Source organism: Pteronotus mesoamericanus, unplaced genomic scaffold (assembly GCF_021234165.1).
Source record: "Pteronotus mesoamericanus isolate MK-2021 breed Mesoamerican mustached bat unplaced genomic scaffold, CSHL_Meso_final contig_230, whole genome shotgun sequence".
Classification (NCBI taxonomy): domain Eukaryota; kingdom Metazoa; phylum Chordata; class Mammalia; order Chiroptera; family Mormoopidae; genus Pteronotus; species Pteronotus mesoamericanus.
In genome coordinates this window covers 526,279-593,016 of record NW_026555096.1, presented here as the reverse complement: position 1 = coordinate 593,016, position 66,738 = coordinate 526,279, and the positions used below count along the sequence as shown (strand labels likewise).

Below are 66,738 nucleotides of genomic sequence, written 5' to 3'. Positions count from 1 at the left end.
AATAAATTAGGTTTCATCAAAATTAAAAACATTTGTCCTTCAAGGATTCCATCAACAAAGGGAAAAGAGTCCTGGCTGGTGTGGCTCATTTAGTTGGAGCATGATCCCATAACTGAAAAGTTTCAGGTTTCATTTCCTGAATGGTATCAGGGCACATACCTAGGTTGTGGGTTCAATCCCCCAGTCCAGACACATATGGGAGGCAACAAATCAATGCTTCTTTCTCACACTGATGCTTCTCCCTCTCCCTTCCTCCCTCCTTTCCTCTTTCTCTAAATGCAATGGAAAAAAAATGTCCTCAAGTGATGATAAAAAAAAGTGAAAAGACAACCTATGGAATGATAAAACCATATATCTATTAAAAAATTTGTACCTGAACTACATAAAGAATCTTTACCTCAATAATAAAAAGACAAATAATCCAAATTTAAAATGGGCAAAGGATCCAAATAGACATTTCTCCAAAGAATATATACATATGGCCAAAGCACATGAAAAGATGATCAGCATCATCAGTTATCAGGGAATTACAATCAAAACCACAGTGAGATATCATTCACATCCACTAGAATGGCTATTATCAGAAAGTGAACAAGTTTTAGTGAGGATATAGAGAAACTAGAACCCTTGTTCACTGTTGTTGGAGTGGTAAAGTGGTGCTGCTACTTTGGAAAATGGTCTGACAGTCCCTGAGAAAGGAAAACATAAATTTACCCCAAAGTTCCACTCCTAGTTACATACTCCAGAGACATGAAAATATACGTTGACACAAACAGTTGTCATGATGTTCATAGCACTTATTTATAAAAGCCAAATGTTCATAGCACTTATTTATAAAAGCCAAAAGTTGGCTATTATAAATAAGTGCTATGAACATCATGACAACTGTTTGTGGTCCCCTAAATCAAGGGACATAAAGGAAAGAATAAACAAGTGGGACCTCATCAAAATAAGAAGCTTTTGCACGGCAAAAGAAAACATCAGCAAAATGAAAAGGGAGCCAACCTTATGGGAAAATATATTTGCTAATGATACATCAGATAGAGATTTGATCTCCAAGATATATAAAGAACTCACTCGACTCTACTCCAAGAAGACAAACGATCCAATCAAAAAATGGGCAAAGGACCTGGGCAGATGCTTTTCTAAGGAGGAGATACAGAGGGCCCAGAGGCATTTGAAAGGATGCTCAGCATCACTAGCCATCAGAGAAATGCAAATCAAAACCACCATGAGGTACCACCTCACACCGGTCAGAATGGCCATCATAAACAGATCCACAAACAACAGGTGCTGGCGAGGCTGTGGAGAAAAGGGAACCCTAGTACCCTGTTGGTGGGAATGGAGACTGCTGCAGCCACTATGGAAAGCAGTGTGGAATTTCCTCAGAAAGCTGAAAATGGAACTGCCTTTTGATCCAGGGATTCCCCTGCTGGGACAATACCTGAGAACACCAAAACGCCAATACAAAAGAACCTATGCACCCCAATGTTCATAGCAGCACAATTTACAATAGCCAAGTGTTGGAAGCAACCTAAATGCCCATTAGTAGATGATTGGATCAAAAAATAATGGTACATATACACAATGGAGTACTACGCAGCAGAAAGAAAAAAGAAGTACTAAACTTTGCAACAGCATGGATGGAACTGGAGAGCATCATGCTAAGCGAAATAAGCCAGGGGGCGAGAGACAAATACCATATGATCTCACCTATAAGCGGAACCTAACCAACAATGCAAAGATGCAAGGAAAATATGACCAGCAACACTGAAAGGAAAAGAAATCAACAGAGACAAGAGAGAAGGGGGGGGCAGGGAAAGGGAAGGGAAGGGGAAAGTCAAGGAACTAATAGCAAGGACTCATGGACAAAACCAAAGGGGAAGAGCTGAGGGAGGGAAGGTGGGAGGGAGCGAGGGAAAGAGGTGGGGGGGAGGCAGAGACAAATGTATTTAAAAAGTAAATAAATAAAAAAATATATATACAAAAAATATATATATAATAGCCAAAAGTTGGAAACAATCCAAATATTAATCAGCTGTTAAGTGGATAAACAAAATATGGTCTATCTGTACAATAAAATATTGTTCAGCCATACAAAGAAATTAAGTACCGATATATGCTACAACATGATGGACCTTGAAAACTTTGTGCTAAGTGAAGTAAACCAACTATAAATAACATAAATGATTCCAGTCATATAAAATGTCCAAACAGGCAGATAGAGAGAAACAGATTGATTAGTGGTGACATAGGGCTGGGGTGGGGTGGGGTGGGGTCGGGTCGGGAATGGAGGATTGAGGGGGTGATAGAGTACGGGGTTTCTTTTTGACATGAGTAAAATGTCTTGCGATTGGATTGATGGCTGTACAAGTCCATGAATGTGCTTAAAAACTGAATTGTACTTTAAATGGGTGAATCGTATGACATATGAATGCATGACTCTGTAAAACTGTTACCAAAAAGTCAGTTGCCTCCTCCCTTCAAACTATTTGAAAAACTTTTTTAAAAACCTATCTATAAGTGCTGCTTTTGTGAAGATGTCCATATTGCACAAGTGTGATTAATGTGTGGTGTGTGCATACATACATTTGCACAAGTAAAAATATGTAAGGAACCTGGCCATTGGTTACCCAAGAACAGGGCAAATAGGAAGAAGGGGAACTTTGCTTTTCACTTTATATATGTATACATATGCTGTTCAAATTTTTATAATGAGCACTTGCTATTTTGTTAGTATACAATAAAAAAATAAGGCAAAAATTGAGCTTTTGTTTTTGAGGTCTACCATTATTGAGCCCTTGCTACGTGCTCACTGTTCTGATGTCCTGATGTATCTGATCTTATCTAATCCTCAAAGACCCTTACACAGCCCTGCACAGTAAGATTTTTTTTTTATTTATTTAATTGGTTGGAAGACTGAGTCTCAGGTGAGGTGAGGGACTCAACCAGGCTCTCACCCCAGTGACAAGTGTCTCAGTCTGGGAGCAGAGCCCTCATCCATGGGACCATGACTCCAGATCCACCCGCTCCACCAACCCCTGCTTGGATGGGACTCAAGCTATTTTTGCAATTTTACCCAAAATTGACCTCCTGGGTGTCTGCTTCAACAGCAGGGGATGACAATAATAATCCAGTTAATGTGAGCATATGAAATAAACCAGTCTTCTGCAACACATTTCAAAGTTTACCAAAATTAAGTAACAGTCTTTTGAACTGCAAAGAAGGCTCAGAGTTCCTAGGCTAGACTGATTCATGTCCTTAAAATGTTCTGGTCATTTATTTGTATCTCCCTTAATTTCTTTCTTCAGTATTTTGTAGTTTTTATACTACAGAATGTTTACTTCCCTGGTTAAGTTTATTCCTAGGTACTTTATTTTTCTTGTGGCTACAGTAAATGGGATTTACCTAGATTCTGTTTCTGATATTTCATTTTTGGTGTACACAAATATCCTGAATTTCTGAATATTGACTTTATATACTGGTATTTTCCAAATTCACTTATTAGATCAAGTGGTGTTTTGGTGGAGACTATAGTGTTTTCTATGAATACTATCATGTTGTCTGTAAATAATGACAGTTTTTCTTCCTGCTTTCCAATCTGGATGCCTTTTATTTCTTTTTCTTGTCTGACCATTGTGGCTAGAACTTCCAGTACTATGTTGAACGAGAGCAGTGAAAGCAGACATCCTGTCTTGTTCCTGATCTTAGGGGAAAGTTTCTGTTTTTTTCTCATTGCGTATGATGTTGGCTATAGGTTCCTTGATATGGCCTTTATTATGTTGAGGTATGCTCCCTCTATTCCTACTTTGCTGCAACTGTGTTCATGGATTGGAATAATTAACATCATTAAAAATCCATACTACCCAAAGCAATCTGTAGATTGAACACAATTCTTATTAAAATATCAACGGTATATTTCACAGATTTAGAGTGAATATTTCAAAAATGTATATGGAACCAAGAGGACCCTAAATAGCCTCAGCAATCTTGACAAAGAAGAACAAAGTTAAGAAGGATCACAATACCTGGCATCAAACTATACTACAAGGCCACTGTAATCAAAACAGCCTGGTACTGGCATAAGGACAGACACAGAGATCAATGGAACAGAATAGAGAGCCCAGAAATAAATCCATGTCTCTCTGGTCAATTAATATTTGACAAAGGGAGCAGGAGCATACAACGGAGTAAAAATAGCCTCTTCAATAACTGGTGCTGGGAAAACTAGACTGGTACTTGCAAAAAAATGAAACTAGGCCATCAACTTACACCATATACCAGAATAAACTCAAAATGGATAAAAGACTTAAAGTTGTGATACCATAACAGTCCTAGAGGAAAAATAAGCAGTAAAATTTCAGATATCCCATGCATCAGTATTTTTGCTGATATATCTCCTGGGGCAAGGGAAATAAAGAAAAAAATAAACAAATGGGACTGTCAAATTAAAAAGCTTCTGCATAGCTAAAGAAAACAGCAGCAAAATGAAATGGGAACCAACCATATGGGAGAACATATTTGCCAATATTACTTCAGTCAATGGTTTGATCTCCAAAACATATAAAGAACTCATATGACTCAACACTAGGAAATCAAACATCCAATTAAAAAATGGGAAAAGGACCTGAATAGACACTTCTCCAAGGAGAACATACAGAGGGCCCATAGACATCATTAGCCATCAAAGAGATGCAAATTAAAACCATGATGAGATATCACCTCACACTGGTCAGAATGACCATCATTCATAAATCAACAAAGAACAAGCACTGGCAAGTATGAGGAGAAAAGGGAAACCTAGTGCACTGTTGCTGGAAATGCAGACTGGTGCAGCCACTGTGGAAAACTCTATGGAATTTCCTCAAGTAAGTAAAAATGGAACTGCCTTTCTCTAAGAATCCCAAAACACCAATTCAAAAGAACTTATGCACCCCTACATTCATAGCAACACTATTTGCAATTGCCAAATGCTGGAAACAGCCTAAGTGCCCATCAGTAAATGAGTGGAACAAAAAACTGTGGTACATTTACACAACGGAATACTCTGCAGCAGAAAGAAAGAACTACTTTTTGTGACAGCATGGGTGGAACTGGAGAGCATTATGCTAAGTGAAATAAGCCAGTCAGTGAAAGACAAATACCATATAATGTCACCTATAAGAGGAACTTAATGAACAGCATAAACTAACAAGTGAAATAGAACCAGAGGGATGGAAACAAAGAACTGACTGGCAGCAACTAGAGAGGAGGTTGGAGGGGAATAAGGGTGGAAAGAAAGGGGACTAGTCAAAGAACATGTATGAATGACCCATGGGCATGGAAAACAGGGTGAGGAATGACTGGGAGTAGGGGGTAGGCTGGGCAGAGTAGGGCAAAGGGGGAAAAATTGGAATGACTGTAATAGAATAACAATGAAATATTAAAAAAATAAAATGTTCTGGTTATTTAAATATTTATTAAGGATTCAGTCACTGAGGGAATGGGTTAGATGAGTTAAATTGCTAAATACCACAATTCACAATGGGAAATACCTGAAATCACATGTTGGTTACTGTACTTTCTGAAGTAAGCAGTGGAACAGCACTAAAGCCAGGCAGCCCAATGGCATCTGAATAATGTGTGCCTTGGGAATTGTTCTGAAAGAGACATCTATTTTCCCTTGTTTTGAAAAATGTTTTTAAAACATCTAGTAGCATCTCAGTGGTTTTCTGTAGAAATGAAGGAGTAAATCAGCCACTGAGAGCAGCTGGGTGGGTGGGCAGGGTTGAGGGGAGGGGCAGTGGGCACTGACTGGTCCACCTCTCAGACAGGAGCTGAGGCAGCTCCCTGCAGCTCCCAGTATACCTGCTCCAGGGTGGACCTTGAATCACCCATTCACTTCTGCAGGAGCTGACTCGTTGTTGACCTCATCTTCCCCTTAGGGTACGCACAAATAAATCCCCTCACCCAGAGGCAGCTTTTCGTAAAGTAGAATTTATGGAAGCTTCTCTAGGAAGAAAGGAGAGGGCTTCTATTAATACTCCACAGCTAAGGCTTTGAAAGTCCTCCTCACATGGTCTCTTCTTTGCAAGTCTCTTCTATCTCATTTGGCCTAGCACAGCCTGTCCCCTTCCTCATCTGCTCTCCTTGCATAAGCAAACTCCTATTTTCTCAGGCAGCAAACTCCTCCACTTCATCTCAATTCCAGGCAAAAATGGACCACAGCTTCAAGGCTTCACTGTGTTATCTATTTTGAACAAGGACATATTATACCATCCTATTCATGTATGTAGAGTTCTCAACAACCTATTAGCTAATAAGCTTGATTAGTTAGATTTTTAAATGTGGTTTTCTCTGATTAGGCATTAATTTCCAAAATATATAAAGAACTTATACTACTCAACACCAACGAGACAAACAACCCAATTAAAAATGGGCAAAGGCCAGTGCCGGTGCACCCGAGCAGGGTGGCACGAGTACAACATGGTCCGCAGAAATAGTGGATCTCTGGCAAAAGGGGTCACAGAGCGGCACAGAGACCCTTGAGGAGAGACCGGAGACAGAGGCGTTGGGGAAAGAACTGGAGGAGTAACCGGGGAGTCCCAGAGCTGATTCCTTCCCCTTTCTGTAGTCTCCATTTTGCGCAGATAGATCATGCCCCAAAAAGGCAGCTGCGGGAAAGGAATTAATAGCCCTGCCCTCAGGACAGTCTGGCCTGGACAGGAGTTGCGTGCTGCCCTTGGTGCTGAGTGCAGAGCTGCCTGCAGAGATAGTAGACCCCCAGCTAAAGGGGACACAGAGATGCCTAGAGACTTGAGGAGAGACTGGGGATAGAGGCGTTGGGGAGAGAACTAAGGGAGTAGCTGGTGGGGGGATCCCGGTGCTGACTCCTTCCCCAGTCCATGTTCTCCATCTTGCTCAGGCAGACCACTCCCTTGAGTGACAGCAGCCTATAAGGACAAGACAGTCCTGCCATCAGGAGGCACTGGTCCACCCTGTGGTGCCTACAGTCTGACAGATGAGGGCAGAGTGACCCGATTGACAATTGCAGGAGACAGACACAAACAGTAGATTCCTGGAAGGCTCAGACAAACGGCCCAAGGTCAAACAGGGTCAACAACTGACATCATCAGAGGCAGATCCAGAAAGAAAAGAAAAAAATAATAAATAAAGACCTGCCTACTACCATGAAAGTTTGATCCACAAAGTCAGTAAATCTGGATGGATCAATTGAAGCAGAGGGGAAAAAAAAAAGACTCTCACAAATAATGGGAAAGAAAAGAAGTTCCCCCCAAAGGAGGGGAAAGGAGGAATCCCCACAGAGAGAGCTAAATGAAATAGAGGCAAGGGGACTATCACATATTGAATTCAAAACAATGGCTCTAACAATGCTCAATGAGTTCAGCCAGCTCAAAGAGAACTATGAGAAACTGCAGGGAAACTATCAGGATCTTATGGCAAACTGGAAAAGGACATAAAACCTATGAAGAAGACACAAGAAAAAAGAAGAATATCATTTCTGAATTGAAAAACACAGTAGAAGGAATCAAAATCAGACTATATGAAGCAGAGGATCAAATCAGCAAGCTGGAGGACAAGGTTAAAAAAGCTGCCAGAAAGAATAAGAAATGGAAAAAAGACACAGGAAGAATGAAGAGGCATTTAGGGAAATGCGGGACAACCTGAAACGCAATAATATCTGCATAATAGGGATACCAGGAGGAGAAGAACAGGAGCAAGGGATACAGAATGTGTTTGAAAAAGTAATGATGGAAAATTTCCCCAATTTGAGGAGAGAAGAGGTCTCATGGATCCAGAAAGCACAAAGGGCCCCATTCAGGAGGAACCCAATGAGGCCCACTCCAAGATACATCATCATTAAAGTGACAAATATCAAAGACAAAGAGAGAATCCTAAAGGAAGCAAGGGAGAAACAGGGAGTAACATACAAGGGAGCCCCAATACAGCTAGCAGCAGACTTCTCAACAGAAACACTACAAGCCAGAAGGGAATGGCAACCAATATTCCAAGTAATGAAAAGCAAGGGCCTACAACCAAGGCTGCTCTACCCAATAAGGCTCTCAATTAAAATAGAAGGGGAAATAAGGAGTGTCCCAGACAAAAGAAGACTAAAAGAATACGTCTCCACCAAAACAGCACTACAAGATATGCTAAAGGGACTTGGTTTAAAAGATGAATAAAAAGAGCGAGAATGAGAAAAACATAGGTACAAAGAGAAAAAATGAATACATTTCAATCAATAATAACTTTCAATATAAATGGACTAAATGCCCCAATCAAAAGACACAGGATAGCTGAATGGAAAAGAAAACATGACCCACACATATGCTGCCTACAAGAGACCCAACTCAGAACAAAGACCTCCATAGATTGAAACTAAAGGGATGGGAAAGACATTCCAAGCAAATGGGCAAGAGAAGAAAGCAGGGGTAGCAATACTTATATCAGACAAAATAGATTTGAAAACAGGGACCATAAAAGGAGACCCAGAGGGACTCCTTATAATACTTAAAGGAAGAATCCATCAAGAAGACATAAACATTGTAAACTTATATGCACCCAACATAGGAGCATCCAAATATAAAAAGAAAATCTTGGAGGATTTCAACAAAGATATAGACAGCAACACACTGATAGTAGGGGATTTCAACACCCCACTGTCAAAAATGGACACATCTTCCAAACAAAACATCCACAAGGATATTGTGGAGTTGAATGATGTACTGAATCAAATGGACTGAACTGACATATATAGAACCTTACATCCCAAAGAAGCAAAATATACATTCTTTTCAAATGCACATGGAACTTTTTCAAAGATAGACCACATGACAGGACACAAAGCAAGACTCAGCAAATTTGGGAAAACTGAAATAATACCAAGCATTTTCTTGTACCACAAGGGTTTGAAACTGGAAATCAACCTCAAAGAGAAACTTCAAAAACTTGCAAACTCATGGAGATTTATCTCTTATCATGAGATAACAGAATAAATCAAAAAGTTTCTGGAAACAAGTGAAAATGAATATACAACAGTCCAAAACCTATGGGGCACAGCAAAGGCAGTCCTGAGAGGGAAGTTCATAGCAATACAGGCCTACCTTAAAAAGATAGAAACATTTCAAATAAATGACCTAACGCTACACTTCAAGAACTGGAGAAACAACAACAAATAAATCCCAGAGCAAGTAGAAGGAAGGAAATAATCAAGATCAGAGCAGAACTGAATGGCATAGAGACAAAAAGAACAACTCAAAGGATCAACCAATCCAGGAGCTGGTTCTTTGAAAAGATAAATAAAATCAACAAGCCTTTAAGAAGACTCATCAACAAAAAAAGGGAGAGGACCCAAAAAAATAATATCAGAAATGAAAGAGGAGAAATAACAACTGATACCACAGAAATAAAAAAGATTGTGAGAAATTACTATGAATAATTATATGCCAAGAAATTTGAAAACCTCGATGAAATAGACAAATTTTTAGAAAAGTATAACCTTCCAATACAGAATGAAGAAGAAGCAGAAAGCCTGAACAGGCTGCTAACAGCTGGGGAAATTGAAGCAGTAATCAAGAAATTCCCGGCACACTCCCAGCCCTGTGCCTGATGGTTTCACAGGAGAATTTCACAAAACATTTAAGGAAGAGCTAACCCCTGTCCTTCTCAGACTATCCCAAAAAATCCAAGATGAGGGAAGACTTCCAGACTCTTTTTACAAGGCCAGCATCACCCTAATCCCAAAACCAGATAAAGACGCTACAAAGATAGAAAACTACAGGCCAATATCGCTGATGAACATAGATGTGAAAATACTCAACAAAATATAGGCAAACGATATCCAGTAAAACATTAAAAAGATTATCCACCATGATCAAGTGGGATTCATCCTAGAGATGCAGGGATGGTTCAATATACACAAATCAATAAACATACATTAAAAAAAGGAAAGACAAAACCACATGATCACCTCAATACATGCAGAAAAAGTATTTGATAAGGTACAGCACCCATTTATGATCAAAACACTCAGCAAAATGGGAATAAATGGGGCATTCCTCAATGTAATAAAGGCCATATATGAAAAACCTATAGCCAACATCATACTCAACGGGCAAAAACTGAAAGCTTTCCCACTAAGATTGGGAACACGACAAGGATGTCTACTTTCACCGCTTCTTTTCAACATCGTATTGGAAGTCCTAGCCACAGCAGTCAGACAAGAGAAAGAGATAAAAGGCATCCAAATAGGAAAGGAGGAAGGAAAACTATCATTGCTTGCAGATGACATGATAGTGTACATAGAGAACCCTGTAGACTCTACCAAAACACTCCTCAACCTAATCAGTGAATTCGGCAAAACAGCAGGATACAAAGTCAATATTCAGAAATCAAAGGCGTTTTTGTACACCAGCAATGAACTAGAAGAAGAAGAAATCAGAAAAAAAAATACCATTCGATATAGCAACAAGAAAAATAAAGTATCTAGGAATAAATTTAACCAAAGAGGTAAAGGACCTGTACGCAGAAAACTATACAACATTGAAGAAAGAAATTAAGGAAGACACAAAGAAATGGAAGCATACACCATGCTCATGGATTGGAAGAATTAATATCATCAAAATGTCCATACTACCCAAAGAAATTTATAGATTCAATGCAATCCCTATTAAGATACCAATGACATATTTCACAGACATAGAACAGACATTTCAAAAATTTATATGGAACCATAAACGACCCCGAATAGCCGCAGCAATTCTGAGAAAGAAAAACAAAGTAGGAGGGATCACAATACCGGACATCAAACTCTGCTACAAAGCCACTATACTCAAAATAATCTGGTACTGGCACAAGAACAGACCCATAGACCAGTGGAACAGAATAGAAAGCCCAGAAATAAGCCCAGGTCTCTACAGGCATCTAATATTTGACAAAGGGGGCAGAAGCATAAAATGGAGCAATAATAACCTCTTCAACAAATGGTGTTGGGAGATCTGGACAGCTACATGCAAAAAATTGAAATTGGATCATCAGCTGACACCATACACAAAAAGAAACTCAAAATGGATAAAAGACAAATATAAGTCGCAACACCATCAAAGTCCTAGAGGAGAACATTGGCAGGAAACTCTCAGATGTCCCACGCAGCAGTTTTTTCACCAATATGTCTCCTAAAGCAAGGGACATAAAGGAAAGAATAAACAAGCGGAACCTCATCAAAATAAGAAGCTTCTCCTTGGCTAAAGAAAACATCAGCAAAATGAAAAGGGAACCAACCATATGGGAAAATATATTTGCTAATGATACATCAGATAGAGGTTTGATCTCAAAGATATATAAAGAACTCACTCGACTCCACTCCAAGAAGACAAACGATTCAATCAAAAAATTGGCAAAGGACCTGGGCAGACGCTTTTCCAAGGAAGAGATACAGAGGGCCCAGAGACATTTGAAAGTATGCTCGGCATCACTAGCCATCAGAGAAATGCAGATCAAAACCACAATGAGGTATCATCTCACACTAGTCAGAATGGCCATCATAAACAGATCAACAAAAAATAGGTGCTGGTGAGGCTGTGGAAAAGAGAACACTAATACACTGTTGGTGGGAATGCAGACTGGTGCAGCCATTGTGGAAAGCAGTGTGGAATTTCCTCAAAAAGCTGAAAATGGAACTGCCTTTTGATCCAGTGATTCCCCTGCTGGGACTATACCCTAAGAATCCCAAAACATCAATTCAAAAGAACCTATGCACCCCAATGTTCATAGCAGCACAATTTACAATAGCCAAGTGTTGGAAGCAACCTAAATATCCATCAGTAGATGATTGAATCCAAAAATTATGGTACATTTACACAATGAAATACTTCGCAGCAGAAAAAAAGTACTACTAAACTTCGCGACAGCATGGATGGAACTCAAGAGCATTATGTTAAGCGAAATAAGCCAGGGGGTGAAAGACGAATACCATATGATCTCACCTATACGTGGAACCTAACCAACAAAACAAAGATGTGAGGAAAATAAGACCAGCAACACTGAAAGAAAAAAGAAACCAACAGAGGCAAGAGGGAAGGAGGGAGAGGTGGGCGGGGAAAAGGAAGGGAAAGGTCAAGTCAAGGATCATATAGCAAGGACTCATGGACAAAGCCAAAGTGGGGAAGGATTAAGGGAGGGAGGTGTGAAGGGGCAGGCGAAAGTGGTGGGGGGATAGGTGTAGGCAAATGTATTTGAAAAAATAATTAATTAATTTTACTAAAATGGGCCAAGGACCTAAATAGATACTTCTCCAAAGAAAACATACAGATGGCCAATAAACATATGAAAAAATGCTCAACATCACTAATCATCAGAGAAATGCAAATAAAAACCACAATTAACACCTCACACCTGTCAGAATGGCTAGCATCAATAAATGGACAAGTGCTGTAAGGATGTCGAGAAAACGGAGCCCTTGGGCACGGTTGGTGGGAATGCAGACTGGTGCAGCCACTGTGGAAAACAATAGAGAGTTTCCTCAAAAAACAAAAACAAAAATAAACTGTCTTTTGACCCAGAGAACCCACTTTAGGAATATATCCAAAAATATATGAAATACCAATTCAAAAGAATACATGCACCCCTATGTTCATAGTAGCATTATTTACAATAGCCAAGATTTGGAAGGAGCTCAAGTGCCCATCAGTAGATAAGTGGATTAAAAAGCTGTGGTACATTTTCACAATAGAGTACAAGGCAGGTGTAAAGAAAGGAAGGATAAAAGGTAGTAAGTAAGGAAGAAAAGAAGGAAGGGAGGGAGAAAGAAAGAGGAGAGAAAGAAAGAGGAGAGAAAGAAAGAAAGAAAGAAAGAAAGAAAGAAAGAAAGAAAGAAAGAAAGAAAGAAAGAAAGAAAGAAAGAAAGAAAGAAAGAAAGAAAGAAAGAAAGAAAGAAAGAAAGAAAGAAAGAAAGGAAGGAGGAAGGAAGGAAGGAAGGAAGGAAGGAAGGAAGGAAGGAAGGAAGGAAGGAAGGAAGGAAGGAAGGAGAAAAGAAAAAGGAAGGAAGGAGAAAGAAAGAGGAAGGAAGGGAGGGAGGGAGGCAGAGAGGAAGGGAGGGAGGGAGGGAGGGAAGGAGGGAGGATCCTACCTTTTGGGACAGCATAGATGGGCCTGGAAATTATTATACTAAGTGAAATAAGCCAGTCAGAGAAAGACTGGCAGTTCTGAGAAGGAAATGACCTAAGGAGATTTTCATTTTGACTTCAGCTGAAAGAAGAGTTGGCAGATAGCTCGGGGAGTCAGATAATTTGTAACACAGTTCAACTCTGGCCTCTAATTGAGAATCCCCTCTTCTTATGAAAGTTTCCTTGGATATTCAAAGAAAACAAAGCTCACATCATCTCTTCTCACTCCCTATGTATGGAGAATCCCAATGATCCCCAATCAGATTCATACTGACCAACTTGATCAGACACTAAACAATGACCATGGACTGAGCACTGTGCCAGGTACTCTCCCTGCACTTCATCACTTACTTCTCAACCTGATAGAGAAGCACTTGCATCCAGAGGCAGTGTGGTTCAGTGGCTCAGGAGAAGGACTCCAACCAACAGGATGTGAATCCCAATTATGTAACCTTATAAAAGGTACTCAACCATCCTGAGCCTCAGCATTTAATCAGTAACATAAAAGTAATATATGTCTCATGGGGTGTAAGGTTTCATGGGGTTATTAGGTGGAAGAGAACAAGAATAGTGACTAATACATTGTAAGTACTTGAAAGTACTTGATAAATAGTTATTAGTGTTCCCACACCTACCTGGTGACAGAGTATATAGAATAGGCATATATAGTTTTGTTTTGTTTTGTTTTGCCCAGCACGCATATTCCCATCTTCTGAAAACAATACCCCAATTATATTTTGAAGTTCCTCCTCCATTCATTGCATACAGTCTTGGATAGGTGATCCATTAAATTATTCCAAAATATATGAATGGCCAAAGGAATGCCAAACAGACATTCTTTCCTGGAATTTGAATTTTAAAGATAGTGACAAACCGTGACCAATGTGGCTCAGTTGGTTGGAGTGTTATCCCATACACCAAAATTTGGGGGGTTTGATTCCCAGTCAGGGCACACACTTAGGTCGTGGGTTCAAATCCCAGTCAGGGTGTGTGCAAGAGGCAACTGATCAATGTTTTTCTCAGATTAATCTCTCTCTTTCTCTCTCTCTCCCCACTTTCCTCTCTCTCTAAAATCAATAAACATGTTTTTAAAAACCTTTAATTAAAAAAAAAAAAGATAGTGAGGAAAATGAAGATGGTAGAGGAGTGAATGGAAGTCACCCTGACCTCCTCCCAGGATCAACCTGGAATTACAACTAAATTGTGGAGAAATCACCTAGAACAAACAATTGAACAATAGCTAGACAGGAGCCTCATAACCTTGGACAGACAGAAAAATCAGCTTTAGCACAACCTAACTGATAAGGAGTGTGGTAAATCCTCAAGAAGGTGGGCACAGCACCCATGGGCAGCAGCACCAGAAAGATATTGAACAGCCAGGTGGATCCCCTTCAGAGAGCGGGGTCTAAACCATAAGTGGGGATCTCCAGCATAGAGTACCAGAGCCCAAAAAGTAGACAGATAACAGCCAGCTGTGAAAAGTGGCAGGGTTGCTCTCTGCCATAGATAGGCGGCTGGAGACACAAAGAGCCTTTTAAAGTGCCACAGCATGCATTTTTATTTGCAGCCACTTACCCTGGTCTCCAGAAGAGGCAGAATCAGGATGGGCTGGAGATATCTGGGGAGAGACTGGGGAGGAAGGCTCTGGGGGAGAGAACATAGTCGCTGGTGATATCCTGGCGCTGACTCCTCCCCCATACAGCAGCACCCATCTGGCTCAGGCAGATCATTCCCTTGAGCGGCAGCAGCATGAGAGGACACAATAAGCCCACCCACAGGAGGGACTCTACACAGCTCTGTGGTGTCTAAGCCTGTCTGCTGAGTGCAGAGTGACTAGATTAACAACTAAAGAAGACAGCCACAGACAGTAGAATTCTGGAAGTTTCTAACAGACTGCCTAAGGTCAGATGGGGTCAACATGTGACATCATCAGAGGTAGATCCAGGAAGAAAAAATAGCAGTTTCCTACCATAGAAGTTCACACCACAAAGTCAGGAAATCAAGGCAGATCAATTTCAGAACCAGAAGCAAAAAAGAAAATTCTCACAAATAATGGAAAGAAAAGAAACAACTCCCAGTCAAAGGGAAAGAAAGAGTCCCTACAAGGAGAACTACATGAAATAGAGGCACGTAAACTATCAGATACTCAGTTCCAAGCAATGGTTCTAAGGAAGCTCAACAAGCTCAGTGAGTTCAGACAGAATTACAAAATCTACAGGGAAACTACAAGGAACCTACTGCAAACTATATCAGCATAAAAGTGGGCATAGACACTATCAATAAGAGACATGAGGAAATGAAGAATACAATTTCTGAGTTGATAAACACAGTAGAAAGAATCAAAAGCAGGCTACATGAAGCTGAGGATTGAATCAGTGAGCTGGAAGATATGGTAGAAAAAGCTCCCAGAAAGAGTAAGAAAATGAAAAAAGACAAAAAAGAATGAAGAGGCATTGAAGGAAATGCAACACAATGTGAAACAATAATATCTGCATAATAGGGATACCAGGAGAAGAGGATGAGGAAGGGATAGAGAACCTGTTTGAAAAAGTAATGATGGAAAATTTCCCTAATTGGAGAAGAGAAAAAGCCACACAAGTCCAGGAAGCACAGAGGGCCCCATTCAAGAGGAACCCAGTGAGGCCCACTCCAAGACACATCATCATTATAAAATGGCAAATATCAAAGACAAACAGAATCCTAAAGGCAGCAAGGGAGAAACAGGTAGTAACATATAAGGGAGCCCCGATACAGCTAGCATCTGACTTCTCAATGGAAATAGTGCAAGCCAGAAGGAAATGTCAAGAAACATTCCAAGTCATGAAAAGCAAAGGACTGCAACCAAGACTGCGCTACCCAACAAGGCCCTCAATTAAAATGGAAGGTGAAATAAGGAGTTTCCCAAACAAAAGAAGGCTAAAAGAATACACCTCCACCAAACCAGAACTGCAAAATATGCTAAAAGGACTGCTTTAAGAAAATGAAGAGTCTATGAACACCCAGTTCCTTTCACAGTTGCCAATACTTGATATTACCAATATTTTTAATACTTATTAATCTGATTGTGACAATGATGTGTTATTTTAATTGTTACTTTATTATTTGTTGAACCTAATGTGTTTCTGTATTTTCTTACCTATTTCTATTATTTTCAAAAAGCTTTCAATGAATTTTTGGTATTCTTTATCCGTTTTTTGATTAAATGTTTGTAGAATTTCCCCCTCCCCCCCAAAAAAACCATTAACCCTTTTTTAGATATGTTGCAAATCCTTTCCTATTCTATTATTTGTTAGTATATATATATATATATAACCGTACAGTCTTAAATGTTTACTATAGTCATATTGTCAATATTTTACTTTATAGCTTCTGGGTTTGAATATGTTACTTTAGGATAAGAAAAATATCACTTTGTATTTTCTCCTAAAACTGCTTACATTCTACATACTGATCTTTAACTCACCTGAACATTTCTTGTATAATGTGTGAAATAGAGCTCTATATTTGTTTTATTTCAAGCAATAGTGGTCCATGCACCTTATTCGTTGAATAAGCCTTATTTTCCCAATTGATTTGAAATATCCATTGAATCATATATTACATTGTTAGACACATATATACATTTGTTTCTAGAATGCTCATTTTATTTCATTGATCTATTTGATTATTTCTGTGCTGTTGTCATGTTGTTTTAATTGCTGTGACTTTATAATGAATTTAAATTTTTCAATATTTTATCATGGATTTTGACATTTAAAAAAATAAATAAATAGTCCCCGCAAGGGACTATACCCTAAGAATCCCAAAACATCAATTCAAAAGAACCTATGCACCCCAATGTTCATAGCAGCACAATTTACAATAGCCAAGTGTTGGAAGCAACCTAAATGCCCATCAGTAGATGATTGGATCAAAAAGTTACGGTACATATACACAATGGAATACTACGCAGCATAAAGAAAAAAAGAACTACTAAACTTTGCGACAGCATGGATGGAACTCGAGAGCATTATGCTAAGTGAAATAAGCCAGGGGGCGAGAGACAAATACCATATGATCTCACCTATAAGTGGAACCTAACTAACAATACAAAGATGCAAGGAAAATAAGACCAGCAACACTGAAAGGAAAAGAAACCAACAGAGACAAGAGGGAAGGGGGGGGGGCGGGGACAGGGAAGGGAAGGGGAAAGTCAAGGAACATATAGCAAGGACTCATGGACAAAACCAAAGGAGAAGAGCTGAGGGAGTGAAGGAGGGAGGGGGCAAGGGAAAGTGGTGGGAGGTAGGCAGAGACAAATGTATTTGATAAAATAAATTAAAATAAAATTTTTAAAAAAAGAAATTCAAATATAAAAAAATAAATAAAATAAATAAAATCACAATTTAAATAAGAAAGAAAGGAAGGAACTCCTACCTTTTACACAATATGGACTGAACTGGAGAATATTATGGTAAGTGAAATAAGCCAGTTGGAGAAAAAGGAAAACCATATGATCTCACCTATAAGTGGAATCTATTCTACAAAATAAATGAATGAACAAAATAAACCACGGGCATGGGAACATGGGGTAGACTGAAAGTGACCAGAGGGGATGGAGAAGGAGGGCAATGATGGAAAGAAGGGAAAGGGACTAGAGAAAGAACATGTATGAATGACCCATGAACATGGACAACAATGTGGGAATTTACTGTGGGAGCAGGGGGTAGATGGGTGGGGGAGCAAAGGGGAAAAAAATGAGACAATTGTAATAGAATAAACATGATTATTTAAAAAATAAATTTTAAAAAAGATCGTAGCAAATAATTGAACATGATTTGAAATATAGGAATTAGATCCAGGAACAGCATGAACCAGGATCTCCATTAGTTCCTGCTGCCCAGATCCCCAGGTCTATTCTGGTCACTTCCCTCCACCCCATGAACCCCCTCCCAGCTCCCTATGTGCATATTCCAGAGGTAATTTCTGTGCCTTGCAATGAAAGGACTCTAAGACATCCTTCAAAAAATCTTCTTCCTTCAGAATAGCCCTCTGTCCCTAATACATAACAATGACAGAAAAAAATATAAAAGAGGAACACTCTAAGATATAGTCAGCCCAAAAAAGAAAAAAAAAGATAAATATGTTTGGAGCAAGAAAGAGGATAACAATACAGCATTGTAGATGGCACAGAAGCCACAAGCCTGCTGAGCACTGTAGCCCAAAACAGGCAATATTCCTGGAAGCCTGGCTTTTTAACAAGAGGACTAAAAATTTCCCATGCGAGATAGAAGAAGGGCTTCCGTTTCTTTGCTTTGAGTTGAGTGTTGGGATTTGAATTCCCTGGTAGGGAAATAAGGCTGAAATAAACTCTGACCCACTGCCTGAAGCACCAGTTTACTTGAGGCTCTGGATCCCAAAAGAATTCATCAAGGCTATCTTCTGGCTTCATGTTTAAGCCTAGGACTTCTCTATTACCAAATAATAGGATGTGTAAAACACCACTAAATTGCTTAGTCCTAGGTGGAAGTAGGCTTAGAGAAAGACAACTGTTTAATGAAAATTGGCGGACAAGGCAGAAAAGAAGAATGAGAAAAAAAAAAAGAACAAAACAAAAGCCCTAAAATATCCTACTCAAAATAAACCAGCAAATTAACATTGCAAAAAATAAGATCCCATAAAAGAAAAACTGAAGGAATTTGTCACCACCAAACCAGTATTACAAGAAATGTTAAAGGGACTTCTTTAAGGAGAAGAAAAATATGAATAATAAAATGTAAATAACTATGTACCTATCAAAAATCACTTTAAGACTTCTGCCAAGATGGAAGCATAGGTAGATACAATTTGCCTCCTTGCACAACCAAAAGAATGACAACAAATTTAAAAACAAGAAACAACCAGAACTGCCAGAAAATCGAACTATATGGAAGTCCAACAACCAAGGAGTTAAAGAAACATTCATCCAGACTGGTAAGAGGGGCGGAGACAGGCAGCCAGGGTGGAGAGGACAGTGGCAAGGTGGGGGCTAAAGTACCGGGCAGGTAAGGCAGCAGCTGAGGGACCAGGCAGTCCCACAATTACATGTGGATAAACCAGGAGGAATAACTGGGGAGCAAGACAAACCACGCAACCCACGGATCCTGCACTAGAAAATAAAGCTTCAAAACCTCTGGCTGCAAAATCCTGCAGGCATTGCAGTGGCAGGAGAAACTCCCAGCCTCACAGATTTTCTTGGAGTGACCCAAAGGGTCCCAGAAATATACAAACCCACCTACTTGGGAATCAGCACTAGAAAGGCCAAATTTGCTTGTGGGTAGCAGGGGAAGTAACTAAAAGTAGGGCGAGAGCTGACCAAGTGGCATAGTTCCCTCTCTGACCACTTCCCCACATACAGTGCCACACCACAGCAACATGGGCTCTGTAATGAATAACAGGAGCACCAAGGCAAAGAAACATGGCCCAAATGAGAGAACAGATCAAAGTTCCAGAAAAAATATAACTAAGCAATGAAGAGATAACCAACCTATCAGATACACAGTTCAAAACACTGGTCAATCAGGATGATCACAGAAATGATTGAGTATGAATGGACAATAAAGGTAAAAGTGAAGACTATGCAAATTGAAATAAAGAAAAATACACAGGGAACCAACAGTGAAGGAAAGGAAACCAGGACTCAAATCAACGATTTGGAACAGAAGAAAGAAAGAAACATTCAACTGGAACAGAATGAAGAAACAAGAATTCAAAAAAATGAGGAGAGGCTTAGGACCCTCCAGGACAACTTTGAATGTTCCAACATATGAATCATAAGGGTGCAGGAGGGAAAAGAGGAAGAGGAAGAAATTGAAAACTTATTTGAAAAAATAATGAAAGAGATCTTCCCCAATCTGAAGGAAACAGACTTCCAGGAAGTTCAGGAAGCTGAGTCCCAAAGAAATTGGACCCAAGGAGGAACACGCCAAGACGCATTGTAGTTACATTACCCAGGATGAAAGATAAGGAGGGAATCTTAAAAGCAGCAAGAGAAAAGGAGCCAGTTACCTACAAAGCAGTTCCCATAAGACTATCAGCTGATTTCTCAAAAGAAACCTTGCAGGCAAGAAGGGGCTGGAAAGAAGTATCCAGAGTCTCAACAGGCAAGGACCTACATCCAAGGTTATTCTGTCTAGCAAAGCTATCATTTAGAATGGAAGGGCAGATAACATGCTTTCCCAGATAAGTAAAGTTAAAGGAGTTCATCATCACCAAGCCCTTATTATACGAAATATTAGAGGGACTTGTCTAAGAAAAAGAAGATCAAAATTATGAACAGTAAAATGACAACAAATGTACAACTATCAACAACTGAACCGAAAAAAATGAAAACAAACTAAGCAAACAACTAGAACAGGAACAGAATCACAGAAATGGAGATCACATGGAGGGTTATCAGTGGGTAGGGGGAGGGAGGAGAAGAGGGTAAAAGGTATAAGGAATAAGAAGCATAATTGGTAGGTACAAAATAGACAGGGGGAGGTTAAAAATAGTATAGGAAATGGAGAAAGCAAAGAACTTACATATTTGACCCATGGGCAGGAACTAAGGGAGGGGAATGCTGGCAGGAGGTGTGGTACAGGGCAGAGGGGAATAAAGGGGAGGAAAAAAATGCAACAACTATAACAGCATAATCAAAAAAATATAAGTAAAAGAAAAGAAAAATTTATCCTAAGGCAAGCTAAAAAGAATAAAATGGCTTTCTCCCCTGCCCCTTCAAGAAAGAAAAAAATAATACAATAGAGATTAAATTTTTAAAAAATCACTTTAAATGTCAATGGATTAACTATTGCAATCAAAAGATATAGGGTAGCTAAATAATAAGAAAACAAGACTTATACACATGCTGCCTACAAGAGACCTACTTCAAACTGAAAGACACACACAGACTATAAGTAAAGAGGTGGAAAAATATATTTGATGCAAATAAAAATGAAAAAAGCAGCTGAGGTAGCAATAATTATATCACACAAAATACTTGAAAAGTTATAAGAGGAGACAAAGACATTTCATACAATAGCCAAGATATGGAAGCAACTTGAGTGCCCATCAATTGACAATTAGATTAAAAAAAAAAAAAAAGCTATGTACATGTATATTACAATGGAATATTACCTGGCTATGAAAAAAGAATGAAATCTTACCATTTGCAACAAACAACAAGGATGAACCTACAGGGTATTATGGTAAGTGAAATGTCAGACAGAGAAGTACAAATACCATGTGATTTCATTCATGTGGAATCTAAAAAACAAAATAAGTGAATAATCCAAACAGAAACAAGCTTATAGATAACAGAGAACAAACTGATGATTGCCAAAAGGGAGAGAGGTTGAAAGGATGGGTGGAAAAGGTAAGGGGATTAAGAACTACAACTTGGCAGTTATAAAATAGTCATGGGAATGTAAAGTACAGCATAGGGAATAGAGTCAATATGGCAATAACTATGTAGCAGGATGGTACTAAACTTATATGGGGAATCACTTTATAAGTTATATAAATGTTTAACCATCATGCTAGACACCTAAAACAAATATAATGTTGAATGTCAACTGTAACTGAAAAATTAAATATAAAAAAACTTTTAAAAATTGTTTAGCTCTCTTTCCAGCCCAGCATAATGGCTCCTGCCAAGAAGGGTGGTGAGAGGAAGAAGGGCCATTGTGCCATCAATGAGGTAGTGACTGCAGAACACACCATCAACATTCACAAGCACATCCATGGACTGGGTTTCAAGAAGTGTGCTCCTCAGGCATTCAAAGAGATCCAGAAATTTGCCATTAAGGAGATGGGAACTCCAGATGTGACCGTTGAGTTCAAGCTCAACAAAGCTGTCTTGGCCAAAGGAGTAAATAATGTCCCATACCATATCCGGGTGTGGTTGCTCAAAAAAAATGTAATAAGGATAAAGATTCACCAAACAAGTTCTATACATTGGTCACCTATGTACCAGTCACCACTTTAAAAACTTACAAACAGTTCATGTGGACCAGAACTAGCTGTTGACTGTAAAATAAAGTTATAAAACTACCAAAAAAATAGTTTACAGGCAAATGCAAATACTGAAAAAAAAATAGCCAAGAAAATAAATAATTGAAACATGATTTCATTCTATATAAAATTAAGTTTATAAAGCAGTCTGACAAAAAAATTATGTTACTAATACTATGCAGCAGAAAGAAAGAGCAAGCTACTACCCTTCTCAACAGCATGGATGGAACTGGAGGGCATTATGCTAAGCGAAATAAGCCAGGGAGTGAAAGTCTAATACCATAGATCTCACCTACAAGTGGAACCTAATCGACAAAACAAACAAGCAAGAAAAATATAACCAGCAACATTGAAAGAAAAAAACAAACCGAAAGTAACAAGAGGGAAGGAGGGAGCTGGTAATGGGGAAAAGAAGGGAAAAGGTCAAATCAAGGAACATGTATAAAGGACTCATGGACAAAGCCAAAGTGGGGAAAGATTGAGGGTGGGAGGGTCAGGAGAAAGTGGTGATGGGAAAATTTAGACAAATGTATTTGAACAATAAAAAATATATATATATTTTAGATTATATAGTATATCTATTATATATTATATTATATATCATATATGGTATATGAGTTTTATATAGCATTTGTTAAAAATAAAATTAACTTTCAATAGGTAGAAATGAAGAATATATACTAAAATGAAATATTGGATGGATATAAACAATTTAAAAATCTTGGAAAAGTACGGTCATTGAATTTTTTTTAAAACTCACTAGAGCCACTTTGAAAGATAGTTTGTCGGTTTCTTACAAAATTAAATATAATTTTGCCATATGATTCAGCAGTCATGCTCTTTGGTACTTACCCAAAGGAGCTGAAAATTGACATTCACACAAAAACCTGCACATGAATGTTTCTTGCAACTTTATTCATAATTGCTGAAACTTAGAAGCAATTAAGATGTCCTTCAGGAGGTAAATGGGTAAATAAATTTTGGCATATCAAGACAATGGACTATTATTCAGCACTAAAAAGAAATGTGCTATCAAGCCATGAAAATACATGGAGGAACTGTAAATGCGTATCATTAAATGAAAGAAGCCAAAATGAAAAGACTATATACTGTGTGACTCCAACCACATGAAATCTGGAAAAGGCAAAACTACAGAGACGGCAAGAAGATCAGTGATTGCTCAGAGTTAGGGCAGAGGATGGTGGAGAGGGAAAAACAGAGCACAGAGAATTTTTAGAGCAGTGAAAATATTCTGCATGCTACCATAACAATGGATCATGTCATTAAACATTTGTCCAAACCCAAAGAATGTACTATACCAAAAGTGAACTCTAATGTAAACTATGGACTTTGGGTGATTATGTGGGGTCCCCATAGGTTTATCAAGTGGAACAAATGTACCACTCTCGTGTGGGATGTTGATAATGGAGGCTATGCATGTGTGGGGGAAGGGGGTGTGTGGGGAATCTCTGTACCTTCTCCACAATTTTGCTGTGAACCTACACTGTCCATTAAAAAAGCTTTAGTTTAAAACAAACTTCACTGGACAGAATAAATTCTATACAGAAACTAGTTGAGAACACTGATGCATTGGAAGATAGTACTGAGGAATTCACCCATGACACATGATACAGTTAAAAATAAATTAAAAGATATATTTGAAAAAAGCATCTATAAGACCTGAAGTCTACTTTGAGATGCTCTAACAATTATCTAATAACAGTTACAGAGCAGAAAATGAAGAAAATAGCAGAGAATACATATTTAAAGATACACGTAATACCTGAGACATTTCCAGAATTAAAGAAAGTGTTCTCAGAGGGCACTATTAGTACCAAATACAGACATTTAAAGACATAAGTAAAGACAAATAAACACATAAATAAAGACAAACCTACACCTAAATTGTAACAAAACTGCAGAACACCAAGGGTACAAATCTTCCAGAGAGAAAACAAAAGTTGCTACTAGAACAATTAGACTGATAACAGACTTTCCATCAGCAACAATGAGAGCCAAAGGCAATGGAGTAATATCATCCAAAAGGCTGAAGGTAATGAACTCAATTTAGAATTTTATGCCAGATAAACTATAATTTTTAAATGGTAATAAAAGTGTTACACATACAAACACTAAGGGTTTACCACCTATAGACTTTCACTAAAGTAATTTTTAAAGGTCTGTTTTAAGGACACAAGGATTTGTTTTACTCAGGTGCAGTAAGACACAAAAATATGCAAATAAATGTCATAAAAGAAGTTTTTATACTCACAGATCCCTAGATACAGGGGTCATGGAACACCACATGGGGGCCATATAGGGAAGTACCAGAGTCAGTCAGAAGACAGAGAGGGTAGGGAAAACATGGGCAAGAGGCTTTGGTGTGGTTTCTGCAGGAAAGGGTAGGCAAGAGAGATGAGAAGGCTTGGAACTAGCTAGTTGGAATAATACTGGTGGGCTCTGAGGCAGAGGAGTTGTCCCTAACTTGTTGTCTAGTTGTCTGGTAACTGGCCCTTGGGTGATTAGGACAGGTGGATAGTGGTGTAGAGCAGAAGAGTCCAATGAAGGAAACAGTGTTAAGTATGGGTTCTAAAATGGTTAGTTTGCATATTAAAGTCATGCTCTAGGGGGAGTCACTTAGTACTTCTAGCAACTGGCTAGCTCTGGGAGAGGCAGTCCCTCTAGGGTAAGCAAGAACCCAGATGTCAAACATTAGAAAATACAGAAAATAAAAAATATGATTAATGCAAGGTTGTATTTAGCTCAGAGTAAAGTGAACTCATAGGGAAGTTGTGGGGTACAAAATACAATGCTGAACATAGGAATGAATAAAACATCATTAAATTTAACTAACAAAATGATAATAGTTTGTTAAAATAATGTAATTTCTGTGCTTAACCATATTGTTTTTAGACAAAAAAGAGCAAAATGGAAGTTATTGAATGGGTAGTTAATTTTTTCCAAGTTTCTTTGTTGATGAGGAGGTTACAAATACTAAATAACTCGTTTGTTTTGTTTATATAAAAGCATACCCTAAAGAATGCTTACTAAAATGAGTAAAAATACCTATGGCTTCCAAACAAGAGGAAGATAAATTGAATTTTAAAAGTTTTTAATCTTTGTTCAACAAAAGGCAGGATTTAAAAAGTGGAAAGGTAAGCTACAATTTGGAAAAGGATATTTGTAACTGTCAAGATTGGATTCCATAATTTATAAACTTCTAAAACTCAGCAGCAAAACAACAGAGTTTCAATTGTATTGGTTAGGTTGTATTGTTTTAAAAATATATAAAGCATTATTTTAAGACATTAGGATTTAATCAAGATAAGTGGTTGATGGGCACACTGATGTTTGTACACATATTCTTTATTTTTCTGTATATTTTAAATATTTCATAAGTTTTTAAGAATGAGAAAGAACCATAAACATTATAGCAGGATCAAGTACATACCCATTTGATCCCCCAAGGCTTTGCTTTAACCACCATACAAGAAAGCAAATGCTCACTGCGTCCCCCCCCTCCCCGCCCCCGCCCCCGCCAACCCCAAATAGTTTCAGCTGAGACCACAAAGCCAGGATGGTGGAGGAAGGGAGCTTCAGGACAGGGCTCTACCAAGAAGGAGAGATCTTTGCCTCCCTGCCTGAGGGAGTCCTTTCCTTTCTGCTGAAGAAGCTGGATTCCACATCAGTGGCAAATGTAGTTCTCCAGCTTGCCTTGCTCTGAAGAATCCAGTCTCTTTTACTGTGGTTTTCCCAGTGAGCCTTCCCGCAGGATGTCTAGCAAAAGGGAACCACTGGCTGCTCCATACGGTTCACAGTGGGTGGAAGGACCCTGCTGTCGTTTCTGCTGCAGGCAGCCCATTTCACTGGCTTTTCAGGACTACTCACTCTCCAGCATTTCAGGACCTTTGGGATAGGGATTTCAATACAAGACAATCCAGTTCAGCAGTTAACTGGAGGAAAATAGGTAAATTTAAGTAGCTTCAGGCTGTGGGATGTTTCAGATGCCAGCCACATCCTACACATTTTCCAGAGAAGTTAAGCTTTAAAGATACAAATTGTTTATAAACTGTTCCTTAAATGATAACTTCAGAGTCCCAGGTAAAGCAGAAACTCTTATTTAAAGCCAAAAATGTCAATACAGTTTTCAAACAATAGTTGCCCAGCTTTTCTTGATTACAAGGAACTTACTTACCTCTTGGAGAGATCTCAAGGGCACTCAGCTGAATGAAAAAAAAAAAGCCAATCTCAAAAGGTGCCATACTGTGTGATTCCATTTATATAACTTTCTAAAAATGACAAAATTATAGAAATGGAAAAGAAGTTAATGGTTGCCAAGGATTGCTAGGAGATTAGTGGTGGTGGAGAGGGTAGAAGCTGTAGATTCATAGCATGAAGATCTTTGTGATGGTATATAGCTCTGTATCCTGAAGGCAGTGGAAGTTATAGAATTCTACACCTGTGATAAAATATCATAAAACTATACACACACATTGTACCAATGTCAATTTCCTGGGTTTAATATTGTAATAGTTATTCACAATGTAACCTCTGGGGAAACTGGGTGAAGTGTACATACAATCTCTACTATCTTTGCAAATCTACAACTAATTTTAAAGAGAACTTACTTGTTTATAAATGGTTAAATCTATAGACTAGAAGTCAGCAATCTGTGAACCACAGGCCAAATCAGGCTTACCACTATTTCTGTGTGAAGAATCTATGTGCACAGGTAGGCATATTCCAGGATAGAAACCAAAAAATTTAACTTTTAACTTTTAACAGATACTGCAAATTGTCCTAGGGAAAAGCTTCTGGTAATGTGAAGAACTTACATCAGATTAACCCTCCTGCAGATATTTACAAATACTGGACAAAATGTAAAATAGAACACTGCAGATAAACTAAAAGCAGACAGAAATTGACTGGATACAACTCTTATAAGAAGATAAGTACATAAATGAGAAATACATTCAAACGGCTTTTCCTCTGAGGGCACCCCCTTAAAGAACAATGGAGAATAGAGCCCAAGTAGACAGTATTTTATGGAGTTGAGGAATGAGAAGGGTAAAGAGCACAGATTTTAACAGTTGCCAGGTGTTGGGGAATTGGGAGTTTGGAGTTTAAATTCTGCAACTTAGAGAAGTGTGGTAAACTCATCCTGGCTGTTGTGGCTCAATGGATTGAGTGTTACTCTGTGAATTGGAAGGTCCCAGGTTCGAGCCCAGTCAGGGCACGTGCCTGGGTTGCAGGCCAGGTCCCCAATATGGGTGCTCGAGAGGCAACCATATGTTGATATTTGTCTCCCTCTCTTTTTCCATTTTTCTCCAACATTTATTTTCTTTCTTTTTATTTTTTGATAGTGGTCATACTAATGAGTGTTAGGGAGAATGTCTTGTAATTTTGACTTGTACTTCCAAAACAATTTTATGCTTCAGAATTCAACAACTTGTTGAAACAGACAAATTCTTCAAAAGACTCTGCATTACTTTACCAGGGCTGCCATAACAAAGTATTGAATACTACAAAGCAGGTGGTTAATTAATAGAAATTTTTCTCACAATTCTGGAAGCTAGAATTAGAGATCAAGATGTCAACAGGGCTGGTTTCTTGAGGCCTCTCCTCTTAGCCTGTAGGTGACCACATTCTCCCTGCGTCTTTCTATGATCATTCCTTTGTGCATGCCCATGTCCTACTCTCCTCTTCTTATGTAGACATCAGTCATATAGGACCCATCCTAATGTCCTCATTTTAACTTAATTACCTGTTTAAAGGCACTACCTCTGAACTCAGTCACATTATGTAGGACTAACTGTTAGCCCTGGATGAGTAGCTCAGTTGGTTGGAGCACTGTCCCATACTCCAAAAGGTTGTGGGTTTAATCCCAATTCAGGGCAATTTCATACTTAGGACAGGGTGAGTACAGGAGTCAACTGATCAATGTTTCTCTCTCACATTGATATGTCCCTCTCTCTCTCTTTCTTTCTCTTCTCACCTCTCTAAAATCAATAAACATATCCTCAGGTGAGGATTAAAAATAAAAATTTGTTCTGCCTTTCCGTCTTTCTAAAAAAAAGAAAGAAGTAGAACTGAGAATTAGGACTTGAATAATATAATTTGAGGGGGAAATATTCAGCCCATAACAAACCACCAAAGCTCACTCAAGAGAAAGTAACATGACTAGCCCTAAATTTACTACAGAAATTGAATTCATAGTTTAAAACCTTTCCATCAAGAAAACCAAGCCCAGGTATCTTCACTGGTTAACTCTGTCAAACATTTAAAGAAGAATTAATACCATGTCTACTCAAACTCTTCAGAAAATAGATGAAGAAACACTTTTCAACTGATTATCAAAACCTGACGAAGACAAATGTATTTGAAAAAATAAATTTTTAAAAAATAATTTTTTAAAAAATAAAAAAATAAAAAAAACCTGACAAAGACATTAAAAGAAAAAAACCTACAGAACATCCCTCACACATAAATGCAAAAATCTTAACCAAAATTTTAACAAATCAAGTCCATCAATACATAAATTGATAACACATCATGACCAAGTGGGTTTATCCCAGGAATGCAGAGTTGGCTTAGTATTCAAAAGTCAAGCAATATAATCTACCATGTTAATAGGCTAAGAAAAAAAAACTATAAGATCACATCAATACATGGAGCAAATACTGTGAGAATCCTATTAGAAAAACTCTTTAAAACTCTCAGCAAACAGGAATAGAAAAAAATTTGCTCAACCTGATAAATAGCACCCAGGAAAAAACTTTGGTTAACATCATACTTAATGATGAAAAACTAAATGCTTTCTGCCCAAGAACAGAAACAAGACAACTTCTTACAACTTCTATTCAACATATTAGAGCAGGTTCCAGCCAATATGATAAGGCAAGAAGAATAAATAAAATGCATAAACAGTATAAAACAAGGTATCAAACTATTTGGAGATATGAGGGTTTTGTAGAAAATTCAAGGAGATCTATTCTTTAATAGTCATTAAAACTAGTAAACCTGCTCACATGATGTAAAAATAAATTACATTCTGCCCTAGCCAGATGGCTCAGTTGGTTGAAGCATTAACCCATACAGCAAAAGGTTGTGGATGTGATTCCCAGTCAGGGCACATTCCTAGGTTGTGGTTTTGATCCCTAGTCAAGACACATACAGGAGGCAACTAATTGATGTTTCTCTCTCACATCACTGTTAGACTCTGTCTCTCCCTCCCTCTCTCTCTAAAATGTTAAAATAAAAACATATACTCAGGTGAGGATTAAAATAAATAAATAAGCAAATAATATTCATACATATATAATGAAAAATTTGAAATTAAAATTTAAAAACAGCATTTATAATGGTTAAAAAAGTACAGATCAATTTAGCTGTGTGCGATAATTATACATTAAAAAACTACAAGACATGTAATTTAAATTTCACTCTACAAGAGTGAAATTTAAAGATATAAGCAAATGGAGATATAGAACACATTCATGGATTAGAAAGTATTTCTCTTGAAATTGATATATAGATTCAACACCATCCCAATAAAATCCCAGCAGGCCTTTATTATGAAACCACAATAGTAAGTCTTGAAATTAGGTAGTGTAAGTCTTTTGAATTATTCCCTTTCAAAGTTGTTTTTGCTAAGTATTTACCTATAAATTTTAGAATCAAGTTGTCAATTTCTACATAAAAGTCCAATATAAATTGGACAGGAATTGTGTAGAATATAGATCAATTTGGGGAGAAATGATTCTTAATATTAAGCCTTCTAATCTATGAACATAGTATAACTCTCCATCTCAGTAATAGTTCATATATTCAGTGTATAGGTCCTATGTATCTTTTCATATTTTTAATGCTATATAATTTACTATACATACAAAAGGTGCCAAGTTAATCCAGTGAATATAGGATAGTTTTTTTTTTTAAACAAACGGTATGGAATCAATTTGGTATCATATTGAAAATATTAGGTTTTTACCCTCACCTCATACCACATGCAAAATAACTCAAAATAGATATTACAGATATAACCTCAAGAGTTAGAACTATAAACTAATACAGGAGAAAGTCTTTGTGACATTAGATTAGGCAACAATTTTTTACTTAGGATACAAAGAAAGCAAACTTTTGAGAATAAAAATCTTTTAATCTTAGAGAAAATTAAAATATAAGCCACAAACTGACAATATTTGCAAAACATGTATTTGATAATGGATTTGCATCCAGATTATATATGGAGCTCTTACAACTCAGTAATAGGGAGCAAACAGTTCATTTTTAATTACATTTTTATATTTGATTTAATTGTATATTTACACAGAATCATAAAAAATATATGACCCAGTTTCCCCCAATGAAAACAGCTTGCAAAACTACAGTACAGTGTCACAATCAGAATATTGACATGATACAGTCAAAAGACAAAACATTTCAATCACCACAGGAACCCCTCATCTTTTCTCCTCTTGGGACTTCTGTTAAGATGCACAGCAGGAGCTGTGGGATCTATATGTACTCTGTCTCCTTAAAACATTTTTTTTAAATACATCTTTGTCCTTTGTTCTATCTTCTTAGGAGAACTCGTAGGCCTGTGTTCAAATTTATTATTTTATATTTCAGCTATGTGCATTCTGCTATTCAGTCCATTTTTGAGGTTTTATTTTGGCAATATTTGGTATTTTCTAAATATCTGATTTTTTTTACTTTGTTGTTTCATAGTAACAATATTCTTGTCCTCTTAAAGTTATTAGTTTCAAGTCTTTGTTCCACGAGCTCCATTTGACTTCCAGTGTTAGTTCTTTGGTTTGTAGGTTGCAGCTCTCTTTTTATGCAATTGATTTTCCTCAGTTTAGTGACCTTGGCAGTTAGCCTCCCCTAGCGTGTCTATGGCTGTCCTCCATGAGAGTAAGGAAAAGGAAGTGTGTGTTACAGACAGAATGTGCCCACCATCCAACTGCAGAGCATGAGGGTGCCCATGCAGCCCAGGCGCCTCTGTCCCACCCATTGCTGCAGCCCAGCTGCAAGAAGAGCCCAGACTGCTGGATCTCCACTAGGCCAGGGATACATGATATGGGAAAAGCTCATTTCCCAAGGGAAGCAGTGTGGTCTAGAGACAGAGGCCAAGTCCAGTTGGCAAGTGACCCTTGACAAATAATGTGAACCTCAATTTCCTCATCTAAAAAATGGGCATATTCCCATGATGCAAAGCCACAGGGAAAATTAAATAGTATTTAGTAATACCTGCAAATGCCCAGCAATAGACCCAGGACACAATGGACTATAAAGGCAGCTATAATTATTTTTACTTTAAGTCATTTAGAATGCTCCAGTAGTGTGATTCAAAATGAACGCCAAAAAGCTGTATTCGAGACTGATGGAACTTAACACTTGTTTTCTCCAACTTTAGGCTGATTTTCTTCTTTAGGTTGTCCCAACCCAACCCCATGGCCAGTATTTCTGGTCTGCTCCACAGAAAGCTCATATCTCCTGTATTGTCCTGTAAGACTCTTCTTCCCTCAGACACCACCACCACCTCCAGGGCACATTCCTGTCCTCCCACACAACCCTCTGCACTTACCTCCAACATAACTTGTAACTGAATGAATGAAAGAGTGTGTCTCCCCATATGGACACCTGAATTGGAAGAGCCTGTGCAGAGACCCACACCTCTTTCTCCCCAGGCCCCTGTGTCTAACACAGAGGAAGTGCTCTGAGAAGGGGATAAATGAATAAATGACTTGCAGAAAGCAAAATATCCCTCTTGTGCCATAGTCTCCCCAGCATCTTTGCAGGGAAGCAAAACCAACAAAAGACTGAAGAGTGGAGATACCAACAGATGTGCAAACACTGCCTGGTGCTCAAAGGAAAACATGTCCAATGGAGGCAGATATTTTATCCCCTACATGTAGTTTTTTTCTTCTTCTCGTTTCATACCCTCTCTAAACCATCTGCCTTTCCCCCCAATTTTACAATAGGAAATGAAAACAGAAAATCTCTCTTATGCATTTTTTATTTCTCTGTCATTTGGTTTTCTAGTTTGGTGCACATGAGCTGAGGCTGTATTTCACACTCATTATGACACACCCCATAAAACAGAGCACATATAAATCACCTGGCATGATTTTATTTCACCTGGTTGTTATTGCCGAAATCTCTATTTCTAAGAGCACAAAAAGATAACATTCCTTGAATCTACAGATGATCAAGGACAGGGTGAGTGGCAGCCAGATCTGCCAGGAAGGGAGAGACCAAAGACACAGGCTTCTGGGTGGCTGTCTGCAGAGACATATATGGGAAAAGCCACACAAGAATTCCAGACAGACCAGGACAGAGGGGAAAACACTCCAGAACTACATCCCATCTATCACCTCCTCCATGTTTCTCAATCCTAACAGATTCTGAAATAAACACAAAGCCCAAGGTAGCATAACACCAAAGCCAGTGGTACCTATTCTAGGGTCTCAATCCCTATGTGAATATGTTTTATCCTGGGGCCTTCAACAGACCTCTCTGGTACACAAGCATTGCCCTTCCCCTCACCATCCCTCTATAGTCCCAGCCAACCCCATGGAAAACCCTGCCCAGCTCTAAAATGCCTTGCCCTCAAAGGCCTGCAGATTGAAGGCAGTATCCAGAAACTTCTTCAGAGACACCAGGTGCGTGTTCCTGTTTCCTGTGGCTGGTGCAGCCGCTGGGTCACGGCCAACATACCTAGGGGAGGAGAGACATGATAAGGGGAGGGCTGGGCCTGGCCTAGCCACTACCCTAGGACTGCATCAGGTTTAATCCTTATCATTGCCTTGCTGTAGAGATGAAGAACCTGAGGCGCCATGAGACAAAGTAGTTGGCTTAAGATCAGAGGTAAGAGACCAGAGACATGCAGGATGTTCCCTAGTTATGGCTACACAACAAAAAGCAAAGGTTGTTCTCTGTACGGTGGTACTCATAGGGGTCCCTGATGGGGAAGCTGTTCACAGAACCAGTAGGTACTATGGTTTCCAATGCGGCGCACAAAAGGGCAGTGGCCAGTTCTGGATTACACAACAATTGGGGCAGGCAAAGCCAGGACAGGGCCCTGAGCCCCCAGAGCCCCTCAGGCCCCACAAAGTGGAAGGAGAAGTGGAAGTGGCTGGCATCCCCCAGAACCCAGCCTTGTACCATATGGGCCGTGCCCGGCTCACAATGGTCATGAAGCGTGGACTGATGTAGTCATAGTAGCCCATGTTCTTGTGCTCCTCCTGGCACCACACCAGCTCTGCATCTGGGTACTTCTCCACCTCTTGCTTTATCAGGTCGAAGGGGAACGGAGAGATCTGGGGCAGAAAGGGTGAAAGGGCAGCACAGCCAGGGGGAAGGTAACAACACAGCTCCCTCACTGGCCCCAGATTTGACCCTGCCAGGCACAATGCCCAGGACCAGGGGGCTGGCTGTTTGGCCTTGTCCATCACTCTGAGTAGGTGTACCTGCTCCAGGCGTGTGATGGCGACTTGCTCCTCCAGGCCCTGGCTGCTCCGTTCCTTCACCAGGTCATAGTATACCTTTCCCGTGCAGAAGATGAGCCGCTGTACCTGCTCAGGAGCCTGAGCTGAGGCCCCATCCTCAGGAATCACCCGCTGGAAGCTGGTCCCTGGAGGGACCAGTATGGTAGAGGCATCAGCTCTAGAGGGGCTGGAGTAGCTTGGAAACCAGGCCTGCATCCTTGGCACCTGTGGGCTCTCCCTGGCCACTAAGACTAGTCCCAGGTTTATATCTGAGGCTGCAATGGGTACCTCTTGAGACAAATGATGGAGAAGACAGATGAAACCTTAGATGACATAGGGAAAGAAGTGGAGACAGGGGCTGGAGCCAAGGGCAGAGCACTGGGAGCATCAATGTTCAAGGTGATGGGGGTATGATGGAAAAATCCCCTGGCAGGGACAGATAAGGTGATGTCATGTCCCTATCTGAGAGCTCATTATCTGGACCAGAGCTGCTCCCCATCTAGCCCTGCCCATGTCCTGTGTGCACTCTAGCCACCCAATCACCAAGCTTAAAGGTGAGCAGATGTCTCCAGAGATCACCGCACATTCCTCCCTCCCTCAGTCCCGCAACCAAATCCCCATCTCTTAAGTTCTGTCCATCTTTCCTTCCTGAGCTCACATCACATGCCAAGCACCAGGCCAAGCATGCTGCAAAAACCTCTGAGAAAGCTCCTACAGTGTCTCTGCACACCAGGTGATGACAGTGAACAGAGAGCGTGACAGGCTGCCAGGCCCCACCAGAGAAAAGCCAGCACCACATGTCCAGCACGAGTGCAGGAGCTCTGGAACTGCTGGCTCAGCCACCTGCCCACACCAGAGGGACACCGAAACACACACAGGTAATAAAACACCTGTCTACATTGCTGAGACCTTCCTGGCCAGACCTGCTTCTCCTCCTACTACCTGAGAACATTTTGTAGGACAGCTCTACTCTGCCAAACCTCAGGGCCCCACTCCTGCAACTCCCTGCTCCTCAGCTGGCTCATATCTCAATTCCAATACCTGGCCCTCCAGGGGTTTTATTTGACTGACCCCAGGCTCTCAGGTAAATGAGGCTGAGAGCTGGAGGAGGCACTGTGACCCCAGGGACTATAATGTCTGTTTGGCTAATGAGTAAAAAAAAAAAAATGTGTGAATGAATATACGATATTCAGTTTCCTGCAAATGAGGCAGACCTCCCCCAGACCTCCCACCTCTAAGCTCCCCGGCACAGCCAGGCCATCCCTGCTGGAGCCAGTGCACTCCTCTGACCCTGTGCCCAGCCCAAGCGACCCAACCTGGCCCCATACAGTTGGCTGCCTTGCCAGCCTTCCCACCCAGCCACTGGTGGGGACCAAGTGGGAGCTGCTAGAGAGCCCACAGAGCCACAGGCAGAGGTAAGAATGGAAGAGTCCTGGGAGCAGAGGCCACACCATGGGTCACCAGGCCCCACACCCGCTATCTCCCCAACATGCCCAGGCACATACCAGACACCATTTGATCAAAGCTGGACTTGGCCTCCGGGTGCCTCAGCAGAGATTTGGGTGTGAAGATGATCAGCTGGAAGGGAAACACGTGCCCAGCTGCCAGCTGCCCAATGGACCAGGGGCTCCCCGCATTTGGCCCCTGCACTACTATGGTGACAGTTATGGCTAGCAGCTCACCGGCTTACGGAAGGGCAGCAGGACCTGCCGGCGCAGCACATGGAAGTAGCTGGCTGGCGTGGAGCAGTTGACCACAATCCAGTTGCAGTCATGGAGCTGCCTCACCTCGAAGTCCTTGGAGAACGCCTGTGAGGACAGGGCGTGGCTGGAGGTGGCCCACCTGTGGCACCCACAGGCCCTGGCTTTGCCTGACACAAGTCATGCGGGTCCCTGTCTTAGGGAAGGGCAGGCAGCACTCACAGGGTAGGCATCTGAGTCATCATTGCTCATCTGCAGGAATCTCTCAGGCCTCGCTGAAGAATGCTCCGGTCCCTAAAAGCAAATGCTACATGGTCCAGGTAGGCCCAAGAGAGGGGTGTTGTCACAAAGGACAGACACCTGGCCTTGCAGGGACCCAGGGCTCAGGAAAGAGTGTGATAGCCTCTCAGAGAAGCTGTCTTCACCCTAAAGCCTAAACCACAGGAAAGGACCAGAAATGTGGGAGGAGAGCAGAGAAGGAGTCCTCAAGGGGGTCCAACCAGAGCTAGCAGATGTGGACATGTGGGGTGGGAAGAAAAGGCAAAGAGGCCCAGCAGAGAGGCTCTTTCTCCAGAAGGTTCTGACCTTCAGCAGCTGCTGTTCACTGAGTGCCTGTGTGCTCAGACACAGTTCTAATGTAACCCCATACACATTATCCGCTAGTGTTGAAAGCAGCCCTGTGATATATAGACGCTTGTTTCCTCACTTTACAGATAAGGAAGGTGAGTGGCAAAGAGATTAAGAAATAGCTCCAGGGTCAGTCAGCCTGCCTCTGAAGGAGCAGATTCAAGCCCAGAGCTGCCCCCTCCTCCCACCCCACTGACCTCCAAACCCACTCCCTATGCAACAGGGGTGACCTGTCCCACTCCCACTCAACCCTCCCTTAGTGGAGACTCACCCAGGACTCAGTGCCAAAGGCACCAACCAGGCCAACCTTCCCTCAACCCTCCCCACCCAGTGAGGAGCCTCCACCAGTGAGAGACTTTTATAGCTCGTGACCTTGGGCAGGTCACACCCCTTCTCTCCTCAGGTGTGAAATGGGAACAGGACTAACACCCAGTCCTGTTGTGAGGATTCTACATGGTTTTACAAGGCATGTAAAGAACACAGGACACAAGTCCTGGCTCTAGACAGCTATGACAGTAGTGATAAGTCCCTTCCTGGGTGACTGGCCCAAGCTAAGTGGGCCCTCAGGGACACCCACTGCAGCTTAACCACCTAGGATCAGGAAAGCCCTGCCTCAGATCACATGGCTGAGCCCACCCTGCTCAGAGCTGCCCCTGCAGCTGGCACAGCCCTGCCCATCTGGTCACGTTGCATGGGCATTGGGGTGGCATCTCACAATGATCTGCTCCTCCCCTGTCCTCCCCCGCTGGCTTCCACATCTCCCCTCTTCCCCCAGGAGGGGGCCAGAAGAAGCATTACTGCACAGATCAGGTTCAAATTCAAGCTGTGAGCTGAGTGACCTTGGACAAACTAGTCCAACATCTTTGTGCCTCAGTTTCAACTGGAAAATGGGAAGACTGACTTTATTGAGTTGTTCTAAGGACGGGAGGAGTTAATACACAGAGACGGTTTTAAACAGAGCCTGGCACAAAGCAACCTCTTAGACATCTCTGCAGTGTCATCATTATCTTCATCAGCAGCAACAGGCCTGTGCAGGCCCCACTCTAAGCATCCCCATGTATTCCACAGGCCCAGAAGATGCATATGCTCCAACCTTGCATGCGATCAAGGGTCCACCCACCCTCCTCCACTCCTGCCAGAGCCCCAGGCCCCAGCCACCAGGCAGTCCTCACCATGCCCTCCATGCCGTGTGGCAGCAGCAGCACAATGCCGTTGTGTCGAACCCACTTTGCCTGGCCAGTGCTGATGAACTGGTCGATGATGCACTGGGCCGTGTTGTGAAAGTCACCAAACTGAGCCTCCCAGAGAACAAGGGCATTTGGGCTGGCCATGGCGTAGCCCAGCTCAAAGCCTAAACAGAAGAAACTGAGATACAGACTGCCACATACTGCCACCAAGTGCCAGTAAATCCAGTCAAACCCAGCCCTTCCTCATACACCCTCCTTACCCTACCCATCCCTCCCGGCAGGCCAGTCGGAGCCTGGGGACTCCTCAGTGCCCAAAGGCCAGGATCTCCCTTCCTAGGAATTGACAACATGCCAGGGAAGCCACCCTCAGCCCTAACTGCATGTATAGCCAGCTTCAACCTCATCTAGACCAGGAGTTAAGTCCAAATATACCCCAGGAAAGCAGCATGTGCCTTCTACCGAAAGGATCTCCCAAAATATGCACAGGGCTGCTGAGGAGAAGGGGCAGGAATGGGTCTCTGGGGGAGTCCTGCCTATGGAAGGAGGTAGGGAGGGAGAATGCAGGACAACTAAAGCTCAAGTAGACAGAGAGAGAATGCAGGGGACACAGTCCAGGGAGTCCAGTGCCTAGGGAGAGGACCTAGAGACAGAACTGCTGGGTGCAGTACAGGAGAGTTGAGACAATGGTCAGGAAAGTGGAGCAGGCCAGGCCAGGCTCAGGGCCAGTTGGTGTCTGTGTCCACAGCAGACTCTTTTTGGTTTTCTGAGTCTACTGGGGCTGATGCCCAGGAACAGGGCTCTGGTATCCAAAGAGCCTCCTCCCAGGCAAGCAGGGCCCCCCAACTTGGTTCTCAGAGGGCCCACAGGACAGGACTTCATCTCTCATGTGGTTTCAGGCAGGAACAGCCCAAGCATCATCCCTCTGGGCTGTGCCAGGACCTAGGTCCACATCAGAGGCCTCTAAGCCTCTCAGCCTCTACTAGGCCCTGACCCTGCCTGGCCCCCTCCGAGTCCCAGGCGCACTCCATGGTCAAAATGATGAAGAGAGGACACCTTAGGATGCAAGTCCTTCTTTGGTCTCCAAACATCCCAGGGCCCACTTGACTTGCCTGCAGAGTCTGACCCACCTAGGACTCCATACTCTGAGAGGGAGCTGTTGCACACGGTGTACGGAGCTTGGTCAGGCCAAAGGTGGTTCATGGGGACACATGTCCTCCGGTCAACTTCCTGGTCATGGAGAACATGATGCCGATGACTAGAGAGAAACAAACCAGGAAGGGATGGGGGCAGGTGGACTGGTGCTTGTTCACCCACAGCAAATGGGCCAGGCAGCAGGAGACAGGAAAGCCCTCATCACTGTACCAGAAAATCTGACCAAGTCTCCCAGGATGGGGACGAGAAGGCCCTGGAAAGCCAGGACAATCTGTTCCCTCCTCCAAGCAGCCTCCTTCCCAGCAGTGCCCACACAGCACACAGATATGAGAGTCTGAGCATCTCACCTCACAAAGGTGGAGCCTGAGACCCTGAGAGGCCAGACACCTGGGGCACTGTCTCCCCTGCACATCCTGCTACCACCTTCACCACCTTAACTGCTCTGTCCAGGTTCACAGGAGGCAGGAACTACACAATGAAGGGGACCACCTGGCTAAACCCCACATTCAGTGAGGACTGACATGCAGCTCACGACGCTAGAGAGCAACCCCTGTGCCCCTATCTGGAAAAGGGCCAGCAGTGATAAGCAACTGAGACCCAAGAAAGACAGCTTATTGAATCCTGGATGCTTCAGCACCATGACTCACTAATAGGGCAGTGACTGAATGATGATCCAAAAAACATCTGGAGCCCCAAAGAGGAAATGTGATGGGGACAACTTATAAGTTTAAAGTCCTTTACCTGGACTCAAAAAAAGCAATAAAAACTAGCAAAATGGGGAGGCTGGCTTAAAAGCAGTTCACACACACACACACACACACACACACACACACACACACACACACACAAAGGAGAACCACAAATGATCATGATGTTTGATATCAATCAGCTGCTTGGGTCAAGCAGTCAGCACTGCATGCTTGTCCCATGCGGGTCAGAGAGGTGGTTGTGCATCCCTCTGATGACTCGGCCCAAGGGCATGGGCTAAGAGGTGCTGATGGATTTACCTGTGATCACCTCAGCCAGATAAGGGACCTCCTCGGGATCCTCAGAAAAGGTCTAGGAAGAGGAGGAAGGGCTAGCTCCACTCCAGAGCTCCTGGGATGATTCTGGGAGGCCCCAAACATAGCTGACTCCTCAGCTGCCCCAAGGGCTCGATGGTGACAACATGAACGTGCACAGGGCCTGGGACCCAGAACCCCCGCCCTCACCTGAACGTGCCTCTCTCCACATCCTGCCCACTGAGCCGCACGTGGATGCCCTCCTTCAGCAAGGAGCCAAAGGCCATGTACTCTGCCAGTGCCCAGTCTACTACCCGCTTCTTGGTCATATCCGCACGGCCCCGCAAGATTCGAGAGAGACCTATAGGAGAGAATGGCCAGTGTGAGGGACCCAGATTCTTGGCCACCCTACCCAGGACTGCCGTAGGCCCAGGGACTAGGGTCAGGTGTGTATGAACTCAGTATACATCCCTCCCACTGAGCAGAGCCCTGGCAAGGCACCCTTCCTCTAGCATTGCCACTCCAGCCTATACGATGGGCTGGTCTGAGCCTGCAATCCGCACTGTCCTCACTCCATGCGGGAAGGAGCAAGAACCACTAGGTGAGCACCTGCATTGTACACACACACACATGAACTAAGTTGGTTACATTTCTCACAACCCCATGGGGTGGACTGTCCCAACTGTCTAGATGAGGAGACTGAGCCTCAGTAGAAGGAAGTCATTTACTCACAATCACATAGCTATTAAGATGTTTGAATGTGAACCCAGGTACCTGGGCCATGCTGGGCTCCCATCAGCCCTACACCTACATAGACTCCATTACATGCATAGAGCAGGCGCCTCAGAGTATCTGGGGCCCATGCACACTGTGGAGGAATTGCCTCAGGACACCCATAGGCCAGTCAGAAGAGGTGCAGGTGCCCCACTGCCACTCTGGGGACCCTCCAGGGTGCCCAAGTAGAGGCCACCACCAAGATTTGCAACCGTGACCACCTACTAGCACAGGCTCACCCAGGAGCAGCAGGGTCACCTCTGTCATCCATCCAGGCTGTTGACAAGCCTAACATTCCTGCCCCCATATTCCAGGCCCACCACCCTTCCATGAGAATCCCTTGCTTCCTTGCTCTCCTTTTGCCTGACCAGGGAGGCAACATAAGCCTGGTCTTCAGAGTCCCTCTAGCAGGGAGGCATCCACACCAACCCGCCCTGACAGGAGCTACAATCAAGGGCACCTCACAGGGCACAATAAGGCTCCAAGAGTTCAGCTGACCCACCAATGCCCACTTGGGGGATGCAGACCAGGCCTCCCTGATCCCTGATGCAATCTCTCTTGGGGCATAATGTCAGGTCTGGGACCATGGACCTACATGGCAACCTCACCTGAGTGGATTTGAAAGTCCTCCAGGGGCACAGAGCTCGCCACGTTGCCAATGTGGGTAAGCACATCCTCAGGAATGCCCGTAGTTGGGCATGTCATGCTCTTAGGCTCCCCATCCACATTGAAGAAGCCTGAGAAGGCAGAAACTCTGTGCACTTTTGGGTGGTGGTGGGGCCTCAGATGTCCCATCAGACTGCCTCCTCAGCCCACCTCTCCCTTGACCCTATCTGACACTTGAATAACGAGCACATCCTCGGGACCAGGACAGCCGATAGTTACAGCTCCAGCTCCTATGCCTACTTAGTGCCCTCCGCTGGGCCCTTGGAAGAGCCACTCCCTGAACCAGGGTCACAGCCATCTAGCTCTACCCCTGGGAGGCCCTTTGAGCAACCCCCTTCTCACAGGGAAGCCCTCTGAGCATGCCTCCCCACCCCCACTCTCTCCACTTTGGTGTCCACTGACACTGGCTCAGCCCTCTCTTTCCAGAGATCAACTGGTCACAGGTATTTTGAGGATGATGCCCACCCCAGCCTTCAGGCAGCAGCCCCACACAGCCTCAGGGTTCTCAGGGTCAGAACCATAGCCCCTGGCAGAGCTGCTCCAGTTCTGGACCCAGTGCACTCAGGCCCAGGAAAATCACTTTCAGCCACAAGCCTCTACTCACCAGGCCAGGGGGAGTCCAGCCAGTGCTTTATATGCAGGATCTTTTTATCCTTGGACCTGCCATACGCTTCCTCACAGATCCGGTCATATTTGGCAATTTCTTCCTGAAATCAAAGTGAAGGCATGGAGGGAGACAATGAAACTCTCAGCAGCCATAGGCTGGGTCGACCCGGACTCACAATCTGGTCCCCGTCACCACACTGTAGAGCCTTCTGTCTGCTGGCCTGCAGGGACCTAATGGCCAGAGGCCAAACTCTCAGAGTTCCAAGGGATCCCATTCAGCAAGGGACTTGTAAATCTGGGAAAGACTCACAGTTCTTGCTCTTAGAGCTCTATCAAGGCAGGAGGACCAATGTATCTACATATAACTGAGGGGACAAACCTGTCTCAGGGCCACCTCCTATGGGAAGCCTCCCCAAACTCCTGCCTGGGGCTAGGCTTCCCCATTACAGCATTTGCTGCTGCCCATCAAGCTATATGTGTCTTTGGTCCTTTGTCCTCCTTGATAATTGAAGGCTCTTGATAACTGAAGGACTCTAATAGCTACTTCTTTAAATCACCAGTTCCTAGCACTGGGGTGGCAGCATCAACAACTACCCCAGGATCATGGCTCCACGGAGGCTTATCCCAGGTGTTAGTGAGGCCCACACACCTCAAACTCCTGCAGCGTGACTGTGCCCTCAGAGATGAGCTTATCTGCATACTTCTTCAGCACAGGCACCTGCCTGTGAATCTGCTTATACATGAGTGGTTGTGTGAACATGGGCTCATCCATCTCATTGTGGCCGCGCCGGCGGTAACAGACCTGCAGGGACATCAGGGGAGGGGGCTCGGTCCCTGTCCCCAAGCAATGCAGGCATAGTCACTGCCCAACTGGCTACAATCTGGCAGGGCATACCCTTCAAGGACCCTGAAACCCTTTGCAACCACCTCTCACTGAATATCCCACCTTCAAGCCTTTGCACGTGTTTTTCTTGATAGCACTAAACCTCTGTCTCCCAGGACTCCCAGGCCCAACTGTTACAAGCGCTGCCAACCCACTGCACTCGGCACAGCCAGGAGAGGCTGCACATCCCCTGCCTTGGCCTCAGCCCCCGAGACCCACCAGGTCCACGACAACGTCTTTATTGAAGGTATTCCTCCACTCGGCTGCCACGCTGCACACGTATATCACAGCCTCTGGATCATCGGCATTCACATGGAAGATGGGTGCGTTGACCACACGGGCCACATCAGTGGGGTATGGTGAGGAGCGGGCCATTCGGGGGTCTGTAGTGAAGCCAATCTACAAAAGCAGGAGCAACTGGCAGTGTTCCCACAGTGTCCCATATGCCTGGTTATTTAGAGCTAGACTGTGGGTCATGGAGCTGGGAGGTCTCTGCCTTGAGGTCCATCAGGGTGTGCCCAGGAGGTACATGGGACATGAAGGGATAATGGGTAAGTGGCCCCAAAATAAGACTTATCAGCAGGTCCCATGGGGATGGCAACAATACCCGGGGAATCCTGTCCGCTTTTTTTCTGCAATCACATTTTACAGTGGTAGTGAGGAGTGCAGGCCTGGATAAACACCACTTGGGCACAGCACTTAAATTCCCAAAGCCTCAGTTTCCTCATCTATTGAAAGGTCTCATTAAAGTCCTATCTCACAGGGTTAGTCTGTGAAGATTTGATGACTTAATGCAAATGAGGCATTTAACCCAGAGCATCACAGGCTCAGAGCTACTATTAACCACAGATGCCTGAAATGCAAAGGTCTGTGAGAGTAGTGTTCTAAGACTAATTCACATGAAACTAAAGGCGGCATCTAGCCACATGTCCAGCCACTGTGCTAGTTACACCTGCACTCCTTTGTCCTTACACCTTTCATCATGATGATTGATTGATAAGATAGACAGACAGAGAGACAGACAGACATATTTATCTCCCAACTTCACAGACCAGGAAACTGAGGTGGGGGAGAGCAGGCATCCTGCCTGAGGTCACACACTGGGACATGGCAGAACCAGGGGATTAGAACCAGGATGGTCTCACTCTTACCCTGAAAGTGCTGCCTGGATTTAGGGATGGGCAACACCGATGAGGCCTGGCATGCAGCCAGGCCGCCTCACCTGGTTGTTGACGACAACATGGACGGTGCCATTGGTAGTATAAGAGGGCAGGTCACTCAGGTGGAAGGTCTCATAGACCACACCCTGACCAGCGAAGGCAGCATCCCCATGAACCAGGATGGACATGACCTACAGAGTAGAATGTGAGCCAGAAGGAGTCTCCATGCCCCAGCCTACGTACCCCAGCCCTGCTCCCTGCACTGCAGAGACCCAGGGGCCCCCCACGCCCAGGGCCTGATGAGCCTACCTTCTTGCCCTGGGCATCCCCACGGTAGAACTGCTCTGCCTTAGTTTTCCCCTGCACCACAGGGTCCACAGCTTCCAGGTGGGAGGGGTTGGCGACAAGTGACAGCGTAATGTTTCTATTCGTGACCCGGTTGATCCTTTCATGGTACATGCCCAGGTGATATTTGACATCTCCAGAGCCCTAGGGTTGAGGTGGACGGTGATGAACTTGGCCCTCCCACCTCAGACAGAGAGATAGATGAAAGCACGCAGTGTGACTGCAACAGCCCCTGGATTCTGTTCCTGGGAAAGGCTTGTGCTGTCCCTGACCCACACCCTCTTCCATCCACCTCCCACCCCTGCACAATGCCTCTCCTTGCCCTCCAGGTTGCCCAGAGAAAGGCTGAGGCCAGACCAGCTGCAACCTCATCAGGGCCCCTCTTCATGTCAACTACCACCCTCTTTTCATAAATGACTGAAGAGTGGGAATGGGGTAAGGCATCAGTCGGAAGTAGCCAGCCAGCCAGCAGCAGTGAAAGTGAAGAAATTAAGGATGGCTCCTAAGTGGTACAGAAACCACTGGCCAAGCCGCTGGGCAAACACTAGAGCTGAGCCACTCCTAACTCCTTACAGTATGTGACAAAGCCACAATACCAGAGGGAAACATGACATATTTTATGATCTTGGAGCAGGAAAAGCCTGTCTAACCAATGTGAAAACCTCAGAAGCCATAAAGGATAAGACAGCTAATATCTAATAAATTTGTCATGGAGGAAGCAAATCCATGCACAATGTTAGGGGGAAATATCAAGCTGATGAAATATTTATAAAACAAATGCAGGCAAAGGGCTAACTCCCTCAATATAAAGAGCACTTTTATGAATCAGTAAGATATAGCCCAAAACCCCATAGGAAAATGTGCAAAAACCATGAAGAGGAATTTACAGAAAAAGAAACATGCATGGCTTAAAAACATGAAAATATACTCAAATTTGTAACAAAGAAACATGTTAAAATGCAATCATTTGTGCCCCAATCATATTGGCAAAAATGGAAAGATTCAACAGAGTAAGGAAGGACTGGAGCCCTCCCACAGATGGTGATAGACTCGCTAATGTCTGCAAACCCCCTTAGCTCCAGCCCAGCATCTCTTAGACACCACCTAACAATATATTCACACACATGTGCAAAGACACTCATTCCAGCAACCTAATGTCCACCAATAGGAGATGAGAGAATCAATGGGACACCAGAAGCTCAGGGAGCTCCCTGTGCTGCTGTGAAAGCAACCCCTTGTTAAGTGAAAACAAAAAGGTGTAGGAGCTGCCCCCCTGGTCTTTTACAAATAAGATTGTATGAGACAAATATGTGTGTTTATATCTGCATGGGACATTTATGTAAGTACACACCTAAACACAACAAACACTGGCCACAGTGGAGCCTCTGGGACCAGGAAAAGGGGTTCACCAGGGAAACACACTCTCATTGTATAAGCTGTTTTTTAAAACAAACAAACAAACAAAATGCTCATATTTTTTAGTTAAAAAAAAACTAGTAAATACTTTTTTAAAGTATTATTTGACCAGGATTACCCATATCATCTCTGATTTCTCATGACCACCCTGAGGCAGGCACTGCTATCCCCACTGTACAGAAGACCAAATAGGCTGAGAGAGATGATGGTGCCTGAGCTAAATGGGCAGGATGGTGGGTAGATTCTAGGCTGAAAGGAAGCAGAAATGGCTTCCAGTCCTGGCCTGGCCTAATGTGCTGGGACCTCAGAACAGTCATATAATGTGACTCATTTTAACAAACCAAGCACCTGTGCTGGGCACTGGAGCTTTGGGGATGAGATCCCTGCCCTTATTCTGCTATCAGCCTGGAGGGGGAAAGTGATACACACACACACACACACACACACGCACGCACGCACGCACGCACACTCGTGCACAGGCTGGATGGCATGAGGGCAAAGGGGACCCAGAGGAGGGAATGACAGGATCACTGACTGAAGGACCATCAGAGCAACCCAAAGAGGAGGCAGGCAGCACTGTGCAAGAGGCAGAAAGCAGAGGAGAGAGAAGGGCTATTGGGACTGAGATGCGGCATGACAAAGACAAGGGCTTTGGGGCGTGCATAACCTGTATGCATGTCAGGAAGGGGGATTAAGCAGAAAAATGTTTCCTCTGCTCATCAATGGGTACAGGAAACCATGCTGATCTCCCAAGGCTGTCCTGGGCAAACAAATGACTAAAGCCCTCTGAGCTGGAGGATAGGATTTTGGGCAGAAAGACATAGCCCAAGCCAAAGTGAATGCCTCAGGACTTCCCTGCACCTCTGTGGGTCCATTTCCGTGGCAGGAAACAGGAAGGCTAGCTCAGTTTTTCCAAGGGTTCTTTTAGCTATCAGACACCAGAGCACTTGCTCCAAAGCCTCTCTCCCACTCTTCTGTGTATCTGTCCATCTCAAGTTCTGTTCAAGCCTGAAAACTCCTGGCCTAGTTCCTCCCCAGTCCACCTCCCAAATACCCAGCTCTCCAGGGGGCTCTGAAACCTGGGCTTGGCACCCACCTCATCTGCTGCCTCCAGCTTGGGGTCAAATTGGCAGAAGATCTGCTCCAGGTCCTTGCGGATGACATTAGCCAGCACATTCAGCCTGCCCCTGGAGTCAGAAGGGGCTGGGCTCACATTTGGCACACAGGCCGCCTTCCCTGACAGGGCCCAGCACCACTGTGCTCCCTGCCCACCTGGGACCTATCAGAATCATCATGGAGTCTTCGGAACACCCCCTCAAATAGAGCCCAACCCTCTCAACCTGACTCAACCTACAAGGCATGAGAGTGATCCTGGCCAGCCAGTTCCCCCAGAAGGCGCTCCCTCTTACCTCTGACTCAGGAGCCCTCATGAGCAGGGAGCCACCAGCATCATGGAACAGTGCCCACCCTCCCCACCCAGTACTTTGGCCCCAATCTGCTAATGCATGACTGTGGCTCACATATGACCCCCAGCCTAGCCCAGCACCATCTTGGAGCTAGAGAGGGAAGAAGGAACTAGACTGACCCTAGGATCAGGAATTACCAGGAGAGCAGAGGTCTGCAGGGTTGGGGGACAGGAAAGGAGCCAGGGATCAGGGATTTTCCAGTCCAGCCTGAATTTCCCATCAAGGGCAGGTAATTTGGGGTGGTCACCAGCCAATGGAGGCACAGCACATGACTCAGAAATCATCTCCCAAAGCCCCCCAACAGATGCCAGTACCAGGCACACACATATCTCGGACCAACCTCCAGCCTCACATGGCCCTGTGACAGAAGATAGGCTTCTCTACTGTTCTGTGGGGTCACAGGAGCCATGGGGCCATGGGCAAAGCCCTTCAACCTCAAAGGTCCCTTTGCAACTATGGCGTCCTGGACCAGAACACCCCTCGGCTCCCAGAACCCTCCTCAGGCCAAGAACCTGACCAGCACAACCATACAGTCCCAGAGCTGACCCTGACCACCCAGTGCCATCCTCTTCCACTGGTCCACTGAAGCCACAGGGCTCATGCCACCTCAGACAATGGGACCAACTCTGCCTGACCCTCTGACCAGACACTGAGCATTTCCAAGTTCCGTAGAGCATGAAGCCTGTGATGGGCAAACTCCCAGTTCCTGGCAGGACAGGCTACAGGATGGTGACCCTCTTGCCCTGCATCTGGACACCTGAACACCCCTCATGCTGATGCAGTCTGGGGCTGGCCCAACCATCAGCAAATGAAAACAGTCACAGGAAACACAGGGGCTTTGTTCCCAGACTGTTCAGCATGTCCTCTTACAGCCCATTCAGCATGAATGCTGGCCACCTTTACTTGTCCCCAGGCTGTATTCCTCGCTAGACCACAGGCACCAGCTCAGAAGTAACTGCCCAATTGCCAAACCAGTCTTCCAAGTCTTTGTCAAGGTCACAGGGAAACATGCAGTGAGCTTGCAGCTATGGGAAGAGAACTCCAGAGAAACTTCTCCAGGGAATGCCAACCAAGGGCCAACTGCCCAAGTTCTGCCTGCACTTCCCTAGGACAGGGCCCTCCACATCTCCTTGTCCACAGGAACCTCAAGAAGTACAATACAACCCTTTGGTTGAAATCTTTACTCTCCTGGGGACAGTGGCAACAGCATGAAAGAGAAACAGGGTTTGAGAGATCCTGGTTAGCCCCTGGCTTTGTGCTTTTAGCCAAGTGCTTGGCTCTTTCAGTGATGAGCAGGCCAAAGCCCAGGGACTCTGAGAACTTTATAGGTCACTCTACTCTCATGTCCTACTAAAACTCTTGCTCTGACCTTCATCCCCTCCCATCCACCTCCGTCTACTGGGCCTGGAGGAGAATGAACAAAGCTGTGGAAGGGAGAGAAGGGGCCCACCTGTGTGGCATCCCCAAGATGACATTCTCAATCCCCATCTCACTGGATTTGTCAATGATGGTCTTGAGGGCAGGAATCATGACCTCACAGCCCTCCAGGCCAAACCGCTTCTCTGAGGACCACTTCCGGGCCAGGAAGTCTTCAAACCTGTTTGGAGAGAGGAGGGAAAGAATGGAGAGGCTGAGGCTCATGGGGCTATTCATGATGGCTTGGAGCAGAGGGCTCCGAACTAAGGAAGTTACAAAATCACCTGCCTCCACATACTCCAGGACCTGCCACAGACACCACAATGTCCCCACCAGCAACGAACATGGGTCTGAGGGAAGCTAAGCCCTCAACCAAAAACCTCTTTCCCAGCTTAACCAAAAACCTCTGCCTATACCCACTCCCAGCTACCATCCTCACACCCCCTTCCAGTCAAACTGCTCCACTGATCCATCTCCCCTGCTCGCAGCCCACTGTCCTCCTGCACGTGTATGCACTGCACTTGCCTCTCTCACCACACCCCAAAGACCTCCTCACAGCTCAACTCAAATTCCAGCCCAACCTCACTGCTCAGGGATCTACTCTGTATCCAGTGGCTGAGCCAGGTGCTCCTCCAGGCCCCTGCAGGCCTGGGCAGACTCAGCTTCAGAGAAGTCAGTAGGCAGAGCCAGGTGGTGCCCCACCAGGGAGGGCCTGCTGTACTCACTCCACACAGAGACATCTTCCTGCCCAAACATTCCCAAAGCCACTTTCTGCCACTTTGGTCCTTCTCAGTGTGTCTCTGCTGCCATATTCTCCTCGAGCCCCATCCCTGCACACATGACCAGCTCAGCCTAAGCAACTGGCCCCAGTGCTCCTCCTAAGGGCATCTTCTAAGCCAGGTGGTGAGGCACAACCAGTCCTGCCTTCTATTACCAGGCCTCCTCCTAGTTTCTTAACCAGGGCCTGGGGAAACCTCGTACAGCTGGGAGCAGGCCCTCCAGCCACTCGGGCCATCTGAGGTACTGCTGAGGGCCTGACCTCATGGAGCGCACCAGCCGGGCCAGCAGGGTCCGCTTCTCGTCACTGGAGAACTGCATCACACCGGGAGTCTCAAACTTCTGCCGAATCCACTGGCACTGTTCCACGTCATTGATGAACATGAACTCCAGGCCAATGTGCTGGCAGTACGTGCTCTGGGGGAACAGGGGTGTATTCCACAAGAGCCAGGGAGAGGGACAAATGCTCAGGCAGCTGAAACAAAAAAGGAAGCACCCTCCCTCCCTCCAGCAGGCTCCAGAGAGCTCCTTCAGGTGTGCCCCACACACCTGCATGTACTCACCTCCAGGCGCCTAATAATCTCCCTTAGAGAGAGGGTGTGTTCAGAGCCTCCAATGAAGGTGGTTGTGGGTAACTGGAATTCCTTATCCAGGTCAGCCTCCCTCAGGTCATAGAAAGCTGAGAAGTCACACACAGCAAAACCCAGGAGGCAGAGAGGAGGGAAGACAGACAAAGCCCAGCTGGGGTCCAGCAGTATCCCCAGACTTCCCCCATTTTCCCCAGCACCATCCCACCAGGTCCAGCCTGAGCTCAAGGAATCTCTGTCTGCAGGTAATAGGGAGTGAGAGTCGGAGCCCAGCCTGCTGCCACGAGGGTGAACCTGGACAAGTCTCAAGCTTGCTGAGCATGGTCCACCAGCTAGGGAAGACAGGGAGACATCCCTCACAGGGACAAAGTGCAGTAGATGGACAAGGGTAAGAAAAAAGCTTCCTGGGCTGCTTGCTAGGCCCCAGTACCCAGAGGCACTGTGGTCCTAGAGTCAGTCCCTCACTGGGAGCAGGCACCAGCTGGCTCTGGTGTCACCAGGGCAAGAGGAAAGGGTACCAATTCTCACCCAATTTATCAATGGTTGTGATTAAGTCTGAGGGCACAAAGGAGTCCAGGTCTGCATCCAGAATGCCCAGGGGGTCCAGCTGGGCCACATGGTGGCCCCGGATCTGGAAGAAGGGGAAAGGGTCAGGGTAGGGCTAGGGTCAGGTCACCTGGACAGATCCTCACCAGGAGCAAGGTTCTGGGCCCCAGCCATTTACTTTCCACTTCAGAATTTCAAATTTCCACATGTCACCAGCATTTAACCACTGCACAGGTGCCTATAAGAACCCACCATGGCCACTGAGGTGGCAGGAGCTCAATGCTGTTTAAAAGTACAACATGCAGCTTTCAAAAACAGGAAAGGGTGCATATGCAAAAGTGGTCACCACAGTACTATAAGGAGTTGCAAAATCCTGGAAACTTCCCAAATGTACATCAACTGGAGATTGGCATATGGATATGGGAAAGCCACACAGATGAGTACTAGAGAGCTGCTAAAAGGAATGAAAAATATCCCTATCAGCTGCTATGAAGGGGGTCTCCACAAACAAACTATAGAAAAGTGTATGTGTTTGGAGGACTCAAGATGGCAGAAGAGTGAGTGGAAGTCACACTGATCTCCTCCCAGGACCAATACGGAATTACAACTAAATTGTGGAGAAATCACCTGGAACAAACAACTGAACAATAGCGAGAGAGGAGCCTTATACCTTGGACAGACAGAAGAACTAGCTTTAGCACAACCTAACTGGTAAGGAGTGTGGTAGAAGGTGGATGGGGCACCCATGGGCAGCAGCACGAGAAGGATATTGAAACGGCCAGTTGGATCCTGCTGAGAAGAGTGGGGTCTAAATCGTAAGCGGGGATCTCCAGCCTACAGCATCAGAACCCAAAAAGTACACAGATAACAAATAGCTGCAAAAAGCGGCAGCGTTGCTCTCTGCCAGAGACAGGTAGCTGGAGATGCAAAGAGCCATTTAAAGGGCCAATGCATAAATCTTTAATTACAGCCACTTACCCTGGTCTCCAGCAAAGGCAGGGCAGCAAGGGCTGGAGACATCTAGGGAGAGACTGGGGAGGAAGGCTTTGCAGGAGAACTGGGAGAGTGGCCGGTGGGGTCCCAGTGCTGACTCCTCCCCCATTTGGCAGCAGTCATCTTGCTCAGGCAGACCACTCCCCAGAGCAGCAACAGTGTGAAAGGGCACAATAGTCACACCCTCAGGAGGGAGTCAGCCCTGGCTCAGTAGTGCTAAAGCCTGACTGCTGAGTACAGTGGCAGCCATAGGCAGTATATCCCTGATTAAAGGGGGCACAGAGTGATCTAGAGACACTTAAGGAGAGACTGGAGTTGGAGGCTTTGGGGAGAGAATGGAGAGAGTAGCTGGTGGGATCCCAGTGTTGGCTCCTCCCCATACAGCAGCACCCACCTGGCTCAGGCAGACCACTCCCCTGAGAGGCAGCAGGATGAGAGGACACAATGAACCTGCCCCCAGGAGGGACTCATGTGGTGTCTAAGCCTGACTGCTGAGATCAGAGTGATAGATTAACAACTGAAGAAGAGAGCCATAAACAGTAGATTTCTGGAAGTTTCGAACAGAATGCCTAAGGTCAGACAGGGACAACATCTGACATCATCGGAGGTAGATCCAGAAAGAAAAAACAGTGAACTCCTACCATAGAAGTTCACACCACAAAGTCAGGAAATAAAGGCAGATCAATTTCAGAACCAGAAGCAAAAAAGAAGAGTCTCACAAATAAATGAAAGGAAAGAGGCAACCCCCCGTTGAAGGGAAAGGAGGAATCCCCACAAAGAGAACTACATGAACAAGAGGTAAGTAAACTATCAGATACTGAGTTCAAAACAATGGTTCTAAATTTAAAATGCAGATTGATTTTATTTTTTAAATGTCAAAATCCAATATAAAATATTAAAAATTTATTATTTTTAAAGGAATATCAATGAGCTCAGTGAGCTCAGAGAGAATTACAAAAAACTACAGGGAAACTTACTATGAGGAACTTACTGCAAACTATATCAGCATGAAGAAGGACATAGAAACTCTCAATAAAAGACAAGAGTAAATGAAGGATACAATTTCTGAGTTGAAGAACACAGTAGAAGGAATCAAAAGCAGGCTCGATGAAGTCAAGGATCAAATCAGCGAGCTGGAACATAAAGTAGAAAAAAGTTACCAGAAAGAGCAAGAAAATGAAAAAAGACAGAAAAGAAGAATAGGAATTTAGGGAAATGCAAGACAATATGAAATGTAATAATATCCTTATAATAGGGATACCAGGAGAAGAGGATGAGGAAGGGACAGAGAACCTGTTTGAAAAAGTAATGATGGAGAACTCCCCTAATTGGAGGAAAGAAAAAGCCACACAAGTCCAGGAAGCACAGAGGGTCCCATTCAAGAGGGACCCAGTGAGGCCCACTCCAAGACACATCATCATTAAAATGGCAAATACCAAAGACAAGCAGAGAATCCTAAAGGCAGCAAGGGAGAAACAGGTAGTAACATCTAAGGGAGCCCTGATACAACTAGCAACTGACTTCTCAGCAGAAACACTACAAGCCAGAAGTATTCTGCTACACTACAGGCAAGAAATATTCCAAGCCATGAAAAGCAAAAGCTTGCATCCAAGACTGCTCTACTCAGGAAGGCTCTCAATTAAAAGGGAAGGTGAAATAAGGAGTTTCCAAGACAAAAGAAGGCTAAAAGAATACAACTCCACCAAACCAGCACTGCAAGATATGCTAAAAGGACTGCTTTAAGAGGAAGAAAAAGAGTCTATGAATACCCAGTTCCTTCCTCAGTCACTAATACTTGATATTACCAATATTTGTAGTATTTATTAATCTGATTGTGACAATGATGTGTTGTTTTGTTACTTTATTTGTTGAAACAAAATCTGTTTTTGTATATTCATTGCCTATTTCTATTATTTTTAAAAAGCTTTAAATGACTTGGTATTCTTTATCCATTTTTTGATTAAAGGTTTGTAAAAAATCTTCCCTAAAAAGACAAAAACAAAAACAAAACCTATTAACTCTTTTTAAGATATGTTGCAAATACTTTCCTATTACTTGTCCTTTAACTTTTTTTATATGTTCATTTCTATATAGTCTTAAATGTTTAATATAGTCCTATTGTCAATATTTTACTTTATAGCTTCTGGGTTTAAATATGTTACTTCAGGGTAAGAAAAATATTATTTTGTACTTTCTTTTAAAACTCCTTAGATTTTACATATTGATTTTTAACTCACCTGAATTTTTTTTGTATAATGTGTGAAATAGGGCTCTATAGTTGTTTTATTTCAAGTAATTGTGTTCCATTCAACTTCTTTGTTGAATAAGCATTATTTTCTCCATTGATTTTAAATATCAATTTAATCATATATTACATTGTTAGATATGTATGTTTGTTTCTAGAATGCTTTTATTTTGTTTATCTACTTGATTATTTCTCTGCTGGTGTCATGTTGTTTTAAATGATGAGGCTTTATAAGGGATTTAAATTTTTAATATTTTATAATGGATTTTGACATCTAAATAAACAAATAAAATCTGTATTTTTAATAAAAAGAAAGAAAGAAGGAACTTCTACCTTTTGTGACAACATGAATGGAACTGGAGAATATGCTAAGTGAAATAAGCGTGTCGATGAAAGACAAATACCATATGATCTCACCTATAAGTGGAATCTATTCAACAAAATAAACCACAGGCACAGAAACATGGAGCAGATTGAAAGTGACCAGAGGGGATGGGGAAGGAGGACAGTGGTGGAAAGAAGGAGAAGGAACTCTACAAAGAACATGTATGAATGACCCATGGACATGGACAACAGAGTGGGAATTGACTGTGGGAGAGGGGGGCAGGGTGGTATGTGTGGAGGAGGGGGCAAAGGGGAAAAAGTGGAAACAACTGTAACAGAATAAACATGAATTTAAAAAACAAACAAAAACACTTTCACCTGTTTTTTTCTTAATATATCTCATAAAAATTTTAAATACAAAAAAAAAAGTGTGTATGGTAAACTACCATTACCTAGGAAAGGGGAGCTTCAGTAAATATATGCATTTGCATATATTTGTATATATAAAAATAAATACATGCATCAGAAGAATTGTAAAATAAGAAAACTATAAAATATGAAAAATTATTATCTATGGAGAAATGATGAAATAGGGTAGAGTAGCAAGGCTAGAAGCTAGACTTTTATGGATATCTTGCTTTGAAGAGATTTGATTTTGGAAACTTGTGACTATTTTATAGCACTATAAAACAAAGCTGAGTTTTAAAATTGAAAGTAAAACTAAACAAATGAATTAATGCATCTGTTTTGTGGTATAACTTATGGAGAAGAACTATTCCAATTGACTAATAGAATATCCCCTAAAGACAAAGAGAACCGTTCACTTCTATTACCAATTAGTAGTGTGGAATTAGAATTATATTCTAAGACTGTTGTGTGGGGGTATAGGAAAATCAAGTAAGTCACTGTAATGCTGTCTTGATGAGCCTCTATTTTTGACATCTTTAAAATGAAATGGTGATGCAAGATTGATAAGATCAAGGATAAAGCGTAAAGATAAGCCATAGCAGAGAATGCTCCCACATTCCCTGGGAAGGCAGGTCCCAGGGCTGAGCAGATGCACAAGACCAGCTTGGAGCCCCTCGTCATAGCAGAGAGCAAAGGGACACTCAAACACAGCCAGGACTGTCAGTAGGAAACATTCTGAGCAATGGTAAGGGTAACATCTGTAAAAGATTGAAATTCATCAAATATGTTAAATTCATACATTTGTATCATACTAAAAAATATGAAAAATCTTCACTGGCCATCTTTGAAGGATGCTAGGGAACTACCTCATAATTTTGAAAATTTATCAATAAAAAGAAAAATCAAGCATTAATCCTGCATTTCCTATAGGAATTGTACCTCAGGAATAAATGGAGTTGACAAAGGGCAGTTTCTCTTGACAGAAGTAGTTCAGATAATAAACAAAGATTGAATTAGAATTATCATCATTTTCACCACCCTTAACAAATTAATGTATTCAGGAAGTAATCATCATAGCTGCTAGCTGATGAAGTACCATCACCACCAGGAAGGTAATTTTGAAACAAACAAAAAAATCAAATCTATATTGGATAAAGCTTCTAGATCTAACTACCAATTTACAGAAATTACATGGGACAAAGGGACAGACAAAGTAACAGCATGGGAATGAAATCAGCAAAATCCAGACTCAGGAAAATTCTACAGAACAAACATTTTGGTTTCTCCCCCCACCCCCCCCAAAAAAAATCAAAACAAAACAAAGAAAAGTAGAAAAGAAAAAAGCAGGGAACACAAACAGGCAAACATCAATATCAACTGAATATTTGGTGACATTAAGATTTACTGTTATTTTTAGTTGTGATAATGCTATCATGGTATATTTTTTTAAAGAGACTTTATCTCTGGAAATATATGCTGCAATGTTCAATTAATGAAATATGTCTGGGATTTGCTTCAAAATAATCAGTGTCCAGTGGATGGAGCTGGAAGTGGGTAATAGATGACTCAAGACTAGACCTGTGGCCCTAGCCAGGTAACTCAGTTGGTTAGAGCATCGTTCCTAATATGCCAAGGTTGTGGGTTTGATCCCCAGTCAGGGCACGTACAAGAAGCAACCAATGAATACATAAATAAATGGAACTGTTGTTTCTCTCCCTTCTTCTCTCACACTAAAAATCAATAATTTTTTTTTAAATTGGCTCTGTGCTGTGTGGGGTTCACTGCACAATTCTACCTTTTATGTGTGAAAATGCCCATAATAATAATGGGTTGTTGTTGTTGTTTTTTCAGTACTGTGTGCAGGTAAGTCAAATCAGAATTCTGCCTCCTACTTACCCGGGGTGTGGGGGGTGCTCACCATCAGGCATAACTTTGAGCAGACACAGGGTAACTTGATGAATCCAGAGACTATTCTGCTGGAAGGTGTCTGTAGGGCTGTCTTGGCTAAGGAACAAGGTCAGCTGAAGAGCTGGAAACTGTGCTTAGAAGATAAGGTCCTTAGGAGAACTCTGAATATTGCTTTGTATATAACATAGTTTTATGTCCATTGCTTTGTTTTCAAAACCAATGGTTAAGATCATTTTCTGCTTCTTTCATCCAGCCAAGAAAAACATAATTGCAAATACCACTGTTTGCTCCCAGGTGGCCCACAATCCATGAGTCCTGAGGACAGCAAGGGAACCTAGTCCTACTTACCTTACCTACTCCGTGCACAGGGAGTACAGCTGCCATCCCACAAAGAGGGCTCCATTCAGAGGCAAGGCAATATTCCCATTTGCTAAGGCCTCCCCACCCCTCAGCTCCTGGAGCAGCCTGATGCTCCCTCCCATGGAATATCTGCCAAGGGCCCCAGGGTGCCTTTGTGCTTCCTTCTGCCTGTCTGTAAGACAACTTTCATATCACATACCTTCTGCCACTGATTCCCAGAGAAATACCAAACAATAACACTTGTTTTGGAATGAGCACCCAGGGCAGCCCTCTAATTAGTCCTGTTTGGTCAAGACCAAGACTATGGAACATCATCAGGATTCTTCAGTAGGGCCGGAGCCCAACCTGAGGACCCACGAGTGAGAGCCTAAGTCTCCAGTACAGGGCAGCCCATAGTGGGAGAGCCATTTCCTGAACTATTCATTCATTCCATGAACACCAGTACCCGCTTTATACCACTCCCTGTCCTCTTGGGATGTTCAGTCAAGAGAAGAAAACAGACATTAACAAGGGCCAATCTACTCAATTTTCAATCAGCATTTACTGATATTGGTTTTCTACTAAGTCCTCATGTAGGTTCTTGGAGCATAGTGGTGTTTGAGACAGGTAACATTCCATGAGAAAGATCGCAAAGAAATGAGTATGCACAAAAAATGCTAGGGCATAGTAAGTGACACGGTAATGTGACAGGGTAGCAGGAGGAGAGCCTTCTGACAGAGGGCTTAGAGAAGGGTTCTCTGAAGAGATGACTTTGGAGCTGACCATATTTCTTTCCTGTCAGCACCTGGCCACACGTCCCAGCCTGTGCCCTCCCAGCCACTTACCTGGTAGGCCCGGATCAGGGACTGTACAGCCAGGTGGTCCTCCACCAACTTGCTGGTCTTGGTCCGGCTTGAGACTGCTGGCCTGGTCTCAGGGACACCAGAGCAGGGCTTTGGTTGAAGTGGGCCACAAGAGGCTTCCTCACCAGCTTTCCGAAAGAAGCTGTCCCAAGACTGGGCAGGGGTACAAGCAAGAAAACAACCAGGTCTGAACCTGGAAAGAGTTGAAGGTGGCACTGGTTTGGGCTCTGGGGAATGTTGGGTGTTCCTTCACCACCAATAGCTCTCAGAGCCTTCCCAGGACCATACCAAGAAGACTTCTCAAAGCCAGTCCAGGCCCCCCACCTACAGCCAAGATCTCTCTCCAGGACCCAGGGTGGTGGTGGGGAGGGCTGCTATAACTTGTGACCCCAGGGTTTCAAGTGTGAAAAGGGCTCCAACCCCTCAGGGAAACACATAGTGGGTTGGAGGAGGCCTTTGCAAAGGGCAACTGGGCAGGCAGGCCCTCAGCATTTTCAATGCATCTGTCTTTTGAACTAGCAATTCCACTGTTTGTAATTTATTCTACAGATGTAGTTGTACAGGTGTGCCTAGATGTGTGTACATGGATGATCCTTCCCTACAGGACTATTCATAAAAATGACAACATACAAGCAATCTAAGTGGCAATCAATAGGAAACTGGTTAAATAAATGACGATACATTTAGATTCTGGAAGATTATGTTATCTTTACACAAAATAAGGTGCATTTTATTATTGTGCATGTGGACTATCACCATGATGTGTTCTAAAGTAAACACAGCAGAAGAGGCTATATGGCTTGCTATTATTTGTGTAGAAGCAAAAAGCAGGGGTACATGTGGACAAACAGCTCCATGTCATAGCACAGCAAATTCTCAACCTTTCTCACCTCTTGGCATGCAGAAGCTAATTACTAAAATTCTGCGCACAGCAAAAAATATATTTTTTCCTGATTTGACAAAAAAAATGGTATAATTTTGATTCCTTCACACCAGGTAGCTATTGTTGTGTTGGCTGTTGTCATTTTTTATTTGACATTTAAGGGAAAAAAGGTCAGTGGCCCTGACTAAATAGTCAGGTACTGCATATTTTAAAAATTCTTGTGACACACCAGTTGAAAAATCACTGTTCTAGCAGAACACATAAAAAGGCTTTACAAGTCTCACACAGTACTGGTGGGAGAACAACGAACGTAGCACAAGCCCTGTGGAAAGCAATTTGGTAAAATCCATCAATATCACATACACAGATAATCTTTGACCCAACAATTAATTCTTTGGGATATTTCTTCTACAGATAGTTGCACACATGCAAGATAGGAATATACAAGATTATATAAGATTTTGCAGCAAAATCACCGCAACCAGAGAATGGAAATGAACCAGATGTCTGTCCATGGGGATGTGAGTGGATGTGTATGGAAGTACATCTATACAATGGAATATTACAAAGCTGGGAAAAAGAACAATGAGCCTCTTGATGTACTGACCTGGAAAGAGCTCGGAGATATATGCTAAGTGAAAAAAGCCTGGAGCAGAAGAGTACATGTTACATCACTTTGTATAAAGAGGAAATCTAGAATTAAGTTTGCAGTAAGTTTACCTAAAGAAATTCTCTGAAAGGACACAGAGGAAGCTGAGACTAAACTGAGACAGACAGGTGGAAACTGAGCAGATGGATGGATTGGGAGGGAGCCTTTTTATTGTTTAACCTCATACTTTTTGTTTTTGGATCATGTGAGTGTGAGCAAAGAGGAGGGAGAGCAGCTTCACTTTTTACTTTCACCCTATCATCTGATTATTATTTTTTCTTTGCAATCAGCAGGTATTTATTTTCTCAGCTCAATACATACCTAAACACTTATGTACCTAACTACATAACAAGGTGCCATCTGGAGAAAGCACAGCATGACAAAGGAGCAGGGGCAGGTCTCAGACCAGGTGTGGGTAAGGAAGGCATTGTCAATACTTTTCAGGCTGGCCCACTGCCCACTAGGTGGTTCAGCAACAGGAAAGCAACAGACGTTCTTCTTCCAACATGAGGACAAGGCTCTTTCACACGCAGGGATGATGGATTGAAAGGGAAATAAACCTGAGCAAGATCACACAACTGACAAGTTGTTTCTCCCCACTTTCCTCTCCTACCCCAGAAGCTTCCCTCCCACACAATGGGCAGGATAGGGGTGCCAACCTTGTGGACACTCTGGGGGTTTTCCAACCAGGCGAAGTACATCTCCTCCATGTAACTGGAACTGCCTCCACCTCTGTGGCTTGGAAAGGTGGCCCGTGGCCCAGACGACCTGCTGCACCAGCTGAACATCTGGATGTCACGTGGGGCCAGAAGCCTTGAGGCCTGTGCCCCCAACCGGGATGGCAGCAACCTCAGCTGACTCATTCTGGATACAGGGAGAGGCACAGACCAAAGGACTAGAACAAAAATAGGCTCTGATAGCTACTCCTTCACTCATCTGTCATTTGTCGGTCCTACTAGGCAGGTGGCAGAGGAGAAGAAGACAGTCTGCCAGCCCTCCTGGGTTCACAGCCTTGTGGGAGATCCCAGGACAATAAACTCCACCAGCAGCTTTCAGCTTCCCTGAGTCCCAGTCCTGCTGTGCCTCACCCACCCCAGTCCATGCTCCCACCATGCCATCCCCCCAGAGCCTGGTGCAAAGACAAGTACAACCCGTGTCCTGGTAGCACACAGCCCAGGTCTTGGGGGCCATCAGAGGGTCACAGGGCATGTGCATGCAGAACCCCCAATAAGTAGTAGGCCACTCAGCTGGCCAGCCTGGAATTTGAGAAGGGAATTCCTCCATGGACTCGGTGTGCCATGTCTGGTCAGGAAAAAAGCCAGAAGAAAGGGGTCTGGCTGAGCTGCACTATCTCAAGAGGCCCGTGGTACAGCTGGGTCTCCAGTCATTACAACCGAGGTGACCAGTGACTTCTTCTAACTGCAGTTCTGACCCAGAGCACCCTCCTGGGCCAGAAGGCCAATGACATGGGCATTAAATGTCCCACTTTACAGTAGAGAGGAATGAGACTCAGAGAAGGGAAGGGCACTAGGTACCACCAGTGTAGGGCAGCCCAGAAGGCAGGCCCCATGCCCATCTCTAAGCTGGAACAACTCTTTGGCTCCTGTATCCTTCTCGGAGCTTACTCTCAGCACCAATGCCTTTCAAAACAGCTAACAACTCAGGGAGTACAGACAGGCTGGAAGCCCACCCAGGTTGGAAGGGACAAGAACCTGGACCTCATCTCACCCCCAGTACATCACCTGCTCTTTTCCAGGGAAGATTCCTGAGTAACAGTGGGGAGTTTCTTCTACCCTCCAGAGGACAGGAGTTCTAAGAGCGTCCTCCAATCCTGAAGAGCCCCCAGGATCCCTATCAAGGCAACCTGAGGGTTAACAGGGCCCACTGAGGCTCCTGCTGCCCAGGTCTTGCCACCTTGTCCTACACAGGACCGCTGTTCCCCCACCTCCACAGCTGTGAGCACAGCTCCTTCCTCTGCCCTAGACCAGCACTGCCTGGACATAGAACAGCTCCCCCTGAATACTTGCTAATGCTCTTCTGCCCAGAGAATCCCAGCCTGTGAGTAGGGTCCAGCACGAGAGCCACTCCACCAGAGACAATGCCAGCAGAAGGGGCCTGGTTCCCATTGTACAACTCAGTCCCAGAAAAAGTGCCTCCTGGGTCATAACTGGCTCCCAGGTCCTGCTTCGGCCTGGTCCTGAGGCAAGAGGTCTTCAGCCTGGTTTGCTCAACCAGCAGGGCCCCTCTCCTACTTAATTAGCTCAACCAAGTCACCAGAACCATCTGCCAGGGGGTCTGCATGCATCTGACCCCATTAACATGGGGTCAGGCTCCAGTGCGGAACAGGGTACAGCCCTCCCAGCATGCATCCTCCATCTCTCCCTCCAGACGCACATGAGCCAAAGAGATGGGGAGATGATCTCCTCAAGCAAAGCAAAGTGGGCTCCTTAGGCAACCAGCAGCAAGTCTAAATAGAGGAAAACTAAAAAGCAAAAATAAATTCCAGTGCAGGAAGGAAGGAGGTGGGGTCAGCTGAAACCTGAGCCCCAAGTGCACCAAACTTCCTTCCCACATGCTTGCTCTTGAAGCTTCCAACTACATGTTCAACCCCACAAGCTAGTGATGCCAGGCCCTAGAGTGAGGGTCACTAGGTGCTGACCTTCCCCTGGAGCAGAACCTCTCCAAGTGCTGAGTGGAGGCTCAAGACATGGGGTCCTAACCCCTGCTCTACTTCTGACCACCCCTGAGGCCTGAGCGAAAACAGGGCTGCTCTGGCCCAGAGAGCCACCAGCCTAGGAGCTACTGGCCTGGGATATCAGAAGAATCTAAACAACACACGAAGCTCTACCATCTGAAACCAGACAGCAAGACCATCCATCATGGGTATAAAAATAAGAGCACACAATGAATACTGAATCTGGGGCAGGCACTGCGCTCATTTAACCCTCTTATGAGATGGGCACTAGGATTCACCCCACTCTATAAACATGGAAACTGAAGCACAGAGAGGTTAAGCTGGTGAGTGATAGGGCCCTGTGTGGTTCCAGAGCCTGTGTCCCCCTCACTGAGGAGTCAAGACACAAACTCAGATTTTGTTTGGACAATGTGTTTTCCAAAGGCTGCAGCCAGAGCTGCTCTCCCTGCCAACACTGATCCCTACCCCCATGCGATGGTTCAAGGGAACAGTGACAAAGTCCAGCTGTACCCAACCTGGCTTGGTGCAGGGACACCGAGTTTAACAAACAATGAACTGCCTGGGCCAGACACTGGGCACTGCTGTGGCCTTCACCCAGCCTGGCAGGAGAGCAGTCAGCCAGTCACTTCTGCCCCTTCCCAGCAGGACTTGAGGACCCAGGAGCCCTGGAGGGCTGGGGACAAAGCCAACCTCAGTATCTGGAACCAGAGCCCCTGCCAGCCCTACTAGGGCCTACCTACACAGTCAAAGGCAGTAGCAAAGAGTCAGTCAGGAACCCTGGACATCCTCTACCCAGCCCAGCTCCCAGTACATTCCCAGGCAGGTTGCTCTAGGCAGCTCTTGGGGTGGAAGGGGTCTCCTCTAGGGAAAAGATCGGTACTATCCCCACCCTTATCTTCAGAACAATCACAACTGCAGAGATCCCAGGTCACTAATCCTCCCACACACAAGGCCCTGGTGAGGACTGCTCTTCAATCCACCCACTGTAGAAATCAGTTCAGAGGTCCCAAGAAGGGAAGAACCCTCTCCAAGACCTTGAAGCTGAGCAGCAGCAGAGCTTGGACTCAAATTTTGAGAATTTGGTGAGCTTTTCTCAGGCATAAACCCCAACTCCATTTTTTTTAACTCAAAGAAAGCCCCAGAAGCAGACTCCAAGGTGGGAAGCAGGATAGGGAGGGGGTGCTTTTTACTTACTTGGCAGAGGTGAAGGGCCTAAGCTAAAGCACAGAGAAGGCCGAAGTACAAAAGTTGATGGGGCCTGTTCCAAGGCGCGTGTGGGGAGGAGCTGCGAGGGCGGTCCATGGAGGAGGGGTGTCAGAGTGGGGACCTTGGGGACCTGTTAATGCCCGTTGCACCGTGCTGGGACCTCTGAGTAAACCGCCCCCCCTCCCCTCCTCTCACATCTCTCTGGGGGTGGTTGAAACATTTCCCAGGCTGGTTGTGACATCAGGCCCATCTTGCCCCTCTCAGGACTCGGTTTCCCCATATGTGAGAGGAGACAGTAATTAAACCCATCTGTAAGGGCTCTGCCCCCATGAGGTCCTGAGACTTTGAAGCTGACTGCAGTCCCGCCAGGCACGAAGCGAGGGCCCCTCCCAATCAAGCGTGCTTGTCCGCAGCTCCAGCCCATTGACAGGACAAAGAGCGTCAAGCCCTACCCTATACCACAAAAGGTAGCATGGGCAGTCTGTAGTCTTTAAGCTGATGTAGAAACCCCACCGTTTGCGCGTCACTCCTTTACGCAAAACACTGCACTCGCAGGGTTGCACCAGCGCGGAGAGCTGCGCGTCCTAAGGAAGGCCGCAATGAGACAAGGGCGCAGTCAACGTCAAGCTCATTACCCCCTACTCTCACCCTCACGGGGCCCCCCGGCTCAAGACTGCGGGCAGCAGCACCCCAGGACCTGGGAATGGGAGCAGAGAAGCCGCCCCCAAGACGGTGGGAGAAGACGGGGCTAAAGGACTCAGAGGGGAAGGGCCACAGCGCTCACCCGGCTCGCGGGGTTCGCGTGGCAGAGTGGTCCGGAAAATGCAGGTCAAGAGGGTGAGCGCAGACTTGCAGCGCGCTTTGCCAATTACCTGAGTCAAGTGATACGGCTGCGCAGTCGGTCGAGCACGTGTCCTGGAGAGTCCCACGCACGGGTGACGTCTCCATGGATGCCACGCCCCTGTACGGCTGGCGCTGCCCGCGGTGCTGACGGCCCAGGCTCCAGGCTGCATGCTCCAGGAAGAGAGATCCTGCGATGCCCGGCAGGGCGACCCGAAACTGCTAATTGACTACTGAGCTCCAAAACCCCACTGTTCTTTTCCAGACACTAAGGAGCGTGTACCAGAAAACAAGGAGACGTTTGTGTGTAAGGGAGGATAGTTTCAGTTTTATCGACTGTAAACAACATGGTATTAAAAGTCCCTCTCTCTTGAGGCTATCCTGAAGAAAAGATGAGGTAATGTGTACACAGTTTTTATCACAAAGCTTAATACACATTCTACCCATCCATTGTTCCAGTGATGGGAACAGGCTGCCTTCACTTCCCTGTTGCCACAAGCAATGCTACAGTAAACACCTTCCCACACTTCCTTCATTAACGTGTACAGAAGTTTCTTCGCAATATATAATCAGGAGCTAGATTGCTAGGTCATGGGTATGTGTGTACAGTGCTTAACTAGACTCATCAGTGTCACACTGCTGCTGGAGTCTATACTCCCATACTCAGGGCAAGAGGATATTTAAGTTCTCATAACTCAGCCAGTGTTGACAGTGTACAGCTTTCTAATATTTGCCATAATAACAGATACAATGTCATGTTATTTTTTTTTAAATCTACATTTCTGTGATTATCAATGATTTGCATTCACGTTCTTTTTAGTCCTGGGGTTTTCCTATTGTATCTCTCTTGGGGATTTGTTCTCATTTATATACAGGAGATCCTCGTGTAGGAACATATAGGAATGTGCATGTCTGTGATTCAAACCACCATCAACCATCTATGGATTATTGTAGCAGCTCCCTAACTGGCCTTGTTGCTTCCACATTTGCACCCCTGAAGTTTAATCTCAACACAGCAGACAGAGTTTTCCCAGTTAAAACACTGATTCAAATCACATTGCCCCTTTGCTCAAAACCCTCAAGTGACTTCCCACTTCATCCAAAGTAAAAGCCAAAATCCTTGCATTTGCTTCTAAGGCCCTTTATATCATCTCAGATACTTCAGGCATGCAACCATGCTAAATGAAGATTAGAGAACCAAAAGAAATATGCAATATAATACTCCACATGTTAATTAAAAACACCTGTCCACAAAACTGCAATATACATTTCACAAGAAAACATCCAAATATATACCAAACATATCAATATGGCTGCCTAGAAGAGCAATGGGTTGGGGGGTGCCGGGGTAATTAATAGATTACCCATACCAATACTGATCAGGTGCCATGAACAGTGGAATATGATTAACTCTACACTCTGCACCTAAAGTCTGCCATAAAAGTTGTTTATTTGAAGATATTTTAAAGTCCATATGACCAAGAACCATACTCATTTAATTTACAATTATATCCCCAGCACTTTTCATAGTAGCCAACTCATAGTATATTTTCAGTAAATATTTGTTGCATGAATAATTGAATGGGTAAATGGACACTTAACTTGGATCCCAAATGGTAAATATAAATAAGAGTTTGTCAGATGGAGAAGCATGGGGGTCATTGGGAGTTCTTTGATTAAAAGCACACAAGAAAATTTCTTGGCCTGCTTATGCCAAAAAATTCATGGGAAGGTTGTCTATAACACAACTTACAGAATCAGAGAAAAACTGAAGAATTACTCATAGGAAGCAGGGTTGAGTCAGAAATGGACTGCCTTTTCAAGACTCTTATGATGTTCAGGAGACTCAAGATGGCAGAGGAGTGAGTAGAGGTCACACTGACCTCCTCCCAGGACCAATCTGGAATTACGACTAAATTGTGGAGAAATCACCTGGAACAAACAACTGAACAAGGGTAAGAGAGGAGCCTTGTAACCTCGGAGACAGAAGAATCAGCTTTAGCGCAATCCCACTGGTAAGGAGAGCGGTACAGACCTGAGAAGGCAGGCGGGGCGGCCAAGGGCAGCAGCACCAGAAGGATATTGAAATGTCAAGTTGGATCCCCCTGAGAAAAGCAGGATCTAAACCAAAAGCAGGAATCTCTAGCCCACAGCACCAGAGCCCAAAAAGTACACAAGAAACAGCCAGCTGCAAAAAGTGGCAGGGTTGCTCTCTGCCAGAGACAGGTGGCTGGAGATGCAAAGAATCATTTAAAGGGCCAACTTATAAATTTTTCTTTGCAGCCACTTACCCTGGTCTCCAGCAAAGGTGGGGACAGAGTGGGCTAGAGATGCCTGAGGAGAGACTGGGGAAGGAAGCTTCAGGGAGAAAACTGAGAGAGTAGCAGGTGGGATCTCAGTGCTGACTCATCCCCCAAGTGGCAGCGGCCATCTTCCTCAGGTGGAGACCACTCTCCCTGAGCAGCAGCAGCATCAGAGGACCCAATAACCCTGCCCCCAGTTGGGATTTCAACCCACCCTGTGCAGTCTAAGCTGCCTGCTGAGTGCAGAGTGGCAGCCACAAATAGTAGATCCCTGGCTACATGGGGTGCAGAGAGGTCTGGAGACACTTAGGGAGAGAATGGAGAGAGTAGCCAGTGGGATCCCAGAACTGACTCCTTCCCTGTATAGTACCAGCATGAGAGGACCCAATAAACCAACCACCAGTGGGGACTCCGCTCTGCCCTGAGCTGTCTAAGGTGGCCTGCTGAGTGCAGAGTGACTAGATTAACAGCTGAAGGTGACAGCCACAAACAGTATATTAATGTAAGTCTTGAACAGAATGCCTAAGGTCAGACAGGGACAACATCTGACAACATGAGTGGGAGATCCAAAAAGTAAAAACAGCAGTCTCCTACCACAGAAGTTTACACCACAAAGTCAAGAAATCAAGACAGATCAACTTAAGAAACAGAAGCAAAAGAGAAGAGTCTCTATCAAATAATGGGAAGACAAAAAAAATATGCCCCACTTGAAGGGAAAGGAGGAATTTCCACAAAAAGAACTAAATGAAATAGAGGCAAGTAAACTATCAGATATCGAGTTCTAAACAATGGTTCTAAGGAAGCTCAGTGAGATCAGAGAGAATTACCAAAAACTACAGGGAAACTATGACGAACTTACTGCAAACTATATCAGCATGAAAAAGGACATAGAAACTATCAATAAGAGATAAGAGGAAATGAAGAACACATTTCTGAATTGAGGACACAGTAGAAGGAATCAAAAGCAGGCTCGACGAAGCCGAGAACCAAATCAGCAAGCTGGAGGATAAGGTAGGAAAAAGCTCCCAGAAAGAGCAAGAAAATGAAAAAAGACTCAAAAAGATTGAAGAGGCACTTAGGGACATGAAGGACAACCTGAAATGTAATAA

The 66,738-nt window shown here is 44.0% G+C and overlaps 1 protein-coding gene and 1 pseudogene across 5 annotated transcripts; one reads left to right on the top strand and one right to left on the bottom strand.

The window, feature by feature from the left end:
- The first annotated feature begins 21,801 nt into the window (after positions 1-21,801).
- LOC129069659 (60S ribosomal protein L31-like) lies at positions 21,802-22,180 on the top strand (annotated as a pseudogene).
- Positions 22,181-32,024: 9,844 nt separating this feature from the next.
- Positions 32,025-63,347, bottom strand: OGDHL (oxoglutarate dehydrogenase L). Of its 5 annotated transcripts, none has more exons than XM_054572365.1 (24): positions 63,271-63,347; positions 62,475-62,565; positions 59,245-59,480; positions 57,036-57,206; positions 49,956-50,058; positions 49,404-49,519; positions 49,103-49,257; positions 48,098-48,244; positions 46,278-46,368; positions 43,730-43,909; positions 43,483-43,611; positions 42,480-42,659; positions 42,027-42,179; positions 41,376-41,478; positions 40,714-40,842; positions 39,542-39,692; positions 38,306-38,433; positions 37,164-37,342; positions 35,587-35,658; positions 35,347-35,472; positions 35,170-35,242; positions 33,647-33,810; positions 33,342-33,496; positions 32,025-32,894 (listed from the first exon to the last, which is right to left on the bottom strand). In XM_054572365.1, the coding sequence occupies exons 3-24, from the start codon at positions 59,446-59,448 to the stop codon at positions 32,771-32,773; spliced, it is 3,033 nt and encodes a 1,010-aa protein (XP_054428340.1). In that variant the 5' UTR covers positions 59,449-59,480; positions 62,475-62,565; positions 63,271-63,347; the 3' UTR covers positions 32,025-32,770. The 5 variants fall into 5 exon arrangements, with proteins under 5 accessions (XP_054428340.1, XP_054428338.1, XP_054428341.1 ...); XM_054572363.1 differs by having other exon boundaries at positions 59,245-59,449; XM_054572366.1 differs by lacking the exon at positions 62,475-62,565 and having other exon boundaries at positions 59,245-59,449.
- Positions 63,348-66,738: the final 3,391 nt, after the last annotated feature.

Coding starts and splice junctions, on each gene's coding strand:
- OGDHL (XM_054572365.1), bottom strand. CDS start 59,448: ATGAGTCAGCTGAGGTTGCTGCCATCCCGGTTGGGGGCACAGGCCTCA. Junction 42,180..42,479: donor AAGACGTTGTCGTGGACCTG/GTGGGTCTCGGG, acceptor ATGTCCCTGCAG/GTCTGTTACCGCCGGCGCGG. Junction 38,434..39,541: donor GTGGAGAGAGGCACGTTCAG/GTGAGGGCGGGG, acceptor GTTTCTCTCTAG/TCATCGGCATCATGTTCTCC.